Genomic DNA, 72,089 nt, shown 5'->3' on the forward strand with positions numbered 1-72,089 from the left:
CTTTATTACACAAAGAAATTCAGCTCTTTTGGACAAATGTCTGCACTCTGGGCTGTTCTCAATCTGGAGTCAGAGAAGGAGCTAAGGAAGTGGATGACTGCGAGGGTGCTCAGCTGCTTTTCTTAGCCACAAAAGTTTACCAAAGTGTTTTCCTCAACAAACGAGCCAAGTACCTCTGAGATGAATCCTGCCCTACCCTCAAATGAGGAAAAATGGCAGTTGTATTTTTACATAAATTTTTTCTTCCTGTTACACTTGTGCTGATGCTATGAGGCAGATATTACTATGCCCATTTTTTCCAGATGAGGAGCCTGAGTATTGAAAAAGGTTAAAAGAAATAGCCTGCTCAAAGTCACACAGCTCATGTCAGAGCTGGACTCCAAATGCAAGCCTGTCTGATTCCAAACCCACGGAGATTGACCATGACACCATGTGGTCACTTAATGCAGCTCAAGCAGGTCTGAGGTAGCTTCCACTCATAGGGCAAACCTTGATCACGAAATCTTCCTGTGGGGGAGGCGGTGTGGGTCATAGGAAGGTGAATTGATTGACTGAAGACCAAAGACATTAAAACAGAGATAGAGCTAGAAATAGCTACATATCTATAGCTTCATGTATGAGACCCAAAGGAGTTGTTGCTATTAATCACCGCTGAGTGATTGCTCTGATTGCTTCATCTGTTGATGCTGCAGTTGCTGAATTTTGCTGTGCTTTATTCAACCTTGGGTAGGAGCCCCTTCTCTAGAAAGGTAAGGCCGATTTTCTTTTGCTTGTAGAGTGTAAAACATCACGTTGGTAGCCCATCCATGTCTAAGAAGGCTGGCCAGGTAGCTGGGGCTCTTACAAAGAGCTCAGTAAATAGCTATGGAAGGAATGAAAGGGTGGCTCTTCACTCCCTTTAATTTTTTATTTCTCTCCCCAAAGACTCACCTAAAGCACGGGGGGGTGACTTAGGCAGAACCAGACAAAGGAGCTGCCCATCCCAGCTGGGCAGCTGCCTAGGGCACCAAAATTATAAGGGATGCAGGAACGTCTAGAAATGGAATGAAATTACCAAAAGGGAACTTATCAGGACTCTTCTCAGAATTTTTCAATAGACCGTTGGTGATGGGAGGGGGCCGATTTTACCACATAGTAGCAGTGTGACCTTGGCTTTCTCATCTCTAAAATGGGGGTTATGATACTTATCGCAAGGTATTCCCCCCACAATTAAGTGTGATAATGTAAAAATTATAGCTTTTATTATTACTAACTCTTCAGTCTACTATAATCTGGTTTCTGCCCTCCCATACTCTACTGATTGCTTTCACCAAGGTCAGCAACCACCCCTTTGTTGAAAATTTCATTCCTCTACCACTTGATAGCACTTGATACTGTATACCATATCTTCCTCCATGAAATATTCTCTTCCTGGTTTTCTCAAGACGCCAGTCTCAAAGATTTCATAGCTCCTTGACTACCCTTCTAAGTCTACTTTGCAGCATCTGTATTAGTTATCTGTTGCTGCATGACAGTTACCCCAAAACTTAGCAGCTTAAAACAGCGTTGATTATCACACATATCTCATCAGGTCAGGAATTTGGGCTCAGTTTAGCTGGGTGGAATAGTTTAGCTGGGCTGTTCTGGCTCAGGATCTCTTGTGAGATTGCAGTCTTATTTATTTCTTTACTTATTTAGTCTTTCATCCATCCATTCATTCATTCATTCATTCATGAAGATCTTCTTTCAAGCTCCCTCACATGGCTGTTGACAGAGGTTTCATTTCTTTAGCACATGGACTTTCCATAGGGCTGCTCACGACATGACAAATGGCTTCCCCCTGAGCGAGTGATACAAGAAGAATGAGCATGTGTAGTCAAGATGAAAGCAACAGTGTCTTTTATAATTTAATCTCAGGAGTGACATACCATCACTTCTGCCCTCGTCACTCAGACCCATGCTGGTACAGTGTTGGGGAGAATTACGTAAGGGTACAAATACAAGGAGGCAGTACTGCGGGCCATCTTGGAGACCGTCTACCATAGCATCCTTCTTTGCTGATCCTTAAAAGTCAGCATTTCCCAGGGTTCCCTCTTCATACCTCATTTCTTCTCATTCTCTACACATACCTTTGATATAATAGGGATCTCCAGAACCTTCAGTTACTATCTAGATTCTAAAGACACCCAAGTCTGCATCCCTAGCAGGCTTCCCTCTCGGAAACTTCAGTTTGTACACTGCCTGCTGTATCCCAAAGGCATCTCAAAGTCCACATATTTCCCACTGAACTCATCATCGTACCCACAATCTGGTTTCCATCTCAAGAATAACAGCACTGTCTACTCTGTTGTCAAGCAAGAAACCAGGAAATCATTCTTGGCTGCCCTTTCCCCTTTCTCTCATATCCAATCAGTGTGTTGAGGTTCTTTGTTTTTTCATTATTTTCCCCATCTTTTTATTTTGAACATTTTCAAACCTATGGAAAGGTTGAAAGAAGAGTAAAATGATCCCCGATTTACTACATTGCTTCATCTAGATTCACCACTGCTAATATTTTGTGTCATGTCCACTTTCTCTCCCCTCCTCTGCTCTCCGTATACATATATTTTTTTCATAATAATATTATGATGCTTTTTGCTTTTTTATTATCTTTCTCTCACAGAAGTACAGCGGATGTATGTGTGCAAAGTTTCTATGTGAATCTGCTGGATTTCAAAGTAAGTTGTGGATATTATGACACTTCAACCCTAAAGATTTCTGCATGCATCTCCTACAAATATGGACATTCTCCTGTATGACCACAATGCCGTTATTATGCCTAAGAACCAAAGCCTGTTGATTACATCTCCCCAATATGTCTCCAATTTAGCCGCTTTTCTTCAGGCCACAAGTTTCCTGTATCTTCAAGAGTGCAATCATCTCCTAACGGTTCCTCCTTCAATCCATGCTCCACGCTGCTGCAAAGTGAACTTTCTACAGTGGAGATCTGATTATGTCACTTCCCTACTTCAGACTTTCCAATGGTTTTGCATTACCTTCAAAATAAAGAATAAACTTCACACGGCAGACAGAGCCTTCATCGTCCAGATTCATCTAGAGCAGCATTGCCCAGTAGAAATACATGAGCTATATACGTAGCTCTAAATTTATAATAGCCACATTTAAAAAAATTTTTTTAAATTACAGGTGAAGTTAGTTTAAAAAATACATTTTATTTAACCCAATATATTAAAAATATCATAGCAACACAAACCCAGTATAAAAATTATTAATGAGGTGTCTTATATTCCTTTTTTCTAAGTTCTCAAAATCTGGTGTGTATTTAACACATACAGCACATCTTAATTCAGATGCTAAATTTTCAAGGGTTAAAGTGAAATGTGTTCCCACCAAAGCAATAATGTTATATCTCCCCCCCAAAAAATAAGAAGTTTATACTGCTCCAGTTTTAAAATTTGAATTAATTAAAATTAATTAAAATTAAGAGTTCTGTTCCTCATTCACATTAACCACATCTTAAGTGCTCAGTAGCCGCATGTGGCAAGTGCAATTCTAGCACAGCAGTTCTCAAAGTGTGACCCGGGGTATCCCCAAAACATTTCCAGGGGTCTCTAAGGTCAAAACTATCTTCAAAATAATCTTAAAATGTTATTTACCTTTTTCATTTTCATTCTCTCATAAGTCAGTGGAGTGTTCTAGAGCCTACATGGCATGCACTATGACAACAGATGGAACACAGAAACATGTAAGAGAATCAGCAGTCTCCCATTAAGCCAGATATTGAACAGATTTGCCAAAACGTAAAACAAAGCCACTCTTCTCCCTAATTGCTTCCGTTTTGGAAAATATCATTATTTTTCATTAAACTATGTGCTACGTATGTTCTCACATAATGAGATCATTATTGTTTCAAAATGAATTAATAGATAATTTAAAATGTTCTCAGTCGATTTCTGATACAGTAGTGATGGATAGATATAACTCTCAAAATCAAAAGCTCTTTGAAGTTCTCAATAGCTTTTAATGGTGTAAGAGGGCTTCAAAAACAATTGGTCTCAGACCTGCAAAACTTTCCACACTCATGGCCGGTGATTCCTTTCCTCTCTCATATTTTTTGCATGAACTTCCAGTTCCAGACAAGATGAAGCAGATGCACTTCTCCCTATTCTGGCCAAGTACTTCTAAAAGCCCTGGACATTACATAAAAAACAAACATAAAAAGACTCTGAAAGGTAAAGAGAAGAAGGCTAGGGACCCGAAGACTCAAGGAATGACATGTCATAGGGTGGTATCAGCAGATACTTAGTGCGGAGCCCGCATTTTCACTCCTGCCCCCCTCCCAAGATGTCAACAGCCAAAAGGGGAGCCTGGAATTCTACCCCCACCTGGTGGTAATGAGAAGACATCCCATCAGGGCAGTATCAAAGGGAGACTGCTAAAGCAGAAGATTTAAATAAGATCCAGAGTCTCATAACATAAAACCCAAAATGTCCAGGATACAATTTAAAATCACTTGTAATACCAAGAACCAGGAAAATCTCAACTTGAATGAGAAAAGATAATCAACAGATGCCAACAGTGAGATGACAGAGATTTTGGAATTATCTGACAAGGATTTTAAAACAACTGTCATAAAAATGCTTCAATGAGCAATTATAACATGCTTGAAATAAAAGAACAAATAGAAAGCCTCGGCACAGAAATAGAAGATATAAAGAAGAATTGTATCCTTTGCTTGGGCCTTAAAAGAACCACTCACATTTTTGGAACAACCACACTCACTTTGCTCCTAGGCCAAGGCTCCTTTCTTTCCCTGGAACACCAGTCTCTATCCTCTTCTTTTTAAATCCTGCTTGTTCCTCAGGGTCAACCCACATCACCTCTTCTGGGAAGCCTTCCATGGCTTCCATGCCCCTCCTACTCAAAGCTTCCTACACCATAACACTCATACTCAGTGCTAATTGTTCTGTCATCCATTCCTCCCACGTCCACCAGTGTAAAGACTTGACATAAGGGACTGCATCTTATCCCAGGTGCCTGGCATAGTACCTGGCTTATAATAAGCACTCAAAAAATATTTGCTGAATAAATGAATAAATCAATGAATAAATGGAAACTTCAGAGGCTCTCTCTTTTCTATTAAATAAAATTAAACTCTGTGGTCTGGCACTAAATGCCCTGCACAAACTGTGACATACATCTTTTTGGTGCTTGGCCTCCCTTCATATATCCTACCCTGCCATATCAGAAAACACATTGTTTTTTGCAAGTACCGCTTTCCAGAAAGGTACTTTCCCATCTTTACATAGCATATATGCTCTTCTAGCAGCCTCAAGTGTCCTCACCCATTTTTGCCATTAAAATCTTATCCATTCTTGCAGCCCCACTCAGATGCCAGCCCTCCATGACCCAGCCCCTAATCCCCCAAGCTGGAAGGAGTCTTGCCTTCCTGGACACACGGCACTTCAGTTAGTCTTTTCTTGTGTTTTTTCTCACTTTCTGCCTTGCATTTGTTTTTGTTTGTTTTAAGGCACTTGTAGTATTCTCTCCAAGATTTAAAAATCTGGAGCTTCACATAAACCCATATCTTACGCATCTTTGCCTCTGCCACTGAGCCTCTGGCATGGACTCTTATTAATCTCTGAGTTCCAGTTTCTCTTTCTGAGACAATAGTACCTACTTTATAGGGTTTCCGTAAATATTAAATAAAATATGCTATTTAAATTTTGGTATAACGTCTCAACTTTGATACAGTAAGTACTCATATAAATGTTAGCTACTATTACTGTTATTATGATCATTATTTGAAGGAATAAACAGATAGAGCAAGGCCTGTGAGGTCTACCTTCGTAACATCCTTTGAATTCTGTTTCATCTCATCACTTCCACCATCATCACCCTGCTCCCAGCCAGGACCATTCCTCTTGCCACTATCACCATAACCTACCTGGTCTCCTTCCTTCTACTCTCTCACCTCTTCACCTCTATTCTCTACTCAGCAGCCAGCACGATCCTTTTAAAACATAAATCAGATCATATTACTTCCCTGCTCAAAACCCTCCAATGTTTCCTGATCTGCTCATAAAACCCAAACTCCCTACTGAGGCCTAAAGGACCTGATGGGATCTGGTCTGCCGTCCCTCTCCCCTCACTCACTCTGATGTGGCTTCACGGCCTTCTTGCCCTCCTTCACCTATAGCCTTGTGTACTTGCCAAGGTCTGCATCACAGAACTCTGCATTTGCTGTTTCCCCTGCATGGCATGATCTCTCCCTCCCTTCCTTCAAGTCAACCTATGCTCTCAACTCTTACCTCCTCGAGAGTATCCTCGAGAGATAAGGTATGCAAAATACCAACCATTCCTCTCAATCTATTTTATATTTTTCATAGCTCTGAATATGACCCGAAAATATATGCATATATTTACTTCAGTAAGTGTATTTGTTTATTGTCTTTCTCTTCCACTAGTATTGTAAGCTCCATGAGGATTCATTCTCTGCTCCACCCTCAGCCTCTAGAACAGTGTCTGCTACATAGTAGGTTTTCCGTAAGACTTGTCAAATGACTGAATGGTGGCTGTGAACTCCTTGGATTTTGTTGCACAAAATTGCTTACCTGCTACTGGGTTTGTGTGAAGAGGAAGTGTGGGATTGAGCTAGCTGGAGGGGGTGGAAGAAGGATGACCTATTCATCCAGACTTAGTGGACACTCCTATTAATCCTTTCAGATGAAAATCTGGCAGAAGACACTTCCAGGTATGTTTTCCACAATGAACCATGTAATACCCCAGAGTTAATTCTCTGGTGCTGACTGCAGGCCCAGCAGAGGGAGCAGAGCCTCACCGAATCTTCAGCCTCTCCTTTGTCCCAAGGTCCTGGGATCTGCTCCTCTGGCCAGGCCTGGAATAGTACATGTTAATGAAATGCTCCAGAGGTGAAGCTCCAGACCTATCCTGACACTGCTCTCACCAGCTTCAGGACATCCAACTGGAGGAACCCCGAGGCCCCAGCAGAAGAGTGGGTGATCCAATGAAGGGGAGAGCTTTAGATTCAGGACACCTGAATTCCAGGTGATTTGGGCAAGCCACATCCCCTCTCTGGGCCCTAGTTTGTCTTTTTTCTTTAACTATGCCATAAAGGAATTGAGTTGGATGTATCTTTCAAGTCCTCTCCAGCAGTGACTTTCCACAGTTATACAAGTTTCCTGTATGAGATCATTTGGAGTAGGTGGTTTAAGCGTGGGGCAGCAACGGAGAGAAACCCAACATGGAGGCAACCGACTGAAGCTGAGTGGTAGGGACCCAGCATGGCCAGCAGGTGGAGCCATTGCTGCACTAGGATGCTCCAGCCAAATGTGGGAAAGTGATTTTCTAGAAAGCAATCAGTCCTCAGGGCAAGCTGTCCAGCCATCAGAGAACTAGATGCCACCCATCCCACTCCCCAAAACACACACACACACACACACACACACACACACACACACACACACACTCCTTCCTCCCAAAGCCTACACACTTCAACAACTTAGGGTAAATTCTATTATACATTGCTGGTCCTGAGGCTGGAAACGTTTCAAAGACCCAATTGCTTTTTCTCCTCCTCCCATGTTTCTCAGAGTTTGTACCCTGCATCTACCCCTTCTCCCTGCCACTCCTAACAGGCCAGATCCTCATCTGGTCACTCTCATGGCTGTGTGAAGATGGAGGCCAACCTGACTTCTCTTTCTGGATTACCATTTTTTTCCCCTTTCTCCAACCCCCAAAATCAGTCATGGCCTTCTAGGGGAAGCTTTAGCTCTCGTTCCTTCACCTCCCCTGAGTCCTGGGGGCAAGCCCTGGTTAGAGCAGTTGGGGAGAAGCCGGGGGAGAGGGTGGGAGTGCTAAAGGGAAGGTCTGGCTTTGGCCAGATAAGCATGGAAGGAGCCTGTGTTTGACCCCAGCTGCCTCTGCCCCTGTTGACACACTTGGGAGTTTCCTGAAGCTACTCAGTAATGTCGGTGACACTCCCTCCCCCACTTCCTATGGCCTGTTTGGGGGGTGGGGTGTCTGGGAGCTGCAGGGGGGTGTGAACTTAGAGCCGTTTTTGCAGTTAGGCTGTTGTCTTAATGCTGAGGGTGGAAACCAGCCCCTCCTGCAGTTGGCAGCCAGATCTCCAGAGCAGAAGTTCCCCATGTTGTCCTTCACTCTTCTGCTCCCAGCTAGGGGTGGGGGTGGTGAGGGGTGTGATAACAGAGGGTGCAGAGGACATGGCCCCTTCCTTTGGTTTTGCATATTTTGCATACAGTGACCAAATGTGCCACTTCTCAGAAAGGCATTCACGAAGGGCACAGCTCCTAAGACCTCAGCACATTACCCTCCATCCTGAAGGCCCCTGCTGCATTCTGGTCTGCCTTTCTCCCTATACCTAGGAACATCCAGCTTCCCGTGAGTCTCCCCGTCCCCCCAAGAAGGGGAGTAGTTGGCAGATTTAGCCAAAGGGCAGCATCCTGTTTGGTAGCTGTGTCCCTGAGATGGTCCCACCTCTCCCTGGCTAGCCCCTCCCCACCACATCACTACACAGTCCAGCCACATCTGATGTGGAGACCCCTCTGGCATTCAGACACACCCAGCTGGGACAGAGCCACAGAACAGATGTGTTTTGGTATCACTTTAATTACAGTATTTACACACACCATTTTTTATTAAGAAAAAAATCCACCCAATCTTCCTATCTCTGGAAAGCTCTCTTTCCAACCGTCATTGAAATCAGGATCCTTGCTCACCCCTCTGGAAAAAAAAACAAAAATAAAAACAAGGACCTAGGTCACTCACAGAGGAGGTGGCTTGTGGTGAGGGTCCTCTGGAGAGTCCTGACCAGATGGGGGTACAGAGCAGTGAAGGGGGGCAGGGTGGGGGAGGATGAGACAGAAAGCAGTCTGCTGGGGGACTGAGGCCACAGCTCAACCCAGGAGTCAGGGGAGGGAGGTGGAAGCCATTGAGATCTGAGGATAAGGCCCAGTCTGGCCAGGTCTTAACGTCAGAGCAAGGGGATTCCTCAGAAGCACACAGGTCAAGAGGCTTAGCTCAAAGATCTGGTCCCACAGTCCTGTCCACTCTGACCCACATGGAGAAACAAGAGCCCAAGCAGAGGACTTATGCAGCCCCAGAGAGACCAGGACTGACTGAGCTGTTTGCTCTCACCCGTCGGCCCCCACATGTGGGGACAGGTGTGTCCACGCATCCCCACCCTGTCTCCCGCACACACAGACACAGGACATTGTTCTGAAACTTGGAGCCCAGTTCCAGAAACAGCCAGAAAACTGTGCAGGCCTCTGTACACAGATGGGGGAGTGGGGGTGGGGACTGGAGACGATGATATGAGGCGTTCCAGGAACTCAGAGGGCAGGAGGGAAGCTGGTAACGGAATCCACAGTGACTTGGAGGAGAGGTAAGGGAGGACGTTTAAGACAACAAGTTCTTCTGGCTATATCATTACAAGGGAGCATGTATAAAAGGTTGCTTTGGCTTCCCTTGAGTAGAAAAAGAAAATACAAGGAAGAGGCAGTAAAAAGGCAAAGCCTCCTGGGAGGAAATTGTAGCCCAGAAAAGCCCATGCTTTCCCCTGGGAGTTCCTGCAGAGAGGCAGAGGAGGAGGGAGAGGAAGGGGCCCATGCGCGAATGCTGCAAGATCATCAACCCCCCCCCCCCCCCCACCGGGAGCTTCTCTGCATCTTGCCTTTTCCCTATCACTCCTCTACTCAAAGAAGACCCGGAGTCTGGGTTCAGGAAGCTGAGTGTGTAAAGGGCAGGGGTGATCTGCCTCTTCCCAAGGTGAAGAGAACCCCTCAGCCTGGTGCAGTGCAGGGCCCCAGGAATGGCCTCGGAGGGTGTGTGCAGTGGGAAAGGGTAGAAGGTAAGAGATGGCACCTCCGGGATGGAGGCAGCACGTGGTCAGATGCAAGGAGGGGCTGCTTCCCTGGACATTGCCCAGCCTTGCCCCACCCAGCCGGGTCACAATTCTGTATCAGCCACCACAGGTTGTCTCGCTGAATGGCCGTTTCTGGATGTGGCCTGGCCGGTCCCGTTCTCCTGAGCCCCTCGGTTCACATTGGCCTTTCCCTGAGCCTCAGAGGAGGCCCCAGGGCCTGAGCTATAGCCCTGGCCTCCACCGTTCTCCGTGTAACAAGGCTCTTCCCCCTAGACAGTGCATAAATAAAGGAGCATTATCTGGTAAGCAGGGGAGTGAGACACTAGTGGGGGAAGGAAAGGAGGAGGGAGATAGGGCGTTGCAGCTGCATGTGCAGACTCCTTTCTTCCTGAAGAGTGGTCAGGGCTCCAGCTCCTAGAGGAGAAAGGACAGAGGAGAGGAACCACACCATGCCATTGCAGCTCCATAGCCAGCTCCCACAAGAAACCAGGCAGACCCCAGGGTGAAACTAGTCCCTAGAGGGGGTAATACGCCAGAGGCCAAGAGTTAAACCCCAGCCTTGTCCTTTCTTATCAAGATCACTTCAAGACCAGATTTTCCTTCCACATGTCCTCTTCTTGTGAGGAAGTTGGCACTGTGAGTGTTTAATATGCTTGCAAATAAGTGGCTGATTTAGCAGCCTGTTCTGGTTGTACCCAGCTGAACTATCCCAGGGAAAATAATAAATAGATGACATGAACCATCTGCTACCACAGTGAGCAGGTGGTCTGGGCCTAGTTAGTGCCCTTTCCCCAACCTGCTATATATTGTTTTGACTCTTGCATGGGTACAATATGTGCATGCACACATATCACTGTGTAAGAGCACAGAAGTGCCTTTTCTGGTATTTTTCCTCCCCCTCCATAACATTCATGGACCTCCCAGAGGACCACTGTCTTCCTCATTTCCTTTGCCCTGGACCCCAGAACTGACCAGCCTTTCTCCTGTGGGGCTCCAACTACGGCGATTCATCAGGAAATAGCAAATGAGGCCCAAGACAGCCAGCAGGATCCCCGAGGTGACCAGTGCAATCAGGGTCTTGCGGGAATAGTGCTGGTGGCTCCCAATATGTTGTTCAGTGAAGTTCTGGATCCCCATCTTGAAGAGAAGATGCAGAAAAGACAGCCTGCTACTTGTGGAACGTGGGTTCTAAAAGAGAAGCCCAGCCCACACTAGACCCCTATGTGGGACCCAATAGTGAATAAACACAAGAAGACATTCACCTCAGGGATTTTCTAAACAGGATTGAAAACTGATATCTCTCAATTAAGCCATACCGTAAAATTTTGGTTCAAGCATAGAAAGGTGAAGACTGTCAAAGGATGGATAGGTAGGAAGTGCAGGTCTGGAGAATATAATTACTTTCTCCCCTACTCTAATTATAATACTCCCTTGACCCAGTATTCCCTCTGAGACTCACCATCTCAGACAACTTACCCTGCTCAGGTCAGACTTGTGCTTTTCCAAAAGCTGGAGCTTGCTGGGAATTTCTAGAATTAGAAACAGGGGTTGCTGAATCTAGAAGCTGGACCAACTCATCCTGCTCTACCCTCCTACACTATTCCAGAAGATGCTCTGATGACCAGGGTGGTCCATCTCGGGAGAGCCTCTCCCAAAGTCAGCCCTGCCCTTCTCTCCAGCATCTGCACTCTCTGAGCTGAGATGTCTGATTTCTACCCAGGCTCCTCTCACCTCGGCCCCACTCCCTCCCTAGCCTCCGAGACAGACGTGCCCCTCACCTGTTTTGTTGGCCAAGAACAGCAGCAGGCAGCGAGGCGTAACCTCAGACTGGGCAAGGAGCAAGGAGCACACCCTAGTCCCATTCTCAGCCTGTTCTTTCTCACAGAGGATTCGAATCAGTGCCTCTTCATGGTCCTTTTTAAAGTCCTCCTGGGAAGAGAGAGATGAAATTACTAGGATTTCCTGAACTGCATCTAGAGTCTCAGGCAATAATTCTGATTCAAGTCACACTATTACCCTCTAAACCAAAGAGATCCTCTTTTTCCCTAAAATTCCAACTGGAAAAAAAAATACTGAGAACTATATATGTGCAAAAACACAATAAGAAAAAACTCAAAAATTTCCCAGTACCCAAACATATATCTACCAGTGTCTTAGGTTGCACTGTAAGATGTCAGAGAACAAATTTAAGAAACATCATCTTATTTAAGGATTGTCTATGTACACACATACTATTCAAATTAAATTCAAAAGAAATTGCCACTAACAGAAAATAGTAATATTGCAATAATAAGGAAGAGGAAAATTCTTTGTTTCAAGGTTACAATGGCCCCTTGGAGGAAAAGCCCAGAGAAGCAAGGAGAGGAGACCAAATCTATGACTATACACACAACGGGATCCTCAGTCCCTTCCCTCTTACTTTCAAAGGGGTCCCACAGAGAGCATAGCTCAAACTGAAATGGTGTTTCTGTCTGGTTTTCCATACCCCTTTTCCATTAAAACCATGAAACTCAGTTTTACATGAGGCTCATAGATCTTTCCCCAGGATGGTGACTGGCCCATAGGAATCCGGAACTCAGACTCAGAAGATAAATTCTGCTAATTCTTCAACAAGATGAGTTCCACGAAAGGGATGAATTGGAAGCGCTGGCTGTGCCCTTCCAACATCCTGTTCTTGTACCCCCCAGAATTTGTTCCAGCAGCCTCCGATCAGAGAGGCCTCCCCTGCACAGGAAAGGAAGTGAAACCAAGACTCTCTCCTCTGTCCGGATGGCAGATGGTGGAGGAGGAAATGCCTGAACAGCTCTGACAACCTTCTTGTTAGGAGAAAACTGCTGGGGCGTGTGAGGGCCATCAGAACTGAGCCTCTGTGGAGGAGAAAGCTTCCTGTTTGTGGGGCAGGACTGCTCCTCATGGCAAGGCCAGAGGGCCCTCCCAGCTTGGAAAGCAGCCTGGGTATTTTCCTACTGCTTTAAGGCAGGAAAACCCAGGCTCCTTTGCTCCTGCACAAGGCAAGGTCAAGACTGGCCTCAGGCCCCAGCTTTCTTCTATCAGTTGGAATTTGAAGGAGCTCAGTGAAACTCACTGGGCTTGGGTGAGGCCGGGAGAGCAGGGATAGCTAACCTCCAGGTCACAGAGAGATGAGTCCAACAGCAGCCTCAGAAGGCCACCAAGAGTCAAGGTCACAGTGAAATGAATTCTCAGGCCACTGCTGTTTCACCTCTCAGGAAAAGGATCAATTTTGTAGGTCTCCCAGTAAGTCCTTGGATAGAGACTTTGCTTCTGGAAAAATCTGGCACTTTAAAACAGCATTTGCTGTAGGTAATCTGGGCACCACATTGGATCTGATCAGCAGTCTCCTTCCTCTCTTGGCCCACTCCTCTTCAGACAGCCTTACATGGCTTCCTCCTGGGCACCACACCCTCCCTAGCACCGTGCCTTCTGGATGAGGAGGAGGGCAGTCCCTGCCTGGATGGCTCCGGGCTTCCGAAGTATCTCTGGTTGAAATATATCTCCTTTCTGAGAGAGGCGGAGAGACAGGGCTCCTGCGTAACTGAACGAGCCAAACAAAACGGCACCCTCCTCAACCTGCTGATCCTAAGAAGCTGCACTTCAACCAGATTCAGCTGTTCTGACATTTATCAAGCCCTGACTATAAGACACTGCGTGAAAACCTCTCTGCATATGTCATGGGTGTGTGTGTGTGTGGTGGGGCGGGGGGATGTGAGGTAGCTATGAATTCTACATGGTCAAAGCTCTCAGTTTGCATGCATGACAATTAAAAGAAATGACACTTCCTATGTCTTAGGCACTGTTCTAACTGCTTTCCACCTATTGACTCACTTAGGCCTCACACAGCCCTATGAGCTAGGTATTATTATCCTTCCTATTTTATAGATGAAGAAACTGAGGCACAGAGACAAAGAGGTCACAGAGTTAGTTACATGGTAAGTATCAAAGAAAGGTACAATTAAAGTGCTTTAGACATTCAAAGGAGTGAGTGCACATCCGGTTTGGGGTTTTCAGAAACATCCCAAGATAGGCCTAGAAGAATGGGTACAATGTGTGCAGGAGAAGCTCGTGGAGAAAGGCCTTTGGACCGGAGGTGCCACCCTGAGGGAGCCCAGGCATGTGAGAGCACGTGACTTTCACAACCCTGGTTGCAAAGACAATGAAGAACACCACCTTCTCCTTTGGATTCCCTATCCTTCAACACTCAACTCAAATCTAACCTCCTCAATGAAGCCAGTCTTATCTGCCATCAGATTGGGCAGCGACCTTTGCTCTGCTATTTACTAGATTCTCTGCATGTTGTGCAACTAGTCTGAACGCCAGGTTCCTCAGCTGATGACTGAGTTACTGCGGTGATTAAAGAGGTGTTGTATGAGGAGTGCCCAGCAAGGTGTTTGGAACCTCATGGGCACTGGATAAATGGCAGCTATTACTATTACTGTTAATAATTGAAATGCCTTATAAACTATATCATCTAGAATCCACTTTTTGATGTTTCACCATATTCTGCCTTGCTGTTATTGTCATTTCTCTCTGACTAGACCGTAAGACTCCTTAGTGTGAGAAGCAGGTGTAATTTACATAATTTTAAACCCAGACTACGCTAAGCATAGTACCAAAGAAACAAAAGAACTCCTTGAACTGTTGTTCTACTTAACATCCCAACTGGTTTGTCCTCCACACAGGGTCCCTCCACCCCTTGGTTAGTTTCTTGGACTAAATTCAAGGGAATAACAGCAGCCAACCTCCCACTCTGGAATCTAACAGCATCGGTGAATTGTGTTTCGGCCTGGAGAGGAGCAGGTGGATCCTGAACAAAGCACAATGCTTCTCCGGATGCTTGAAATAAACATCCTCCCCCAAGAGAGGCTGTGGGCAGACATCATGGGAGAGTGGGCAGGAGGAAGCCACAGCCTGGCCATTTTGCTCATGAGAATCAGAATTGCGAGCCCCTAACTACGTGTGCTCACACATGTTACTTTACAAAAATAATAACCACAATAATAAAACCAACTAACCTTTCTAGAATAGCATCTTCAAACTTTGCAAAGACTCTTTGCACATTAAAGCAGCATGTAAGCATTGGAGCGTTGAGGGGAACAGGTATTTTTCTAAATGAACTTTAAGATATTTCCCATGCTGAGATTCTAGGACCAATCACCTCTCTCTCTCAATAATTTTATTTACTTTTTGGGTGTGAGTTTGACAGTGCAGGTAAAACCCCTAATTTCATAGAAAGACTAGAGTAGTTAAAGAACTTGCTACAAGTCACACAACAAGTGGGCAGCTGACCAAGGACAAGAAGTTAGGCTGACTCTAGATCTCAGGATCTTTCCAGGAGACATATTGTCCTCATCAGTCCTCCATCTGTAAGCTATTTTTTTCTGCATGGAAACTGACCTTTAGTGTTTGCGCAGAGGGCAAGGAAGCCGTGGGCTGGGGATATGATCAGGAGGCGGAAGGCAGTCTGTCTCAAACGATGTCAGTGTGACAGAATAACGGTGATGGGAGCTAGCTGAGTAAACACAACCTCTGCATATAAACACATGTGGCTCTAAAGAAAGGTAGTTCTAAAAGAAAAATTGGCGGGCAAAGGACTTGAACAGAAATTTCTCCAAAAAAGATACACAAATGGCCAATAAACACACGAAAAGATGTTCAACATCACTAATAATTAGTAAATACCAATCAAAACCATGAGAAACCACCTCATGCCCATTAGGATGGCTACTATCAAAAAACCCAGAAAATAACAAGTATTGGTAAGGACGTCGAGAAATTGGAGCCCTTGTGCAGTGTTGGTGGGAATACAAAATGGGGCAGCCACTATGGAAAACAGTATGGTGCTTCCTCAAAAATTTAAAAATAGAATTACCATATGATCCAGCAATTCCACTTGTGGGTACATACCGAAAAGAAATGAAATCAGAGTGTTGAAGAGAGACTTGTATACCCACATTCATAACAGCATTATTCACAACAACCAAGAGGTAGAAGCAACCCAAGTGACCATCCATGGAAGAATGGAAAAACAAAACGGGTTATATACATACAATGGAAGATTATTTGGCCTTGAAAAGGAAGGAAATTCTGACACACGCTACAACCTGGATGGACCTTGAATGCTTTATGCTAAGCGATATAAGCCGGACACAAAAAGATAAATACTGTATGATTCCACTTATATGATATACCTAGAGTAGTCAAATTCATAGAGACAGAAAGCAGAATTGTGGTTGCCAAGGGCTGGGAGGACGGAGGAATGGGCAATTGTTTAGTGGATGTAGAGTTTCAGTTTTAGAAGATGAAAAGTGTTCTGGAGATTTGTTGCCCAATAATATGAATGCACTTAATACTACCAAATTGTACACTTAAAAATGGTGAAGGTGATAAATTTTCTGTTGCATGTATTTTACTGCCATTTAAAAAATTTTTATTTTTGGTGGATTCCCCTGGACAGATGGGTATAGCATAAGAGAGTAAAGTGATCTCACATTTTGGAAATTATTTGGGAAACCATAATCAAAAAAAGTAAATTAACCTGACACTGCAGCAGAGAGAAGAAAAGTCAAACTTGGAGTGATTGGTTCTGCTAATGAGGGTTCAGAGATGTCGTAACAGGTGCTTGAGAAGAGTGTGGGATCACCTTCCCTCCTCCTTGCTGATACAGGGAATTTCTGCCTAGAGGTCAAGGATGGAAAGCAAAAGGAGAGGGGTTGGGATATAAATGTCTACAGAATGCACGTACAGAAGGGAGGCCAAAATAATCCACATAGCGAGAGCTAACATGTTGGATGCTCAGTAGGTAGCAGCGCAGAACAAGTGTCTGGAGAGCTAACAGTGCATGCGAATATCTGTTATGGGAATATACTAGATGCAGGAGTATGCTAAGTAACATAAGTACTCAAGGATGTGATGTTAGGGGAATCTAAATCCTTCATGCTTCTCATTAGGCTGTGAGTAGGGCCTGAGTTTCCCACGGTTAGAACCAGTACCTTAAGGCCCTCTGATACCAAAAGTACAAATGCAATTTAAGGAAAATTAGCAGGCTCTACACTCCTCCCAGCCTTTGGAACAGCTTGATTATCAGACAAGCATGCAATAAGACTCAAGGAAAAGGAATCTGGGACACATTCAGAAGCTGTGGCTAAAAATTCTGGAATGAGGATTGCTGACTGAGGAAAAATTACCTTGGGGAGGCACTGCTGCTTGGGGGCTGGGGAAGAGAAGCCCTCAGGAAGAAAAGGGGATCAACAGGGGTAGAAAGACTAGGGAAACAAGAGCACTACCTAGGTGTTACCATAGAGTGGATTCATGGCGGGCAGTACAGAGCCTTCTTAGGATATTGGAGGGGCTGCTCTCTTTCCACATTGCTACTCACAGATACTCCCCAAATCTCGGGGGGGGGGGGCAGGCCTTCTCAGCTGGGGCACAAAACAGATAAGAGAGAGAAAGTGACCACAGCACAGTAAGAGGAGTTATTTCTGGAGTAGCAGCAAGTTTCTGGCACTTGTCTTGTATGATGACCCTAGTTAGATGTGAACTTTGAAGAGCAACGGGCAGACAGAACGCTCTCCAGTTATTTCTAAATTGTTGGTACAAAGAATTAGCATTCTGGCACAGACCTGTGTGATGATAGGAAAATGAGTGCTCAATCAAGACGATAGGAAAAAAAAAAAGGAGATGGTCCTTTTCCCTAGCTATAATCAGCAAAGGGCTTGGTAATTTTTTTTTTTAATGAATAGAATTGGAAATCTAGAAAATCCAGCACTAGAAACACACAGAGTGTTACTAGTATACTGTATATTCATGTTTAAGTTAACTGTTTTGCAAATTGCATCTAGTTATTCCATTGTGTAAACTTATGTGTTCACAATTCCTGTTGTTTTTACAAATGCTGAGTTAAATAATTCTCTTAGGTATAATTTTAAAAGATCTGTAAGTCAGAGCGACCCAACTATAATCACAGGTAAGATATCGGTAGTCAGAATGGACAAAATAAGTACCTTAATCCCCTCTACAGACCACAGTCTTTACCCAGGCCCTTCCCAATCTACATATGTCACACATCACATTTATAGTTCCCTTAAATAGATTCACAACTTGTAGGAAAATGTTTTTTTCTATAAGTAAATATCGCTCTTCCTGTCATCCCATCCTTCATCCGGAGCCTTGTTGCTGTGAGGAAATTGGATTTACTGAAACAAAGCAAGGAGGTCTGCTATCATCATTAAAAATTAACACTCTGCTGTACAGTCTTACCAATGCAATAAGACATGACACTGAAACAAGAGGCATAACTACTAAAAAGGAGAAAAACAATACATGGTAGTAGATAACACGCTAGCTTACCTTAAAAACAAAAAAAAGAATCAACTAAAAAACTCCTGGAATTAATAAGCAAGTTAAAGAAAATGGCTAAACCCAAGATAAACATTCAAAACTCAATTAACTTTCTAATAGACCAGAAATAATCAGTTGGAATATATAATGGAAAATCTGTACTATAAATAATCTTAGGAAATCCAAAAAACCTACAGGAAAAAAATTTTTAAACTAAAAAACAAGATGCTGAAGAAAAGACCAGAAAAATTAGAGGGATTTCAGAGCAGTTTTAATAAAAATTTTAATGGCTTTTTTTTTTTTTGATCTTGACAAGATGTTTCTAAAGTTTTTCTAAAAGAATAGATGAAAATGCTTTCCATTTTTACATTGCAATGAGCAAAGACCTGTCTGGTTGGACACTAAAAGTACTGTAACGTAGAAGTATAATAATTTTTAAAAATTTAAAACAGGCAAAAAAAGACAAACTGAACGAGTACAATATCTCTGAAGAATATGACTTGGGATATATAAAAACTTAATATAAGCTAAAGGAAGCATTCCAGTCAACAAAGGAGGGGGTCATTCAATGAATAATGTTAGGAAAAAAGGTTATATTGAATATACAGAATTACAGCAATAGAAATTCTATATAGATTAAAGAGTTACATGTAAATAACAATAATAAATGAATTGGTATTTTAGGTGGCTAGTTTATATTTCTCAAAGAACTTTCTTAACATAGCAGCAAACTGAAATCTGACCATATGTATTAAATGTACTGTAGAGAAGGGAAAAAGTAAAAACTAAATTTAAATAAAATTGTCTTTGCCTTGTGTGTCCACCAGATGGGGCCTCTTACTCCATAAACCGAAAGCTCAGTATTGGAAGTAGCCAGACTATGCCAAGCTCCCCTCACCGCCACCAAAGTCCGGTCCAGTCCAAGACGGCTTAAGGATGTTCAGAAGGGATTGTGGGAGGAGAGGGAGGGGAAGGAATTGGGGGGCGGGGTAGGCGTTTCACTTACACAGCTGGAGGTCTCATTCCGCAGCAGGCAGATACCTTGAGTCAATTTCACGTCTTTGACGGTTAAACATTTGATTTCTCCCTGTATTAAAACAAAAACAAAGTAAATAAGCCAGTGTCTTTGCTCCTCATTTCTCCTCCGCCTCTTTTTCAGTTTGATTTCTGTAAGCTACTCTTTTAAGAGGTTTTAGAGAAAAGAAAATTTAAAATTTGTTAGGGGACTAGAAGTTTATAATAATCACGCTCTGTTCCTCCATCTCATCCTCTATCCCTCTCAGATACTTGAAACTTTTGTTACTAGCCTGGACCTATAGGCAAGTAGCTATTTGCAATCTTGGTAAACGTTGGCTTGGATGATGCAGAAGTGGAAAAGAGGAGGATCTTTACCCATTTGGGCTGTTTTCCCTCCAGTGAATTATAAACTTGCAGTAAGGCTATACAGGCAAATAGATAATGAGATGGCCAGGCAGATGCCGGTGACATTCATTTTCCTCCTGGCCCCTAGGATATTCCAGATCCTATTCTGGCTCTTATAAAAACAGAAACCAGGCAGCTCCCCCCGCCCCCACCATGCCTGCCCCCAGCTTCCATGCCTTCTTCGTGTTTGTTGAAAGCTCTTGACAGCCACAGGCCCCAAGGCTGAGAAGTGCAGGTTGACCTCACCTCCCTGGTCTACTCAGTTCCTCACTGCCTCTCTATGCCTGGCACAACTGCCAAACCCTCTCACATAGAGGAAATGGTATTTATCTTAAACATTTTGGGAAAAGTAGCCCCATTAAGTGGAGGATGGTTTCCAAATATGCCCAAAGAAGAATGACTCTAATCAAAGCCCAGACCAAGAGGTGCTAGAAAGAACCACAGAGGATTGGATGGATCTCCAAGGATCCCTTTTACTATCCACTCCCTAGAAATGCAATACCCATGGCACAGATCAGCCTTGCCACCTGACTCCTCCTCCCCTTTCTATCCCTTCCAGCAATATTAAACTACATATTTTTCCATGCTAATTCCTCCATGATCCAAATCTCATTGGTTGGGATGAAGAGAGGTTGAGGGGAAGACAGAGCTTGAATACATATGAAATGAGGGGGCAATCTGCCATTTTTGGCCCAATTCACCCACCTTGATTTTAGTTTGGGTAGGAGAAAATGATGTAGAGGGTTTAGTGGAGTATGACACGGGGCTGGTGCTATTGTCTAGGGGATCTGAAACATTTCCAGGTGACATGCTGGTCTTCGATGTCATCACTGAAGTTGAAAAGGTGAATGGAGTGGAAGACACTGTGATGGTTAAAGAGCTCTGTGACTGGATCGAAGAGGTCATGGTTTCAGGGACTGAAGTGATCGCAGAGGTAGATGTGAAGTTGACTGTTGACTCTGGAATAGACCAAAACACAAGTGTGCATGTGTGCACGTTTGCATAAACACACATACACACACACATCTCAGTTCACTGTCTTGAATGAAGACCTTATAAATAATGACATAGGCATGGACTTCAAGCCAGAAAAGGGAATTTGGGGTAGTAAGAGTTACTTCATGTCCTAACCCTTATCAAACTCACTTCAAGCCAGCTGTTGGAACCATTGCTATAATCTAGAATGTATTAGAGGTGCCCTCAAGATTTCAAGACTGAGCTGGATGCTGGTCTGCACTAGAGAAGTCGAAGAACCTCAATTAGAACCCATGCACAACCTCCTTCACTTAGAATAGATCAGAGATCTCTAGAGAGTCCTCATATGATCCTTATTTTATTACTAAGCTGAACTCAGCATGAGAGCAGAGGACAAGGAGTATTACTGATCAGGATCAGCTGCCATGGCGTTTGGCCTGAGGAAGCTGTCACTATAGGGAGAATTATCTAGAACTTACTTCAGTGTACCCTAAGCATGATGCCATTAATACAAGGGGCTCGTATGTTTCCATCTTTGGGGGAAGTGAGGGGTAGTAGTCTGCAAACATTCTAATGCTCTCCCCAAGCACCAGCAACATCCTTCTGGGGCCTGAGACAAACACTCTACCTGAGATGGCTGCTGTGGTCCCACTGCTGTCCTGAGAGGAAGGGTGGACACTTGTACTTCCAAGAGTACTTGTTGTTATGGTTTCCTGGGTGGATGCATTCGTATGAACAACTGAAATAGCAGGTGACCTTGTGGCAACAGCAGTCGAGTTTTCCTCTGTGAATCCAGAGGCTATAGGGAAACAAGGAGGGAAAGTCAGAGCCTAAATTGTCCTGGAGTCTCATGACATCACCTGATTCAATTTCTTGACTTCAGGCAGAATCCATCTGGAACAATCCCTTGCTGCCCCTGGCAATGTAGCAGCAAAAAGAACATCCTTGTGTGCAGACGACTAATTTCCCACTACTAGATTTTTCCTAGGGAAATAGAGAAGGAAAAGCTTGTATGCACCAAGTATCTGGTATAGTATTATTTATAGGAGGGATAACTTGGAGCAACTAAATGAACTACAGTAGGATAAATGTCATATGCACTTAATGCACCATAATCATTACAAATAAAAAAACTATGAAAACTATAGCAACATGAGAATATGAGACAATGTTCATAATATGTTAAGTAAAACATTAAAATATAAAATTACACCTGAATAAATATTGCAAAGATCTAAAATGTGAGGGAGGATCAGCCTCTATTTCCTTTTTAATGTACCCTTTCTCTCTTTTTGTCACTCTCCATCCAATATATGCACTCTTGGAATCATTGCTAGATTCACGCCATCTCTATGTGGTCTCCTTAAAAATCTTCTATCCTTCCCAGAGTTCCCCATTCTCAAACTCCCCTCATTCTTTCCCTCATGGCCTTCAAATCAATTCTCCCTTCCTCTGGCTGAGGAACTGCAGCAAACAACCCCAAGATTTCTTTTAGGGAGCTCTGACCTAGGAATCCAACTGGTGGACTAAAGAACATGAGGCCTGGTTTCTCGCCAAATGTAGCAGGAAGATAGAGAGCTTAGTTCTGGCTCTGCCACAACTCTGTAATTTAATGTGTGTGTGTGTGTGTGTCAGTTTACTAATCTCTAAAGTGAAGGTCTTTCCTATTTACCTTACATGGATTGTTGGGAGAATCAAGGAGATGAGAAATGCTAAATTGCTATAGTATAATGTTACTGGATCTAGTTATTCTCTGAAGATCTTCCTGAGGGTCCTCGCCCTTCCATGTTTCCTGGGATTCCCAGCAGTGCCATCCTTAGACCCAGGGAGGAGAAGCTTCCTGTCTGGACCCTGCGCTTCAGAGCCCACACTGTGTTCCTTCTCCTGCCCTGCCCTTCCCCAAACCATGAGGAGTCCATGGGGCCAACAGGGATATACCTTCTCTTCTAGATCATACTTTGGAGACCAGAAGTCCTAGAACTTGCACAAATGGCTCTTTCCTCACTTGAGGACCCGCATGGGCCTTTTCTCCCAGTCCATCCTTATGAGGGTGAATGGCAACACCAGGGTGTGCACCTCTAAGCCCTAACAGTGGTCAAAGGGTGGCTGTTTGTAGGGAGAAGCGTTAGAACTTAAGCATGGCGGGGGCGGGGGGCTGTCCCTTACATGCATGCAAGATTCCCTACAGTGTGGGCCAGTTCATGGGTAAGACAGGACGGGTGGGCTGGGACCAAGGGCTGTCTCTTCCCGCTTAGCCACATCGTGGCACTGAATTCCAAGACTATCAGAATCTCAAATTCACACCTGGCTTTCCAGGTGGCCATGAAGGTATGATCTTCAAGGTAAGAGGATAGAAGATATTTTATTTATCAGTTAGTTGGCTTCATTTATAACTCTGAAGTATTTAGACATATAGTATGTGGGTGTCTATCATGCTCCTGGCTTGGGTCCTATAAATGTTAGACCCAGGCCACCCTAAAGCTTATCTATAAATTGTCCTGATTGAAATATAGCTCTGTATTTTTCAAAGATTTCCAGGTAAACAGCAATGTAGAATGACACCTCTTCTTTCATTCAGCATCAAGAGGGAAGTTAGGCTTTAGTTTCAAGGCAATTAACCTGGGCCAGGAATGTCTCCCTTGAAGGTAGTGACAAGTCTCACTCTCCCACGTCTGTCTCCCTCCCTAACCTTCTGCAAGTAGACTGATGTTAATGGTGAGCACAACAATCATATCTTAATATTATGTGGCAAATGAGCAGGAGGAAAAAGTGATATTACTATCTCCCTTTGAGAGATGAGAACTTGAATTACCAAGGTTTTGGCCAAGAGGGAAGGCCATAGTTCATGTGGGGGCAAGAAGCAATGAGGTCACTGAGGTTGAGCAGACTCTTGTGTAAAAGTAGCAAAAGTGGGGCTGGCCCGGTGGCGTAGTGGTTAAGTTCGCACGTTCCGCTTCAGCAGCACGGGGTTCACTGGTCCCGATCCTGGGGGCGGACATGGCATCACTTGGCAAGCCATGCTGTGACAGGCGTCCCACGTATAAAGCAGAGGAAGAAGGGCATGGATGTTAGCTCAGGGCCAGTCTTCCTCAGCAAAGGAGAGGAGGATTGGCGGCAGATGTTAGCTCAGGGCTAATCATTCTCAAAAAAAAAAAGAGTAGCAAAAGGGTTAGGGGGTCTAAACTGCTAAGGATCAGGATGCAATCTCCGCACCTCTGCAGACAAAAGGATGCACCCCTGTCTGGCTTAGGTGGGGGGTGCATTTATCAAAATAAAATAGATGGGGAAGCATATCTAATCTTTTTGTGTGCTTAAATAGACCCCTCTGAGCAATCTGGCCCTAAGGTATGAGTTCATTGTAGGGGGCAGGTGGCAGGAACATTTCGACACTGACATGAAGGATCAATCCTCTCAAGGTATCGTTCCAAAGTGCCACTGGAACTCCCCCTTGGCATCGCTCTTCCTGCCCATCCTTTCCTGTTCTTCCCCCAATAAACCAACTTCTGGGAATCCCATCTGGCTTAACCTAGCCTAGCCCTTTTCTCTCCGCAAAGGAAACTGGGCCTGGCTGAGGTGATGTCATGCTTTTGAACCCCCTCCCCAAGAGCCTCCTTCACCCAGACAAACAGTTTTGAACTTTTCCAGATGTGAAGAGAGACCTGCTGCTAGTTCTGAGAAAAGAGGTGCCTGTGCCAGATGAATGAAGCAACCCTGGACCCAGGCCAGCTACCGACCCACTGAGACTGGGCTCCTGGCTGCAGCAGCCTCCTCCCACCCACCACTGGGCCAAGCACTGAGGAACAGGTAGCAGGGTCCATCTGCAAATGAGGATGGGACCCCCACCTCATTCACGTCCCTGAACCTAGGGTGGGCAGGGAAGCCTCTGAGACCCTGGAGAAACAGGACAAAGAGGGAGGGCAGAAAGGCAAGGCTGAGCAATGGGGTATGATGAGCCACCGTAGAGCAAGGGACACCTCGGGAGGACCCTGGGTGCCAATCCTAACTTAGGTGCTGCAGTGCAGGGACCATCAGTGAGGGAGTCTCAGTGTCACAGGCTCTAGGGCTCCCTTTATGGAGCTCCCATGAAGAGACTGGGTCTTGGAGGAAGGACATTTGTAAGAATCAAGGCTGACCACATGTCTCTTTTTATCCTGTCTTCCCACACACATAGCCATGGCATTAAACCATCAAATGCTGACCTTTCTTTATCGGAGCTTCTGATCCCCAACTCTGTATGGGAGTAATAGCAGCTTACCAGTCAGATTCTGAGACAATTAATGAAGCCTCCACTGCATTCCACTCTAGACTGAAGGAATAGTCCTTACACCCAACCCAGCAGAGGATTATAGTGCAATTTAAAACAGACTGAAAGGCTGTCTTCTGTTGTTTACTTCTCATTCCATCTTTATTAACTGTCTCCCTAAGTACCCTATTTGACCCTAGGTCTCTATTTAATCTCAACTCAAGAACTGGGAACAAGAGGAGGAGACAAGGTGTTAGGAAATTAGCTAAATGAAGATTCTGAGAAGCCAAATAGATGTCACAGAATTCACGTAGTAAAAGGCATGCATTTAACTTACAGGAACTTATTCAGAGGCAATTATTCTTGTTTTATACACAATTCTAACAAGCTTGGTTATCTGATATCCTAGCTAAAGCTAAAAATTAGAAAGAGACTATTAGAAGCAAAAAATAAGGAGAAACAACAGCTAAAAATGAAGAAACAAATAAATGAGAAACAGACATAAGTATCAAAACCCACACTAGTCTGGAATCATTTATGGTAGGAGTAAATAAATATATACATCTTAATAAGCGTTAACAATGTCACTTAGTTGCACCATAACCAAATTATTTTCATGATACAGCTGAATCCATGAAGGTTAAGTCCTCTTTTTTGGTACACTAAGGAAGCAGAGGTCAATATAACACATTCAAAAAAGATTTCTACCTACAATTAGTAAGTTGAAGATTCTGTTAGTCTTTAAAGGGAGGTTACAAATTCTCAGAGATCCAGAAAGCTCTGCTACCTAAATAACTAAATTCTCGTACTTTAGGAGACTGTGTTTTCCTGTACTTGGTATTGTTTTTCACAGACCCTCTTAGTTTCAGGTTTTTGCTGGTGCTCTTTCCTGATCTCCTAGCCGGCCAGCCCCATTCTGCCCAACCTTTCAAATTCTAGCACCTGGCCCAAGAGGAGTTTCTTGGAGGAGTTCCTGCATGTTTCAGCCCATCGAGATACAGTACTAGGAGGAAGGGACACGCTGGCCTCTGCTGGAGCTCACAGCCTGCATTGATGAGAAGACAGCAGAGCCTCAAAACCAAGAGCTTGGGCTCTGCCATCAGACCATGCTCGAAGGCTTCTCTACCATGTTCTAGCTGTGTGGCCTGGGGACACTTTGTCAACTCTCTAAACCTCATCTGTAAAATGGGGATAAAAATGGCTCCTAGTTGTTTGGAGGAAGAAAGGACATAAGAAATTTAAAGCAGTTAGCGTGTCTGGTAAACGCTCAAGAAACAGTGGTTATCTTTAGTATAGGCCCCCTTCCTTCTGCTTCTCGGAGACCTTAAGATACGTATTTCCATCACTTATCTGGCACAAAATCACACACACTGTTTCCTGAGTACAGCTCTTGTCACCTCAGTTACATTATAAATGCCTTGAATGCCAGAGCCATCTCTCATACTCATTTGTTTTACTCAGAATGCTTAGCATAATTGCCTGAGGTCAGAGTAAGCACTTGGAGAAAATGACCACCGTGTCAGGTGGGTTCACACCAACCACCTCCAGGTGGATGGTCTCATTCAATGCTATATTTTAAAAGGGAATTTATTACATTAGGAGTGTCTATGGGAGGAAAATCAGAATTAGGAGAGTTCTAGAAACCAAGTCGTATGGTTGAGGGCCTAGTATTATTTCATCTAGATTAAGGGTTGTCAACTACAGCTGGTGAACCAAATCCCACCCATGGGCTGTTTGTTGTATGGCCAGTGAGCTAAGAATGGCTTTTACATGTTTAAACTGTTGTAAAATAAAACCCAGTAGAATATGTATCAGAGACCACATATGGCCTCCAGAGCCTAAAATATTTACTATCTGGCCCTTTACAGTAAAAGCTTGCTGACCTCTGACGCAGAAAAGAAGAACTTGGGGGAGGGAAAATAAATGACTTTCTTCAAGATTCATTTCACTTATTTATGCATTCTTATTTTTCACAAGCACCAGTGATGTGCAAAGGATGGTGCTCAGTGCTGTGCGGACTACAAGAGAAGAGAAGATTCCTTAGGTGTTAGTGTCATCTGAATTTCAATAAATCCCTGTCCTCCAGGAGTTTATAATCTAGCGGGGCTGACTAGAAAGGTCATTAAGAATTGTTCAGGAAGAATGATCAGATTAACTCTGTGACAGCTCAAAGAATAGAATTAGAATTAATGATGAGAAGTTACAGGAAGGCTAATTTCACAGCATTACAAACAAAGTTTAGAATAATGGAGTTTTTTTTTTTAATGGAATGAACTATTCTGCGAGATAGTGAACCACCCAACTTTCCTGGGAGCATTCAGGAAGCATCCTTGTTATGCGTCGCCGTGAGTGTGGGCCCTGCTGGACTAGAACAAAGAACTCGGCTGATGCTTTCCCACGCTTCAGAGGCTCAGCTGAGGTGTGAGCACAAACCAGGTGTCTGTGGCCTGAGAGTTCCCCGCGTACTGACACTTCCCTTTCATACTCAAACAGCACCACTTATGGCGAACCCCAGTATCCTGAGCTTTCTCTGGGGGCCTGCGTTTCTCCCAGTCACCTCTTCCTCCCATTTTCCTAATTGCCACTGACTCCTGTTTTGCAGCTCTGTGCCTCCCTGTCCTCAGGCTGCAGCACTTCTCATTCTGCACTACTTCACCCTGGGCTAGCCAGGCCCCCGTTCCTTTATCCCCACCAGAGCACCACTAACATAAGGCTAGCCTGTGTGTACTGCAGGTTTGAGAACATGGAATGAGATTACAGCACGTCCCAGAAAAGACAACAGCATAACCTTGAATTCTAGACATTACTGTGCTAAACATCATGCCGTACCACAAGGAATGTCTCCTAGCCACGTCTTGTCCACCCTCCACTCACCACTGTTCCTCTATTGCTCCAGATACCTTCCCTCCTCTCTCCAGACTCTTTCTAGGCTCTGGAGTCCTTTAGCCTTTTGTTTCTTGGGCCCATCAAATATAAAGTTTCACTTTGTTTTATCATGCTCAGCAATTCACCCTCCTCTCTGCCTCTGCACAGCTGAGGCTTGTCCAGGGGTCTAGGCTTTCTCACCCAAAGACTCATCAAGGCCTTTTTGTAAACAATGGAACAAGCTACCTAAAGATGCCCCTCCCCTAGAAGGTACCAGTTGTGGGTTCCCGGTTGGTTTTTTCCCCCCTTGAATCAGGAAGGAACAGACTTCCCAATCAAGCTAAAAGGCCTTTTCCTTTAGTCCAAAGGGAAGTGATTCATTCCCTGGTGGGCTCCGGAGTGTAGGTCCTGGCAAGTACACCTGATAGACATCCCCATCCGTTTGTATCTCCTTCTCCCAAGAAGCAAGCATCCTCCTCCTGAGCAAAGTCAGCAGCCCTTGGGACTAAAAATCACAGATAATATGTTTTTACTTCTTAGCTGAGAAGGGAAGAGATTGTTCTCAATAGAGAAGTCAAAGCCCAGAAAAATAGGGAAATTCTGCTCTGGCAACTCTGAACACTTTCTTTTGGAGGGCGGTGTTTTAGTTTGTTTTCCATACCTTCACATTTTCTCCACACTCGGGGCTATTTAATTAGATCAAGCAAATGCAAGGAGAAGGGGAGGCCGGGCACCCTGAGGGTGGAGCTGGGTAACCAATGCAGCCCTGAAACTAAGCCCAGGCGCTCCAGCCCAGGGTCTAAAGGAAATCGGGCAGTGAGACCTTAAGAAGTGGAATCGGTTCCTCCTTTTTGTTTTTGTAAGTCTCTGCGCCTGGGTTTATCTGCTGCAGTTTGGCACTTCTTGCCCTCAGCTTTTGGAGACAAAGACTCAGAAGGAAGGAGGACAAGTGAATGAGGAGGCCCAGGAGGTGGAGCCAAAGGGATAAGAGAAAGACGCCCAGGCGTGTTTGTGTTTTATCAGTCAAACAGGAATGCTGCTGAAGGCTTGCATTTGCAAAGGTTGTGCCAGCTGGGTAGGCCTTACAAGGGGGAGCACTGGGGACCACTGAATTAGTCAGAGGTCCCCAAGGCTGCTCCTCCTCGGTCGCCATGTGGCAGAGATTCAAAGGGTGGAGTCCTCTCTCCTCTGGAAAATATCTGATAAAATTCTTTTCCCTTTTCTATTTTATTTTCCCCTCTTATATGGAGCCCCAGACAGGATATGGGTGTGGGGTCAGCAGGCACGAAGGACCCAAAGGAAGAAGAGGAATGTGAAGAGGCGGGACTAGGGGTGTTGCCATGGAGAGCGCAAGGACAGGCAAGGGAGAGCTTGGAAGAAACAGATACCCTGGGCCTGACAAATGGGGTTCCCTAATGACCTCGAAGGCTTCTCTTCCCAGCTGGTGGTGTGGCAGTGCTCCCTGATGACCTCTTAGCCCCCACCCTGACTCTGGTCACCACCCAAAGGCACTCCATCTCCAACAAAGAGAGTCAACTTTTGGTTGGCTGCTGTGCCCATCCCCGTGACAACTTCTCACAGGGACAGAAAAAGGACCTTCCCAGAACAAAGCTCTTTGTCGGGGTAAGTGATGAGAGAACCATGGAATCCCCCTCTGCCCTAAATTTTCACAGTAACAATAGCACAGAATTTCTGCAAAGTCCCTTTGTTAGCATTTCAAGATACGGTCACTCATTTCATTTATCCCACAGTGTATTGCAGGACAGAAAATGACTCCTAATATTAAAAACCAAAACAAAAAACAAAAACCCTAGAAAGCTCTCAGGGAAGGCATAAAGCTACAAATTGGCCCAAGTAGTCTGGCAAGATTGAGAATAGGGACCCATGCTCCACCCCTCACCCCCAAAGCTGAGACACTGACATTCTCAGCCTATCAGCCCAAGGTTTTGCAGAGGTTAAGTTGCTTCCCTCACCCCCAGTACTGCAGCCAAGGCGAGACTGAGACTGGCCAGCTAAGGAAATAAGAAAAGGGTGGGCCTCACTGGGCCCAGGACCAGGTCATCACCAAGTTGTGTAGCCAAAGGAGAGTGGAGCATCTGATGGAAATCTGAGCCGCTGGGCAACTCACCCCTGTTATGAGGGTGCAATCTAGCACCCAGGGGAGTTTTCTAGACTAGGGCTTCAACACCTCAGCAACAGCTTTTTCCCTGCCTCCAAGGGCATGTCTGGGGTCGCCAAACAGGTCCATCCAGAGCCTAACTTAGAGCTTCCTCCAGCTGGGGGTCCCTCTCCAACTGGGTGGACCCAAAGTGGGATAGCAGAGGAGACTGAGAGCAAAGAGGCCAAGCTGGCTGGCTCAGGTCACTTTGTGGGGCCATGGTGGGTGGCCTTTAGGATGTAGTAAGAGCAAGGATTTGGGAGCCCTAGAGCTGGAAGCAGAATTTTGAGCAAAAGGGAGAACAACTTACAATGTTTGAAACCTTCTAACTGCAATGAAATGAGATGGAGAAGGTTATACCCAAATGAAAGCAATTAAGAATAAATATTTATTGAATGCCTTTTTTTTTTTTTTTTTTTTTACCAAAGTGAGAGCAAGAGCTTAAGAAGGGCATGTGCAGATGAGTGGAGGAGAGTCCACTAGTCTGCTGACCTGTCTACTAGTTTTAGAACTTGGACAGGGGTAGGGGAAGAAAACTCCCAAATGTAACAAGTTTGAGTTTGTGCCAGGGTGAGGGGTTGTGGTGGGGAATGGGAGGCAGGGCGCAGAGCGAACTGCATCTACCACCACTTTCTCTCCAGTGGAATGAGTGTGGATGTCGGAAGAGGGAGATGTAACTTAGCTTTCCCATCTTAAATGAAATAACTTTCTCACGGACTGTTCTTCAGTCTAAACTCCCCTGGTCACCTGACTCAGCCGGCCTCCTGGGCATTGGACCTGGGGCCCTGTCCCAGGTTGGCTTCACTCTCATTTCTTAAATGTCCAGTTCTGGCTCCCCCTGTCTTGGTGGTCGGTGGGCGCCTGTGCTCTTTTCCCAGCAACCCTTCAGGCCACAGCTTTCTGAATCAACCATCAGCCGCAAAACTTTCCTGCTTCTCTCCTCTCCTCTCTCCTGGTTCAAACTCCAACTTTGCGCTCCGCACCTTTGGCAACGCGAAGAGACACTGGCATCTTCAAAGCACTTTATTTTAGAAACAACTCGAGCGAGTCGCCCTGTCCGACTCTGGGAAGCCGAAGTCGCGCTGCCTGGCTGACACCACGGCTGGCTCCCTCTCACAGCGTGGTCGCCTTCCCTTTCCGTCCCACCCCCACCGATTCCCAGGTGAGGCGCTGGTCCCAGTTGGGCTCGGTTCAAACGGCCCTCGTCCCACCAAAGCCAGGAGCAGTCGTGGGCGTGGGGGCGTGGGTTGGGGCAGGGGTCCCTTCCCTCCGCGTAATTCTGCTCTGCGCGCTACGTCTCGGGGAGAGCGTCGACCCTCCCCGCTGCCGGTGGGGCGGGCCGCGACGCGCGGCCGATACTCACGCAGCAAACTCAGCAAGCAGAGCGCGGTCCAGCCCCGCGGCATCCCGCGCCCCACGCGCGCGCCCCTGCGGACCAGCATCCTTCTCGAGCTGCTCCCGAAGAGATGCACAAGCCCAAGACTCTGCTCCGCCCGAGCGGGACGCGCTGCTCCCGCCCCTCCGCCCGGGAGCAGGGTGGGCGATTCTTGCTTTTTCCCCACCCCTCCCTCTCTAGTCCTGGCAAGGCCGGCCCCTCTTCTTGGCTGCGACTAACGTGAGCTTCCCCGTTTAGTCCCAAAGGCGGAGGACGTTCGGAGGGAGGCTGGGGTTGCCGCCGTCGAGGCCAAAAAAGGTGGAGGTTTGTGCGGTCCCAGACATCTTGTTCAACTTTATAATTGAGGCCCCATCTTACTTCTTCGAGTTCAACTTCCACTTAACTTTTAACCTCTTTGTGTCAGCCTTGCTGGTCGCCAAGGCAGGGGCAAGATTCCTCTGATTTTTTTTTCCCTGTCCTTTCCTTTTTGTTTTTCTTGATTTTTAAGTTTGAAACAGAAATCTACCGTGAGGACCTGTTTACAAGTGTGAGCATTTTGCTACTCAGGTGAAACTTACCACGTGTCCAATCGGATGCATTTAATTCGAGTCATACAGAGATTGTGCTGCATGTTAATGAAGCATAAAGAGTGAGCAGGACACATAAATGGCTGTAATTATTCATTTCACCCGTCCTAAGCATCCTTGTCGATTTTTCTTTTCACTTTTTTTCTGGCAAGATCTGTCAATTTGTGTTAATTTGGAGGGGTTTTTCCTGTGACCATCCCCATTTTCCCACATAGTTTGATCCTAGTTGTCACCATCATCATAAGACAAAGGACTCCCCCAGCTCCTGGGATGCCTTCTCTCCGGCCATGCTCTCTCCAGCCCTGAATCTGAGATTCTCAGGGCTTCATCTTGCCCCTCCCCCCCCCCCGCCCCCACCGCCATCAGAAAAAGGGCTTCTCCTGACTCCACCCTGAACTACCTGATGGATCCTGGAACTCCTAGTCCTCACCGGTTGTTCTGGATGTTGGTAAACTGACTGCAGAGATTCTGAGCTGGGCAGTCAGCCTGCTCACAGACTGAATTGGGGAGGTAGAGACTGGAGGAGAGAGGAGCCAGGAGGAGACGATGACGGCACCAGGGAGGCGATAAGATAAGGTGCAATCTGGGAGAAGATGCACTGAGATCTTCGGTGGAATCACAGGATGGCGAATACCCAGGCCCAGCTCTTCCATGACGTCTGTGCCACGTAGCTCAGAGAGGGAGAGGAAGGTCAGACCAGCACCCTCTGATCCTTTCTGATTTACTTCTCTGCAGACCCTCTAGCATTATGAATATAGGTTTATCTTTATGGCCCTTCTCTGACCTACTATAAGTTTGGTTTGCACAAGAGAAGGGTGTCCAGGTCTAAAAACAAACCCCCAAACTCCCTCTTCTGATCTTGTTGTCTAACTTTCCTTTAAATAGGAAACAAAGCCTTTCATCACATAATAAAACCAAAGGCTTAAGATGCAAATTTGATAAAACACACTGTATGGTATGAATCTGTTCCAAAGTGCAAATAGTGATTGATCTGACCACAATGTGATCTCAAGGGCCTGCAGCTGAGGACAGAAAGGGCTACAAAATACATATTTAAATCAGGCTTTTGTCTTTGGGACTCCCAATTAACAAAGGAGATAGCTCCTCCCACCTCCACCCCAACTCTCTCAGCTCCAGGAGCTGGGTCTGCTTCACACCCAGTGAGAGGCTGTGAACAAAATGTGGGGTTGCAATCCTTGCTAGATACGAGAACCAATTTGACCCACTTGGCTCTTCCTGCCCAATAATTTCTTCCGGTTACTTCAAATGCCATTTGTCTCCCTTAGCTGGACCATGGGAAACAAGAAAGAATTTGTCTCTAGCACCTGAACTTCTTAACTAGCTTTGGGGCCGGAGGGGAGAGGGAATAATTCTATGGAGCAGAGCTTCTCAAAGCATGGTCTACACGGAATCATGGGTGCTTTCTACTTTTCATAGGCATTCTGTGTGACTCTTATACACACTAAAGTTTAAGAAACCCCAGTTTGGAGAGAAGACATGCTAGGTACAAAGTGGATGTCAGACTGCAGGGAGGGAAGATAGGACTAGGGGGCGTGGGAGGCTGACAAATTCCTTCCTCTGAGAAACCAGAGCTGTTTCTTCTCTGGCCTGCAAGGCTGTAGATGGTACCAGAACTATGATACTAGATGATAACCAGCTGCTCTCCCTATGTTCCAGGGTCACTGAGACTCACTCCAAGCGCACACAAGCTTGCCCCCTCCACCCACAAACTCAGGTTCTGGCCACTGAACACACGTTCACCCTGGGACCTCAGCTCTGTGTTTCTTCACAGCCTGTATAGAGTTGAGTTATCAAGTCTCTTCAAAGCTCTAGCTTTCCTTCACTGCTCTTCAGCATCCCTGCTCCCCTACTGCATCACATAAGCTGTTACTAGAAGAGGATGTTCACTATACTGTACATAGTGGAGCGTGCAACAGAAATAGAGGGAGAGGCTCTGTCAGGTCCTTTTTAGACTTCTAGGTCATGACCACCCTTACCATTGAACATCCCCCTACTGGAGCCCCAAAACACACACATGTCATACCACTCAATTTAAAACAGTCCCTCATGCCACGTTAAATATAACTTCTTTGACGTAAAAAAAAAAAAAGGAAATGGTTTTAAAATTTTTTGCTTTAAAACATATTCTTCATTTTGTTCTTATAATTCAAACCTTATTACATTTCTATAAAACTGTTGAATTGCAGTTTACATGACTGTTTACCTTTTATAAGTATTTAATAATAAATAATAAAACTTTTGTCCATTTTGATTTTCCAATTTCATATTTTGGAACTGAGGCTTTTTCTCCCATGGTGCACACTTGTTTTGGGTCTTTGAAGACTCTCAAGGTTTGGGTCCCAGTTTGGAAGGAAGGGATCCTTGGTGGTGGAGGTGTTCAGATGCTAGAGAGAGACGACGAGAACCTAAAGTTAGAAGTGAGTCTCTTTCCTCTTCCTGCCTTCCAATCTTGGCAGAATCTAAGCAGAAATCAGCCGACAAGGGAGCCTGGGAAATGTGGCCTGTAGATTCCCAGCCCCAGTGTCCCACAGTGTCCTGTGGGAAATTAGCTCCATGCAGTGGTAGCCTTCAAGTACACTATAGGCAGGCTACAGGGGCCACAGATGAAGAAGGCTCAGACCAAATTCTGATGAACAAATCTCAGAGGTTATTGAATCTATTTCAAACATTCAGCCAGAACCAAGAGGAAAGAGCTGGGGTAGGTTAACCCACTTGGGACAGGGTGCAAGCCGGGTGAAAGGACCACACTCTCTGAATATTGTGTTATACTCTGATAGTGTAGTTATGAGGACCAGAACTGAGGTTAAGTAAAGGATCAGTAGATGGAAGATGCTTGGAATCAATGTATACTGGCTCTGTGCAGAGATGCAAGGGCAAGCAGGCCTGGCCACAGGTTTACTCACACTACTCGTTAATGTTCTGGGCAGCCATCCCTTTTGTCAGCATTTCTGGGGAAGAGTCAACAGAGGCCAGGATGGGGTCGCTAATAGGTAGACAACTCAGGGATGACCTGGCTGTCAGCCCCAAGGTGGCATCCTCTATACCTAGTGACTGATGACTTTACCTTTTTGTCTGTAAGCAACACTCTTGTTTGTTCCATTCTTTTTATAATATATTCCATTCATTCTATTTTTACATGTCTTACAGATTACAAACTTGCTACCTATTTTTAGCACATCTGAGTTCTGCCTATGTCTCCCAAGCTACTTGCTTACTTACTTAATGCATCTGATGAGTATCACCCATCCTGTTTTCTTTTCTTGTCCTCTGTAGCTGAACTGAATATTCTCACATAATAGAGCAAAAGACGCATTATACCTAGCATTACAGAGAAGGGTACAGAAGCATGGGGTCGGGACTGAGAGAGGCAGGGTAAATCACTGGTATTAATCTGGTTTCACATATTTTTCACACAGATGACCACTTTCCTAGCTCTGTTTGCTGAGTAGTCTCTCCTTTCCCTACTGATATGAAATACCGTTTCTGTCATAGGCCAATATTTCGTGTATGTTGGGCCTGTTTCAGAGCTCTCTGTCCGTTGGTCACCATGTGTATCCCAGGGCCTTATTTACTTCAGCTTCAAATAAGTCCTGATATGGGCGGGCCAAGTAAAGACTCTAACTTTCTTCAGAAAAGTGGCCTGACTATTCTTAGCTCTGTTGTCTTCAGTATATACTAGAATCTTCTTATCAGCTTCCTCCCCAAAATAGCCTTTTGGATTTTGATCAAAATTTCTCTGTAGATTAATTTGGAGAGAATTAAATCTTTCATTCAGTGAACTTGGCATAGCTCTCCATTATTTGGGTCTTCTTGAAAGTTTATGTTTTTCCCTGTAGTGGTTTTAATTCACCTTGTATTAGATTTATTCCTAGGTAATTGATGTCCTCTAATACTATGGTAAACGGTATCTTCTTTTCAATTATTTTTGTTGCTGGCGTATGATAATACAGGTCATTGTTTTATATTAATTTTCTATGAGCTACTTTGTTAAATTGTCTTATTATTTCTAAGTGTTTGTAGATTCTTTTGGATTTTCTATGTAAATGATCATGTCAACTACACAATAGTGATAATTTTGTTTTTTCTTTCCAATCCTTCTCCCTCTGAATTGTTTTTTTTAAGTTAATGTACTGGCAAGAACATCCACTACAAGGATGAAAGATGTGGAGAGCGTTGCCTCATTCTGGATTTTAAAGGGTAATGTTATAATATTTCCCCATTTAGGACCACATTTGCTTAATTTTTTTATATGTGCTTTTTATCATGCTAAAGAAATTCTGTTTTATTCCTAATTTACTAAAAGATTTCTTTCTTTAATAATGAACTTATAATGAGTTTTAAAATGTCATATCTATACCTATTGAAATGATATATGGTTTTTGTCTTTTAATATGGCAGTGTAGTGAATTACATTTATGATTTTTCTAACATTAAACCAACTTTGCATTAAACTCGACTTTGTCATTTTTTTATCATTTTTATACATTGTAGAATTTAATTTGCTAATACAATCTTCTATTTGTCATTTTTGCTTCTATATTCATAGATGAAATGAGCCTGTATTTTTTCCTTCATCATTATGTCATTGTCTGATTTTAGTATTGGGGTTATGAAGTCCTTATAAAATGAGTTGGAGAGTGTTTCCTTTTTTTCTGTTCTCAGCAAGAGTTTTTATAAGATTGGGATGATCACTTCCTTAAAGATTTGTTAGGACTTGCCTGTGAATCATTTGGGTTTAGTATTTAGTGTGGGACTATTTTAAAATACTGTTTTCCACTTCTGTAATTGTTAAGAGTTCACAGTTTAAAAAAAATTTCCTCTTGTGTATTTTGTTATTTTCCTAGGAAATTATGTACTTATCAAAGTTTTCAAATTGTTGTTAACATTCCTTTAATCTCATTAATCTGTGTTTTATCTGGAGTATGTCCCTTTTTTCGTCCATATCATTACTTGTTTGTGAATAATTTGTCTTAATTTGTTACAAATATTTGTTACAAAAGTTTTCAAATTTCTTATAGATATATATGTATATATACATATATTAAAATAGACATGTATAGACATCAAGTGGGTTGGAGATTATTCATGTGTTGGGATGACATCCCTCTCTTGCGCTTGAGTGGGTGGGGCTGTTCCTTAGAAAGGAGTGAACTTGGGCTGATAACCAGAGCAGACGCCAGAGATAATCTGTTGGCATCTTTCATAGGCCCCTGGAGATATCATTAAAAGAAAAATGTAACAATTTTCAGAAAACAGGCGTAAAATGCAATGCCTCATTTACCCCCTCCCTTGCAAGCATTGGCGTAGGGCTCCCATCCCAGTTTTGCCTCCGAAGGGACAAGCTTCTGAGTAAGAGAGAAGGATGTGGCGTTTCAGCTAGACGTACACATAATCCACAGCTTTTCTGTGCATTGCTACAGCTATTAAGAGCTAGTGCTATGACATGTAAGTGGGAAAAAAGCGTGTCACAGTTGATGCTATTTTGTTGTGGGAGGGGGAAAAGGTGGACGCATGAAGTGATAATATGCATCAGATACATACATGATTATTATCTCTGGGTGGTGGTGTTATGGGTAAATTTCATTTTCTTCACTTTTTTTAATAAACATCTTTTTGTTTTCGGTGAGGGAGATTGCCCCTGAGCTAACATCTGTTGCCAATCTTCTTCTTTTTTTTTTTCTTCTCCCCAAAGCCCCAGTACCTAGTTGTATATTCTAGTTGTAGGTCATTCTGGTTCTTCCATGTGGGAATGCTGCCATAGCATGGCTTGATGAGGGGTGTGTAGATCTGTGCCTAGGATCCGAACTGGTGAACTCCAGACTGCCAAAGTGGAGCGGGCAAACATCACCACTCGGCCGCGGGGCCGGCTCCTCTTCTTTACTTCTATATGCAGCATCTACATTGTTCTTTATAATAACTGTGTGTCACTTTTACAAACAGAAATAATAAATAGAGCTATTTTCATTTTGAAAAGGAATAAGGTGCAGTGATTATTAATTATTATAGTTCTTTTCTTTGGATTTGTCAGGACTTGGGTTGTCTATAGGAGCAGCTATGTGATTGCTAAAAATAGCTTGGCTAAATATGTCAGTGATGAGGGCAACTTGGGTAAAGAACCTTTAAGCCCTGGGAAGTGGCTCTCTGAGAATAGGTCAGAAATTCATTGTTTGTGAACATGAGTGTGTCTGTACTTTGGACACTGTCTCTGCTCATTTCCCTTGTGTCTTTACTAGGCTTTCCATAAATCTTCCTGATGGCACAGGCGTATCTCAGCATTGCTTATGAGTGCTACCAGACAGCATATATATTTCCATTAAAGCCAGACTATCAAAGGGGGCCAGGTTACCCTGGGGGAGAGGGGTGTAACTGACTCAAGAAAATTCCAAGATGAAGGATTTATTCAGAGAAACAAAAGTGGAACTACTTGGCAAACTGTCCTTCCTCACTTGGAAATTCTTGGTCTGGTGCTGTCTAAAGGTAGGTGTTAGGGAAGTGATTTCCCTCACTAGAGGGTCCAGGAATCCACCTTACGGAGCTAGATCATCTTGCACCCAATCCGACATCTAGTTCATGGGCCAACAGGCTGTAAAATCCAGGGGCCTATCAGTCTTTGTCTCTGGAAACCCAAAGGGAGAGCTTTAATGACATACATTTTATGGAAGCCAAAGCAAAGAGAGTAGCTATTTTTAACTTGGGGTAGGAAAACGTGGCTGGAAAGGAAACATCTGTCCCAAGCTATTGAGTCTTGCACTTTATATATACAGAGGTATTTTCTGTCATGAAACCATCAAAAATAAAGGAAGGTGGTTGATCCAGGCCTGGTTCTGGAAGGAAAAGGAAAAGCATTCCTCACTTCTCACTTCTACTTCTCATCTTCTGAGTTAGGCCTACAGCCTGGAAGAGACCACCTCGGAGGCAGAGGGTGGGAGAATGGCTCAAGGACAGCCCAAGACGTATGAAGTTTTTGGACCCCTCCTAGTTTAGCATCTTCATCCAAGATGGCCCCGCCCTTTGTGGTTCTAATTTTGCAGACTCTCCACTTGGGGGTCGCCAGAGATCTCATGCTGGAAGAATAAGACCCTTGAGTGCTAGAACGCTTTCCTTGGCCGTTTTGGCTGCTGGTCTCTGAGCAGAGAAGTCCTTCTTTCTTTTAGGGACAGCAAGAAATTCCCTTTCCTACAAGACATGCTGGTCTCCTACGTGTCTGGCTGGAAAAAAAAGGGGGCAAGTGTGAGCCTGCAAAGTTTCAGAGACATCTTTTTGCCTTAGAAGAAGCGTTCTCCATACTCTCCAACCATACAGAGTGAGACTGAATTTCCCCATCAGTGGCTCAAGATGGATTAACTGATGGAGGAGGCAGGGTTGCAGCAGATTGTGCTCAGGCTGTGCACTGCACAGATCCAGGAGCACCATTCACACAGCCTTTGGGGATGTAAATAGATCTCTCTGGAGTGGCTACAGGTGGAGAAGAGGAGGAGGAGCAAGACAGAATGTGTAGTTGGTTGAGGGGCTCCCAGTCTTTGTCTTGGAAAACTCACTGGAATAGTTCTGTGTTCTTTTTTCCTCTTATTTCTCTCCCTCCCTTTCTCTCTCTGCATATTTCTTAACTCCTTCCTGCTTTCAGCCAAAGATTGGGCCAGAAGAGAAACAATTTTTGTTTTCCAGATTGAGTAGAGAGTTGCCAGGAGAAATGACACGGAAAGAAGAATAAAAGAGCCTGCATGCATCCACTCATTCCTTCTCCTGGTGCAGTTCCGGCAGAGCAGTGTCAGAGCTGCAGGGTTTGGAGGGTGTGAAACAAAGTTGCCAAATTGCATGAGTCTCTAAAAAGATCCATATGTCTGGGCTGCACCAAACTTCTGAGCTCAGGGAGGGGGCCGATAACATCATCTGTTGGATGGGAGTACAGTTCTCTTTCTTTGGGGAGGAGTAGATGTCAGCTGGAGTAGATGCTATTAGATTCATGATGATTCAGGATGGGAACTCGGGGTGCAAGTGTTTGGGGTGTAGAGGAAGAGAGAGGGGCAGGGAGTAGAGTAACTGGGAAAGATGAGGCTGCTAAGCTAGAGTCTGTGAAACATTTAGTAGGGGAGGAGTTTGGAAATCCCAGAACACTGAATTCTTTTGAAAATTTTCCCCATGCCAGGAGAGTTTTGGGGGAGCCACCGTGCAGATGGATGCCACGCCATTTGCCTACTTAGTGGGAAGTCTAGACTCCTTATTCCCATAACTCACCCTCCGGAGCCAAGGAAGAGTTGCTCTCTTCCCCCTCACTTCTTTAACCTTCAGACTACAGCTTCTTTTGGGGTAGAGGGTAGCAGATGGTACACAGCTGTGGGACACATCTGCTCTTGCAAGGATCAGAGGAAGGCACAAAGGCCAGTTGAAATCCCAGTGGGTACCCTGGAGGCATGTCTCCAAAGATTTGGGGTGGTGCCCCTAACATTCTACCCAGATCCCATCTTGGACAGACTTCACATTTTTCCTTAGTCCTCCACGCCTCCTCTCCACTCCAGCTTCAATTGGATTAGTTGGAGATGATTTTGTGAGAGTGGCCAGGCAGCTGCTTCCCAGATGTGTCTTTTCTCCAGAGATGGCCACATCCAAACCAGGGAGCTTTAGAAGGATTGACTGGGGACAGTAGGGACAGGGCCTGGGAGATTCCTCTGATGATGTATTGACCTAGGGAAGCAGAGCAAGCACGGTGATCATCTGAAGACCCCAGAGTAAAGCCAGAGGGGTAGAACTGGAGAGGGAGTAGGAAGCTCCTGGAATGTTCTCAGCTCTTCTCTCCAAAAACCAGTGTCCAAACAAATGACTTTACTACATTTGCCAGAGAACCTGACTCATTTCGTGTGTGTGTGTGTTTGCTTGACAAGTAGAACATAGCTTTCTCCAGGGAGGTTGACTCCACCCCTCCCCTGCATCTCCACTGCTCTGTGCCTGCATTTTTCACCTGGCATCAGTGGCCTCTAATCTGGTCTCCCTATGACCATTCTTGAGGTTCTCCTTTTCATTCTTCTCACAGCAGGCAGAGATAATGTATTTCAAGTTACAACTGGGCCACTCCATTCCCCTGCTGAAAACCCTTCGATGACTTCCCTTTCTATCACAATAAAATCCAAACTCCTCGCCATGGCCCACACGACCTGAAGGGGCTGGACTCCAGCTGGCCTCTCGACCTTCTCTCTTAGACTCGCCTCCCTGCCCAGTCTCTCCACCATGCTGGCTGTTTGAGGTTCCCAAGACTTGCCCAGGTCTTTTACAACCTCAGGTCTTTCCTCAAGCTGGCCCTTTGCCTGACTCCTCTTCTCCCCTGCTCACTTTCTGTAAACTGGCTCCTCCTGGTCTGGTCTTCCCCCAGTCCCTTCTGTTCTGTCTCACAGCACCCGCCTTGGAAAAACTCATTCATGGCGCAGATCACACTTTACAGCCATACATTCATTTGTTTGTTACCTTGTCGTTTTCCTTTGGCTGTAAATAACTTGAGGACAGAAGCTGTGTCTTTTGTGCCCGGGCACAGTGCAGGCCAATAATAGACACTCTGAATATTTACTGAATGAAGCCATGAACTGTGTCTTTATTTTCTTTTGAGGATTCACCATTCTGTTGGTTCCTTTTATTTTTTTATTTTTCACTCATCAGTAAAAGAAAATGTTTTAATGTTAGGGATTGACATAGGATTATCATATACTATTGTAGCAATTTCACAGAAACAAGGAGATTTTTACAACCTTAGGGTAAGAAGAGCATAAACTCAGAAGAAAGCAATTTCCACAAAAGCACAATTGGAGAGCTCCTAATTCTCTTCATTTTACTGAGGACTTGTGAAAAGGTGGCCAGAGGTAGCCCGTGTCCTCTCACTGGCTCTTGGAAACCTTAGCCCCGTCTTACAGCTCCTGTAATCTATGAGCCCACCCTGCACTGGTTAGAGTTCTGAGTCAGACCCTAACCATCCTGGTGGACCTAGACAGATCCCCTGCCCTCCCTGGGGTTCCGTCCTTGTGTCTATAGAATGATAGGCTTCTAGGAAGAAGCTGAGACGGTTGCTAAGGTGACTCCCAGCTCTAACTGCACCTACAAACTGATATGTAAGAGGGAGGCAGAGCCCTGCTTACTGCCGAGGGGACCGAGGGGGGTAGCCCATGGTCTGAGCCATAAGCTGCTGCTGGGTCAGGGGAGTGTGGTGGTCATTTCCTCGTGTGAGGAGCAGCCAAGGGAGAGAGGGGAAGCAGCCAGAGTGGGTGGCCAATTCCCGTCTCTGACCCTTGGGGCAGTGCCTGCAGCTTCTGCCAGGCTCCCACATCTTGGCTAAGAATAACTCAGCTCCTTCCTGCTGGCCTGCAGTCCTCCAGAGCCCAGAGGAAAGAGAGCTGGACTGTCTAACCTCTGGCTGGGCTGGCCCTTCCGGCGATTCTCTCCTCCGCTCTGGGGATCAAAGGGCCACCAGGGATGGCAGTTCTGGTTTCTGGTGCTACCGCTAATAATAGCGCTACGGTGTGTGGGGAAGGGTGGCATTCAGTCCCCCGCTGAAAGGTAGTGGGAAGCTGGAGGCCTGGAAACTGAAAACTAACGATTCTGGGTGCCAAGGGTTGGGAGGATGTGTGCTTGGGGGAAGAGAAGGTTACCAGGGCTCTTCAAAGTAAGCTAAGGTTACAGCTGAGAGTGTCAGAGTAAGGCCTTGAGGGAAAAGAAGCTCCTGGTTCTGATGGGGTAGGAGCAAGGTGGGGCGTGAGCACCCGCATGGTTACCTGCCCCGCACCACAGCTGCCTGAAGCAGTGGACCTTAAGAAACAAGAGATGATGGATGATTTAGCAGTGCAGAAGGTAGATCCTTGCAGGCGACTGGCCCCATTCTGGCTCCTGAGGTGGCTTTAGGACTATCACTAGGCCCCAGTGACTAGGGTGACCATATAATTATCGTCCAAATGGATGTTTTTGACAGTGAAAGAGGACATCGTTAATAACGATGCCAGGGCAGCAGGCGTAAACGGAGATTGTCTCGGGAAAATCAGGACGTCTGGTTGTTCTAAACATTTAGTATTGCTGGGTGTCCAGGTTTCTCTCTCCCTAGATTTCTCAAAAAGAAGAGATGAGGGGCTGGCCCCGTGGCTGAGTGGTTCAGTTCCTGCATTTGGCTTCGGTGGCCCAGGGATTCACTGGTTGGGATCCTGGGCACGCACCTAGCACCGCTCATCAGGCCATGCTGAGGCAGTGCCCCACGTAACACAACCAGAAGGACCTACAACTAGAATATACAACTGTGTACTGGGGGGCTCTGGGGAGAAGAAGAAGAAGAAAAAAGATTGGCAATGGATGCTAGCTCAGGGCCAATCTTCAAAAAAAGGAAAAACAAAGCACCTTGTTGCTTCTGTTTGAAAGAAAAAAAGAAGAGATAAGATGTGATAGATAAAAACGAGCTTTAGAAATTGAGGCACTACAGAAATCTGGGGATTATGATTAAGCTGCCCTGCGTTTCACAGGTCCTGTCCATAAATCGAGTGGAGGTTAATTATAGCCACAGAAGCGTTGTGCTCCAGGGCTGGGAAAGAAAGGAGAACTTTCTCAGGAAGTTCCTTTGCTTGTCTGGGGTGTGGGGGCTGCCTGGATGGAGAGATAAGCTGCGCTGACAAGCCAAGAGCAGCAGCTTCGTTTCATTGGTTTTCTGCAGCTGGAATCCTGGGCTTGTTGCAAACCCCAGCGAGAACCCCTGTACCTTCTTTTATTGCAAAATAACATCAGCTCCCAGTTAACTGTCCACAATCTATACAGCTTGCTTGAACAAAGAGGTCCATTGTTGATTCATGAATGAGCATGTAAGGAACAGATAGTATGTTACGGTGCCAGCTTCTGTGTTAATTTCTGGAGATGTGAAAACAAATGGGGCAACGGTCCCACCTCTTCAGCAACTCTCAGTCTAGCAGGGGAAACAGACTAAACAATTTGCGGAGTGATGGAGCAATGCTGCTTTGGCGGAGAAACCTGTTCCGGGGCCTCATTTTCCAGAATCATTGAAGGCTTTCACAACCTCCCTTTAAACAGAAGACAGTTGTCCATACAGCAAAACCCTTGCTAAAATGATGATGAAATTTACTGAGAGGCATTTTGGACTATTTGTTAGGAGTGTAGGTTTTGGAATCAGTCAGACCTGGATTTGGATCCTGGCTCTGTGAACTCACAAATTGTGCATTCTTCAGCAAATTTCTTAAGGCAGATAGTCATAGTGCCTACTTCGTAAAGCAGTATGTCTAAAATTTAATGTGCACACGAGTCACCTGGGCATCTTGTTAAAATGCAGATTCTGATTCAAGACGTCTGAGCTGGGGCCCAAAATTCTGCATTTTTAAAATCTCCCAGATGATGTTCATGCTGCTGGTCTGAGGACCACACTTTGAGTAACAAGGGGACAGCATGTTAAAAGATCCCAAATTAGTGCTGATCACCCTGCTGACACATGGTGAGTCAAGTGCTCAATAAATGTACCCTGTTGCTATTTAAACAAAATATTAAAACTTTCATTTAATTATCTCCCCATATATTACTATCATAATGTAGGAGAAAACTTTTAAGTCAGAGAAACACTCCTTGTTACATCTCTTGGGTACCACACGAGGCCATTCCTTTTCAAAGTCCATGACAATGGGAAAATTCCAGAACAGAGGAATGGAAAATTTAGAACATGTTTCTAATACCACCCAAAAATCCTCCTGATGTGATGTGTGATGGGACGTCTTGTTGAAATGTCACGTCTCTCCCGCAGAGTATGTCTAACTAAAGATCTCATGAAGGCATCGCTCTCAGACCCAATGCTAACAGTAAAGAGAGAAACAAGGGTGCAGCTATCAAAAACATGATGAAAGTCTAGATATTTTTATAAACTTTGGTGGTTTTAAGATATGGTCCCAAATTTGTCGATACCCCTACAATTGAGAAGCAGGCTCTATCTCCCTTCCCCTTAAATCTGAGCTAGGTTGTGACTGCCTTGACTAACAGAGTATGACAGAAGTGCTGCTGTGTGACTTCAGAGACTAGATCAGAAGAGGCCTTGCAGCTTCCTCCTGTTTTTCTTGGAATGCTTACTCTCCTGACGTGCCCCGTCTCTTGGAACCCAGCTGCCACATGGAGAGGCCCCACTAGGCACTTGGTTGACAGCCTCAGCTGAGCCCAGCCTTTTAGTCATCCCAGATCAGGCACCAGGCATCAAGTGAAGGGGCCTCCAGCCATTACAGTTTTCCAGCTGAGGTCCCAGACGTGGGGGAGCAGACAAGCCCTTCCTGCTGGGCCCTGACGCACAGAATTCATGAAATGCTTGTTGTTTTATGCCAATACGTTCCGGGCAATTTGTTACTCAGCAATAAATAATTCAAACATAAGCAACATTTTTAATTTAGAATAAGAAAATATGGATATGGTACCTCAAAAATTAAAATTTATCTTGAACCCTTATTTACAGATAGTCAATATCATTTGTTATAAAGTTAATAATCCATTAGGCTCTAAAAAGTAAACACCAAATCTCTAGCAAATTAAATTTAAATTAAATTTAAATTTAACAAACTAAAATTAAATTTAAATGATTAAATATTATATCTTTAGAAGAAGAAGAGTAAATGGTGAAAAAAAAAATCAGGCTTTGGAATCACAGACCCAGGTTTGAATTCCAACTTTAAAACTTACCGGTTGTGTGAAAGGCAAGTAGGTTTACTTTTCTATATCTCAGTTTTCTAATCTATTAAATGAGAGAATAATATCTACTGAATAGGGGCCATGGAGGCATTGAATAAAAATAATTATGCCACATAAATAATAGTTATTGTTATTATTTCTGAAAAGATCTCTGGAGAAAAATGTGCACCGAGAATTACAAGTGCATATAAAATGGCTGTGGTGGGGAAGATGGGAAAGCTTCTGAAGAAGGTCTCCACTAAGTTCATCTTCTAAATGAGTGAGAAGAGGGGCCAGGCGGGTGGCACAGTGGTTAAGTTCGCACGTTCCGTTTCTTGGAGGCCTGGGATTCCCCAGTTCGGATCCCGGGTGTGGACACGGTACCACTTGGCAAAAGCCATGCTGTGGCAGGCGTCCCGTGTATAAAGGTAGAGGGAGATGGGCATGGATGTTAGCTCAGGGCCAGTCTTCCTCAGCAAAAAAGGAAAGATTGGCAGTCGTTAGCTCAGGGCTAATCTTCCTCAAAAAAAAGAAAAAAAAGAGTGAGAATAACTAGGTTAGATATTCTCAGACTGTAGAATTTCAAAAATTTCCAAAAAATTTTGGGGACAGATCTAAGGGGGAAAAAAGACTTCAAAAAAGCAATTTTGTAAAATGTTTATGTAAATTCAAAGAGCCAATAATAGCCAAGACAATCTTGAAGAGAAACAAAGCTGGTGATCTTATCTTATTCTATATCAAGATCAATTATAAAAATATAGTAATTAAGATAGCATAGTTTTCGAACAAGGATAGACAAACTGATGACCAGGACAGAATAGAAAGTTCAGAAATACACCCACCTGCATTTGGTCACCTGATTTATGACAAAGGTGACAACTCAGAGATTGTGGAGACTACAGAAGACGAATAGTAGAGGGGTGTGAGGAGAACAAGGAAGGAAGAGTACCATAGAACCAAGGGACGGAAGAGCTTCAGGAAGGTGGGCAAGACCAACAGCATCAAATATAGCAGATGTCTATTAAACAGAAAAGTTACTTTGAATTTGACTTTCAAGTGGTCGTTGAGACCTAAGTGTGAGCTCTTCCGGCAGAGTAGACAGGAACCAGATTGTAGCGGTTTACAGAATGAGGGGAAGTGATGGGTTAGAGGTGGAAAGTAGGGGCTGCTCCCCCGAGAATTCTGGGCGAGGGGGGAGGCAAGGAATTCACAGCAGGTATAAGCAGCAGGAGTTCCTTACTTATTTATTAGACATAGTAGAGACTTGTGTGTGTTTATAAACTGGGGAGATGGTGAAAGTTGAGAGGAAACAGTAGAACATACATGCCGTTGAAGATATATTATATTGCTAGCCCAGAGGAAATTCAGTGTATTCCAGAGGAGAAAGGAAGATTAAGAGTCAAGAAAAACACGTGGATAAACTGTATTTTATGAGTCGTCAAATGTCTCCAGAAACTATTATATTAACATTTCAGTTTAAAATAGCTCAACTCTTGGACATCCTCAGTTCCATTGCAAGGGGCTTTCAGCTGCTTAAAAAATATATTTTGAAACATTTCAGGCATAAAAAAAGATTATAAAGTGTAATGTAAGAAACTTGTGAGCCTTCTACTCACCTTAGGAAACACAACACTATCGATACAGCTGAAGACCCCTTTGTACCCCCTTTCTGATCACAACTCCTCCCCTCCCTGCTCCCTCCCAAGGAAATCGTCATCCTGGGCTTGCTGTTTACTATTGTTGAGCATTTCTTCATACTTACAATGCACCTGTACTGAGTTCTATGTGATATATATTGTTTTACACATTTGTATGTTTTAAATAAATGGCATCACACCACATGTATTCTGTAACTTGATTTTATCCCTCAATATTTTTGTGAGATTTGTGTTGATACATGTGGCTCCAGGTTATTAACTTTTAGTGATGCAGGGCATTCCATTATATGGATGTATCATAATTTATTTCTCTTCTCTGCTATTGATGAATATTTTCGGTATTTTCCAAATACAAACACTGACATAATAAACATTCTTGTACATGTTAACTTGTACACATGTGCAAGAAATTATTTATGGTACGTACATACCTAGGGGTAAGATTACTGGATTATTGGGAAACGAATATGCTCAATTTTAGTAAATATTGACAAAATTTTTTCTACTGTGGTTGTTCTTATTAGTCAGTTCTGGGACGCTCTCAGCTATTATCTCTTCAAATGTGTCCTCTGCCTCAAATGGTCAGTTCTTTCTTTCTGGAGCTTTGATTAGATACTTATCAGAACTTCTCAATCTATCCTCTATATCTCTTAATTTCTCTTTCATATTTTCTACCTCTTTGAGCATCTGAGCTGCATTTTAGATAATTTCTTCATTTGTATTTTACCATTCAACTAATTTCGCTAATTCTCTCTTTAGTTGCATCTTATAAATATGGATTTATATATTAAAATTAAAATTATATATAATTAAAATTATATAGATTTGTACATTTGAAAATTTCAATCTTTTATTTTTATGTTGTAAAATATGGAACTATTGGATTGCTTCCAGAGATCTTTATTTTTCAGGATATTAAATATTTATTACTTATATGTTGTAGCATCTTCTCCCAGTCTGTGACTTGTCTTTTTTTTTTAATAGTTTCTTTTGTAGTATAGAAGTTTTAATTTTAATGTAGTTGAATATATCTATCTTTTCCTTTATGATTTGTGCCTTTTATACCTTATATAAGAAATTCTTCCTTCCATTATAGCCTTAAAGAAATCTTTCTATGACCTTGTCCAAAAGTCTTGTTTTACTTTTCAAATTGAGTCTTTAATCCAATTGGAATTGATATTGGCATTGGAGTGATATTGGGATCCAGTATTGTTATTTTGCATGAGGTTAACTGATCCAGAATTAATCAATTAATAGTCTTATCTTTTCCTCACCAATTTTGAATGCCATTTCAACCTCAGACATATTTTCCATGTATGTATAAGTGTATTTCTGTGCTCTCAATCAATCCCATTCGCTTATATTTCTATCCTTGTGCCACTACCTTAATTACCTAATTACTGCCTCAATTACTATAGCTTCAAAATAAATTTTGATATAGAGATGGTAGGGCTAATCCTCTTCAGCTCATTCTTTTTCTTAAAAAACATCTTGACTATTATTGAACTTTCATTCTTCCATATGAATTTTAGAATCAGCTTATCCAGAAAAACCCTTTGGGGTTTTTCATTATATATATTTTTTATATAAACAATCATATCAACTGTGAATATGACAGTTTTAGCTCTTTCTTTAAATTTCTTATAATATTTAATTCTTTTTCTTTCCTTGCTATGCAGGCCAGAACAGGAAGTACAATGTTCAACAGAAGCAGTGATACTGGACATCTTGGTTCTGTTTCTGATTTTAAAGGAAATACTTCTGACATTTCACGAGTAAGAATCATTTTCTTTACGTTTAGACCAATGGTTCTCAACCTTGAGTGTGTTTCAGAATTGCCTGGAGCAATTATAGTAATCACAGATTGCTGGGCCCCATCCCCAGCGTTTCTGATTCCGGCGGCCTGGGGTGGCATCTGAGCATCTGCATTTCTAACAAGTTCCCGGGTGATACTGATGCTGCTGTCCAGGGACGGCATTGAGAATCACTGGTTTAGACATAATTTTTTTCGGAGATTGCTATTTTCGATCCTGTCATTTTTTTCCCCTCTTTCTCCTTAGTAACAGAACTCTGATTTTTAGTTGTGAACATTGCAGCCCAGCCAAAAGACTACAATTCCCAGAGTTCCTTAAAGCTAGGCGTGGCCATGCGACTAAGTTTGGGCCAACGAGTGTAAAGCCAAGCGTTGTGTGAGATGTCTGGGAAGACTCTTTAAAAGAGAGGTGTTCAGGTTATATATTGCTGTGAAGCAACCCACACAAATGTAGTGGGATAATGCAAACATTTTATTTTGTTCACAATTTTGGGGTCAGGAATTCCGGAAGAGTGTGGCTGGGTGGTTTTCCTAGCTAGAGCTGGAGAGTCCACTTTCAAAATGGCGTCTTCACTCGTATGTCTGGTATCTCTGTGCTCCTTGGTCTCTTCACATGGCGTCTCTTCCTCCAGGGCGTTTCTACATGGCTTGGGACTATCATAGCATAGTGGTCTCAGAAAAGAGGCAGGAAGCAGCAGTCGCCAGTTCTGTTAATGGATATGCCTGGAACTGGCAGTGTTATTTCTGCCATATTCTCTTGGTCAAAGCAGTAATAGGACCCTTCCATGTTCAAGAGGGTGGAGAAATAACTCCACTCTTTGGTGTTGGAGGGATGGGTGGGGGGGTGGGTGGAAAGGTCATATTGCAAAAGAGCATCTGGGATTGCTGTGGCCATTTTAGGAATATACAAAATGCGACAGGAGGGATGCAAGGCAGATGTAATGGCAGAACCATGGTGGTCACATTGGACCATGAAGTTGAAGCCAAGCACTGTGATGGCAAAGCAGAAAGAAGCCTAGGTCCCTTGTGACCCCATAGAGCCGCCATACCGTCAGTAGTGTTTGTCTCTGAATGTCATCTACATAAGAGAGAAATTGTCTTCTCTCTTGATATTTTGGCAGGTTTGTGTTATGTGCAGATGATTCTAATCTTAATTAATACAATACTCTTTTTTAGATTGAGAACATTCACATGTTTTTTCATCATGCACCTGTATTGACTTTTATTAAATTATGTATGGCATCTATTGAGGTGATCATATTGTTTTTTTTCTTTAATTGTTTAATATAGAAAATGATGTTAATAGATTTTTTCTGTGTGTATGTGTGTGTGAGTGTGTTTTAATACATTGCTGGCTTTGGTTTGCTAGTATTTATTTGTCTTGAATTTTGTACTTCTATTTATTAATAGGTTGATATGTATTTTTATTTCTCTTGCTGTCTTAATGTACTCTTTTTTTTTTTTTTTTAAAGATTTTATTTTTTTCCTTTTTCTCCCCAAAGCCCCCCGGTACATAGTTGTGTATTCTTCGTTGTGGGTTCCTCTAGTTGTGGCATGTGGGACGCTGCTTCAGTGTGGTCTGACGAGCAGTGCCATGTCCGCGCCCAGGATTCGAACCGACGAAACACTGGGCCGCCTGCAGCGGAGCGCGCGAACTTAACCACTCGGCCACGGGGCCAGCCCCTGTCTTAATGTACTTTTGCTTTAAAGTTATATTAGCTTGGTAAAGTTGAGTTGGTTAGTATTTCCTCTTTGTCTGTTATCTGGAAGTGTTGGTATAAAATTGGAATTATTTGTTCCTTGACTGTTTTACAGAACTAACTGCTAGAAAGTCTGAGTCTTGGGTGAGAGTGAGTATGTGTGTGGGTCAATTTTTAACTACTCATTCAATTTTTTTCATAGTTATAGTAATATTCAGATTTTCTACTTCTTCTTGAGTCAGTTTTGGTGTGTAATATTTTCCCTTTCTTCTAAGTTTTTTAATTTAAATGTATACAATTGTTCATACTATTCTCTTAATATTTAAAAAGATCTCCTATATCTATAGTTATGAATGATTTTTAAATCCTAATATTATTTTCCTTCTTTTTTTTTTTTTTAAAGATTTTATTTATTTATTTATTTTTTCCTTTTTCTCCCCAAAGCCCCCCGGTACATAGTTGTATATTCTTTGTTGTGGGTCCTTCTAGCTGTGGCATGTGGGACGCTGCCTCAGCGTGGTCTGATGAGCAGTGCCATGTCCGCACCCAGGATTCGAACCAACGAAACACTGGGCCGCCTGCAGCGGAGCGCGCGAACTTAACCACTCGGCCACGGGGCCAGCCCCTTTCCTTCTTTCTTTTTAAAAACATCAATCTAGTCAAAGATATCAGTTTTAAGATTTTCAAAACATCAACTTTTGGCTGTGTTCTTTGTGTGCATTCTGTTGTTCTTTCTGTAATTTTTAAAAGACATTTACCTTATTAATTTCCATTCTTCTTATTTTCTGACATAAACACTTAAGTCTGTAAAATTCCCACTAATATCACCTTTGTTCTTCACACATATTTTGATAGTACTATTTTATTATCCTTCAGGTTTATGTATTTTCCAATTTCTACCTTGATTGATTAATTGATCAATTGATTGATTGATGTATTTTTTGTTTTTTGCTGAGGAAGATTCTCCCTGAGTTAACATCAGTGTCAATTTTCCTCTATTTGTATGTGGGTCATCACCACATCATGGCTGCCACCGAGTGGTGTAGGTATGCACCCAGGAACTGAACCCAGGCTACTGAAGTGGAGTGTGCCAAACTTAACCACTAAGCCATGGAGCTGGCCCGCTTGATTTATTTTTTGATCCACGGGTTTTCTAGAAGTATGTTTTAAAATTTTCAAACCTATTGGGTTTGTTATGTTATTTTAAAAAAACATAATTCCATTTTGGTCAGAAAAGACAGTTCTATGATGTGACAGCTTTCCCACTTACAGAGACTTGCTTAATGGCCTAATAACACACGTTTCATTTTCATAAGAGTTCCATGTGTGCTTGAGCACAATGTGTACTTGCCAATTGTTGGTTTCAGAGTTCCATATACAGCCAATGGAATAAGTATGTTAATTATGTCATTCAAATCTTCTATTTCTAGCTAATTTTTTGCCTGTTTGATCTATCATATTTGGAGGGAATTATATTAAAGTCTTCCACTGACTAGGTGGATTTTGCTATTTTCTTTTTGTAGTTCTATCAATTTTTGCTTTATATGTTTGAAACTGTATTGGTAGATATGGAAAAATAATTGTTATATTTTCACAGTGAATGAAAACTTATCAATATTTAATGATCTTTTCAATCTTTAGAAATGCCTTTGCGCTAAAGCGTATTTTGTTTCACATTAATATAGTTACATGAGCTTTCTTTCTATTAGTATTTGCCTGAAATATCATTTTTCATCCTCTTACTTTTGACAATTCTGTGTGCTTACATTTAAGATGGATCTTTTGTAAACAGTATAAAGCTGAATTTTCTAAAATCCATTTTAATAATCTCTGTCCTTTAATTAATAAGTTTTCAGTCCATTTGCATTTACTGTGATTACTTATCCATTTGGATTTGTTTCTACCATCTAATTTCACATTTTCTTTTGGTCCTACATTGTGTATTCTTTTTCCTTTTTTAAAAATTCTTTTAGATAGGTCATTTTTCATGACTCATAATTTTTTTCTTATACTAATTTGGAAGTTTTACATTCTATTTCAATTATTTTAGAGGTTAACCTTAAACTTTTAACAAGTATATTAATTTTGACAAAGTCTACATACAAGGATTTCCCCTTTTGTCTTACATGTTATTATAGTCCACTAATTTAATTCTATCTTCGTACATTTATCCATTCACTCAGCAAATTTTTATTGAGTGCTTAATATGTGACAACAGTGTGCTAGTAGTGTGGGATACATCAGTAAGCAAAATTTTCCAAAATAAGAATTCTTATCTCACACCTTTATGAAGACAGGCCTGTAGTTAAGAGTTCTAGGGGACCTTTATTTTGGTCCCTCCTACCTCCACCCCTACAAGACCCAAAGTCCAGGCAAAAATAATAAAATTCCACTTATGATTTACCTTTGTATATAAGCTGATAGAAATAGAAGTCAAAATAGATCAGTTATACTGCACACACATACACAAATTTATAAATATACGTATATAACATATGTATATACAAACACACACAGATATTATCAAAATACGTCTCAACATAGTTTAAAGATTCCTGTTATTTCCTAGGGCTTATTGACAGAAAAGAAAAAAGAACAAAAAGAAAAAAAAAGGCATACCTTTTCTCTTATTTCCCCTCTCCAGATCAGCCACTTTCCTCTCTTTTAGCTAATTCTTTTGGTATTTACCTCCATACTTCTAAGTGACATGTTTACATTACTACCTCCAGATTTTTCATTTAAGTCATCACACATAAATTCCCGAGGTTGGCAGGTGACGCGGTTGTCTTTCCCTTCACCTCCTCCATCATTCCATTCACTCTCAGTGTCCCCACAAGGTGAACTCCAGGAAAGACAGTAAGTGGCTCATTTTGCATAGTTATATCCTAGTGTTGGCCTATATGATCTATATTCTGCGCTAGCTATTTTGTAACTATACAAACTCTATTTATAGGTGAACCAAATAACTTTTAAATTTTTTTCCTTTCCTATCTTTTTATCTTCCCTGGAAATAACCATAGTCTTAAGTTTTATTTACTTAGGTTCCTGTGCATTCATCACGGATTCAGTCTTAAACTCTCCAAGACATTCGGATACACCAGTCATTCTATCAATTTCATCTTTTTAAAGAAATATCTTAGAGCCTTCGAACCTGCTCCAGTCTGGACAAGCTGCCCTCTATGCCTGAAGCACAGTTCTCACGCTGGGCTCCCCTTTTACCCTCATCCCAGAGATTCTCTTTGTTTCTCTCCTGTGTTGGATTCCCTGTTTCCTGTACTCAGTCTTCCTCTTTCTTAGCTTACTCCCTCACTTGCGACAAGCACATCCTTCACTGGCTTTCTGAGGATCAATGTTCGAGAGGCAAACTTTTTCGCACCTTATATGTTTGAAATTGTCTTTATTCCACTCTCACACTTAGTACAGCTAAGAATAGAATTCTTGATTATAAACTAATTGCTTTTATAATTTTGAAAGCATTGCTCCATTGCCTTTTACGGCCTACTGTTGCTCTTAGGAGGTCCAAAGCTATTCTAATTCCTGATCTTTGGATGTGATATGTTTGCCTCTCTCTGGAAACCTGTAGGATATTTCCTTTGTACCTCAGTATTCGGAGAAGCCGTTATGTGCCTTGGTGTGGGTTATGCTCATCTGTAACGCTGGGCACTCAATAAGTTCTTTCTCTCTGGAGACACGTATCTGCCCATTTAGGGAAAATATCTTGAGTTATTTTGTTGTTTGGATGTTGGACTTTCTGAACTCGTCCTCTGGCTTGATCTTTTCAATAATATTATCCATCTTGTGTTTCTATTCCATTCTGGGTGATTTTTGACTCTTTTATTGCATTTTTAATTTCTACTAGAATATTTTTTATTTCCAGAGTGCTTGTTAATTTGTTTTCTAAATGTTAAGTTGTTTCTTTTCTGTATTTTTTTGGCATTCTGTTTTTGTTTTATGGACATAATATCTTCCCTTATCTCTCTGAGGATATTGGTAATTATTCTTCCTTTTTTTTAAAAAATTTTCTTCTTCCTGTACAGTCTCCATTTCATCAATGTTGCTTTCTTTCTTTCTGTTTATTTGCTTTTTTGTTTGGGTCTATGTCTTTCCTGATAGAGGCTTTCTTTGACATCTGATGACTCTTGGTATATATGAGTCGGGCACTAGCAAGCTGAACGGAAGCTCCCAGAGAGAGGGTTTGGCTTGTCAACTGTGGTCTCCACTGTTGGGTGTTCTGGCTGGGATATATCTTTGGGGAGCCACTGGCATCAGTACATTTAGATCTTTCCTCTTGTGCTTTCCAGAGGCCCCAGAAGGTTTTCCACTCTCCAGCCTAGAGTGTTTAGTCCTGGTTGCCCGTAACCTGGGAGCTAGTGGGAGAAGTGGTCTGGGAATCCTGGCATTCAATTTGTGCCTCTGTTTTCAGAATGATGCACCTGTCCTAAGCAAGGGCTGTCTGACCGTCTAAAGACTCTTTGTTGTATATCCTTCAGACACGAAGTCTCCAGTCATCTCGCTGTGATTTAGAAGGGGCGGTCACCCATGGTATGGCAGGATGGGACAAGGGGAGGCAGGGTGAAAATTTGAGGATTAACTGCTTCCACCAAACTGACCTTCAAGCAATCATTTCATTTTTAACCTCAACTTTGCCCCTTGCATTCTCAGGCCAATTCTGAGCTTTTGGGGGGATTTTGCAGTAAAAATTCTGTTGTTTCTCCTCTTTTCCAACTGCACGTTTAGGATTCAGTCTTCTAAGGATCTTCTGAGTCAGTTATCAGTCTTCCGTATGTTTTCAAGCTTCCAATATTTTACCCTTACAAATTCTCTCCTTTACTCTTTGTTCTTGTGGTTTGTTCATTAAAAATTCTCTCTGCTCTGATTTTAGTGGGGCTTCAGAAAGGGCGGCAGTAAATGATGTGTTCATCCTCCACATATATCTGGGAGTACAGTACATTTTTTTCTGATCCTCGTTCACCAAGTGAATAGCCTTTATGGTTTCACCAATAGTATCTCCAGAGGTTTTGGTTCCAGGTCCCATGTGGAATGGGCCTTATTTCTTCTCTTCCATATGGTCCTTTAACCCAAACCTCTGCTTGACCAGAGGTTGGGATGCACACAGGTTTATGACTCTGTTTTCTTGTTCCTTTAGGGATTTCTCTTACTTTCTTGTGAGCTAAGCTTTGCATTTAAAGCAATGTCAATTATGTTTTAGTTTGTTTACAGCAGGACCCATTTCAGGATATCCAGTCCACCCTATGATTAAAGGTGGAATTCTCCTTTAGATTCTTAATCTCTCAAGACTGGCGATGGTTTCTCAAGCAGATAATGTCATATTCATTCTTTCCTTTAACAAACTTTAGCCTGTGCTTGAAGCTACGTGGGAATATGTCTCTGTTGTACTTGTGCCCAAGAGGAGTAGAGAACTGAACAGAACAAAGCGGTTCTGAGCTGTGTCCGTAACTGAGCACAAGAGGGTCTGCCAACCTGGGAGGTTTGGAAGAACCACAAAGGAACATACAAAAGAGGGCAAGCTGACAGAGCAATGCTGACTGTTGAAGGAGGCTGGGTAACGTGGGGAGAACTTGATCACGGGAGGGAGACATTTCCATCTGACACAAAAAGAAATGAGAACCAGAAGCTATTAAGATTCAATAGTGTGTTTCACCAGAGAGAGCTTAGTGCTGAGTCCTGGACAGGGAGGGTTAGGGATGACTAGAGAGAAAGAAAACAGCTAGGAACATGGAGTGACTATGGCTCCACCCTTAATTTTTTTTTCTTTTTTGGGGCAAGAAGAGTTTACAAGATCTCAAAAATTTCAGTTGTTTTTTGGTTTTAATTTTGATTTGGGATTCCAGCTTTATTTCAACATCACACGGCTGCTTTGAAGTTCTTGTTAGGAAACATTATCTAGAGTCATATGTTTACCAAATATCTGTAAGTAACATACAAATATGAAGTTCTTTGTAGTTTAAAGGCCTTTCTAGATATGGAAACTCTAAAACAGATTTGTTCATAACACCACCTAATTCTGCTTTCACTCTGTGACCTCAGGCATCCTGTGTTGTATAAGTCCAATTTATTCCTGAAAATATTTTGGATATTAAAATTTCAAACAGCTTGAGGCATACTTCATTATTTTAAGTGAGAAAAATGAAAAAAGCGTTTCTTAAAACCCCAACCAATCTCCCCATACATCACTAAAACCCTCTTAGAAATCCATACAATAATCCTCGGAGGGTTTCTGAGAAGTACAAAGGATTTAAAACACCAATTAATTGCATTGAATGAACTCATTAGTGAGCACAGACAAGAACTCTGTACAACCATGTTGTCCAGTATCCAACACAAATTATGTTGTCCTTTCTACCTGCTTGTATTTTTTATTCATTTTCCTCTCTCAAAGTGCTTTGTCACTCTCAACTCTCTTTTGAGTGATTGAGTTTTTCTAGGCCTCTTTGGTAGTTTTCCACAGGCTTCTACACTTTCTTAGAAGGTATTTTCACTTAACAATGTGAGGAAGATAACGGCAATAACACACATGTTTAAACAATGCAATCAACAGTGCAAGCAAGAGAGAAGCCATCTCGCAGAGGAAATAGCTAAGACAGACAGCAGGGTGCCCTCCATCCTCTTGCCCAGACTTGCGTTCAAATGAAGAATCTTCGCTGGCCCCGGCATGCAGATACTTTATAGCAGGATTTCAATTAGTGTAATGCATGTGGGGTAAAAATGGTTCCAAGTCATTACAGGGAATATTTGGAGAGAGAGAATTCAGGAAGTAAATTCAGTATCTATATTGTGGTGTCCTGTGTATCCCTGTCTTCTCTCTAAAAAAAAAAAAAAAAAAAAAAAACTGGAAAAACATTTGTATCATTAGCAAAAATAAATACAAAAACACACAAAATAAAACCAACTATATTTAATTTCTTGTGGTTTGCATTCCATCTTCTGATTAGACAACAAATCTCTGTGTGGAAATGACCTCATTTTACAATTCAATCCAATAAATGATGCTGGCCGCCTACGTGGTGGCAGGCACTGCGCCAGGCAGAGAGCTGCTTATGACACAGACCGAGCACCTCAGCTGGGTTTGTAAGCTTGCTCCAGAAAGTGTTTGTTTCTTCCCAGTTTCCATGTCTGGATTCCATGTATCTGCCACCAGGTAAATGGGTTATATCTCCATAGCACCCCACCTCCTCAAACAAACAAAACCTTTCCATAACCAACACCAGCAAGCCAAGGTACCAAACGATCCAATTGTTGATACTGATATTCCTTCAAAATGTGATTATTAAAGTAAGAGCATGAATTATTAGATCATGATTAGTTCCTAACCATTGTGTGTGATTCTTGTATGTTTTAGAGAAAAAAATAGAAAGAAATGAAAATACATGAGGGCAAATTAAATCTTTCTCCTGTTAGACTTCTACTTTTAGCCCCAATCACTTCTTCCTTAACTCTGCTTTTCTTATTTTGTAAAAACAACCTTTTACTTTCTTAGATGAAGTTTCCCGTGTCAAAATATCCTAGCCCTTCCAAAGGTTCCAGTAGCTCAGAGTTTCTCCATTTCTCTGCCTGAGGGCTTCTGATGGTTCTGGGGTCAAAAGCCTGTAGTTATTTACTTAGACTTACTAGAGAAAGGGCATTCTATTTCACTCTTTGGTTCTCTGAGTAGACTCTGATGTATTTTAACCAGCCAGCTAGATGTCCAGAGGAAATCTGGCTTTAAGCTTCCAGAAGTGACTTTCCTCTTTCTTTTCTTTCTGTGGTTAGAAGAGGAAAGAGCAGGAAGACAATGGCAAGCACTGACAAACACTTACATACCCAACAGGGCAAAAAGTTCTCTGTCACTCACCCAGGCTGACTTCCTCCCCTCCTTGCTCTTCAAAGCACCTAAGTGCAGAATTTATTGAGGAGGCAGTTTGCACAGACTACCTCCCCCTGCATCCCCACCCTGGGCCAGCATTGTCTGATAGAAATATATTGTACGTCACTTAAGTCATTTAAAACTCTGTTGCAGCCACATTAAGAAAATAAATAGGTATATTAATTTTAATAATACACTTTATATAATATAATGCACTCAAAATATTATCTTTCAACATAAACCAATACAAAAAATATTAATGAGATATTTTAGGTTCTTTTCTTCTTACTATTACACTTAACAGCACACCAAATTCGGATGCTCAGTTTTTATGGGGGAATAGTTGAAGTGTATGATTTTCTATAAATTACAGTTGCAAAAGTGTATTTACATACCTAAGGTGCTCCCAACATACCTAAAAGGTTTCACATAACTAAAAAATCATTGTCCTTTAATCTCTGCTTCCTCTTTGACAAAACTGACTCATCTTTTTAAAAATAATTGCTTAAACTTTAAAGCAAAAGATGTTAGTTTCCAATCTACATCTGTCTAAGTAAATTTATTAACTCTTGTGTGAACTCAGTATTATTTACATTTAACTTAATGTGGTATTGGCAGATTGAAAAGCTTTATCAGTATCGAGTTCTTCACATTAGCATTTTCTTGTAGTTTTTGCAGCCACTTTACATAATGCTATCAATTACAATTAAAATCTTCCGCATATTGACTCATGTAAGAATACTGTAAAAATCATTATTGCTGAATATATTATGAAAAGGTTCAGTTTCAACTTAAAATCTTGTATCTGTCTAACTAGGTCCCTGATAAGCTTTTCCTTTCCTTGGAGCTTCAAATTTAGCTCATTCATATGAAGTGTGATATTGTTGTGAAAATGTAAACCACACTGCCATTTTTTGGTCTTTGACTATTGGATATTTGGCAAATATTCTTTTATTTTCAAGAAAATCTTGGATTGGAGTTAACAGTACAGTAAATCTTTGTAAAACCCTTCCATAATTCAACCAAAGAGCATTGGCAAAGTAGTCATGAGGCCATTAAATTCACTGTCTTCTATTGCTTTCAACAGTTTTATTCATTTGTGATGATTCACTGCATTTGCGTGTGTACTCTGAAAGATTTTAACAACTGCATCCAGGACAAATTTCATGGAGTCTGCCTCAGAAAACTGAGTATAAATATTTGTAAGATGTATCATACAGTGAAACAAAAATATAAAGGAAACATAGCTTCCTTTTAAAAACTTCCAGTTTTTAATCTGGGTTTTCAACCTAACATAGCTGGAAAACTGTTTGTTGTGTTAGAAACTAATTTTTTAAATATCTAGCCAAAATTCTTTTCTGACAGATATAAAATATTGAAAAATACCTCTGCCACAATTTTGATATTTTAAGCCATGAATGGGCAATATTTCTCCGTAAATTAAGAAGTCTTTGGAGTCAAAACATAAAGCACTAATTGGGCAGCATCTTTTATATCTTGTGACTCATTTAAAGCCGAAAAGCCCCCAGAAAACAAAAAAAAAGAGCCTTGCCATTTTTCAGATTTTGAATCAATTGATCTTTGACATTGTGAAAAAAATATCTTGTATTTTATAAGTGATTGTTTGGTCACTTAATTGAAGTTCTTATTTTTTGTGAAATATCTTTCTTTTAGTATTTTCCTCATAATTTTCTAACAAAATTTCTATAGCTGAGATAATAGTTTCTTTTACCATCTCTCCATTTATAAACGCATGTGTCTGTGTTTGTATGTGAGAATCAAAGCAATTTTATATCTGGCCAAAGTGACAAACTCAGATCCTATTAAAAGTCTTGACATTTTTTGACAACATGGGTGGACCTAGAGGACGTTATGTTGAGTGAAATAAGTCAGTCATATAAGGGCAACTGCTGCATGACTCCACTTATATGATGTATCTAAACTAGTCAAACTTACAGAAGCAGAAAGTAGAATGTCTGTTGCTGGGGCGGGGGGGAATGGGGAGTTGTTCAATGGGTATAAAGTTACAGTTATACCAGATGAATAAGTTCTAAAGATCCGCTGCACCATATAGTGCTTATAGTTAACCATATTGTATGGTGCACTTAGAAAATTGTTAAGGGAGCTGGCCCGGTGGTAGAGTGGTTAAGTTGGTGCGCTCAGCTTCAGAAGCTCAGGGTTTGCAGGTTCGGATCCTGGGTGCAGACCTGGCACTTCTCGTCAAGCCATGCTGAGGCGGCACCCTGCATAAAATAGAGGAAGATTGGCACAGACGTTAGCTCAGGGCCAATCTTCCTCACAAACACACACAAAATTGTTAAGAGGGTAGGTCTCATGTTAAGTGTTTTTAACACACACACGCCCACACACACACATAGAGCAAAGGGATACAAGGCAACTTTTGGAGGTGATATATATGTTTACTACCTTGACTGTAGTGTTAGTATCACAGGTGTATGCATATGTCTAAAGTCATCAAAGTGTACACATTATGTGCGGCTTCTAAAGTTTCAATTGTACTTCAATAAAGCTTTGAAAAAGAAAATAGATTGTCTGCAAAGGGGAAAAAGCCTTTTTTTTTAGATATTTAATTCTGATTTGGGGTAACTAATTTCATCAATTCTTCTTTGAGCATTGAGAGGAAATTTATCAAATTCACAATGCATTTGCTGAAAATGTCTCTTAATATTGTACACTTTATCTTTAAAAACTTTTTATACAACAAGCAGCTTCCTGATTTTGCTCCACTTCAGCAAATTGCAATTGCCATTCATGTGAAATTTACAACGTCTTTTCCAATCTCCGTCTTTTAGTGTTCCCATCACTGTACTAGCTTTTGCGCCTGTACACAATTCTGCATCAATAGTATGCCTTCATTTTCAATTTAAAAATTTGTCCAGCGGCCAGCGCTGGGGCGCAGTGGTTAAGTTCCCACGTTCCGCTTCTCGGCGGCCCAGGGTTCGCCGGTTCGGATCCCGGGTGCAGACAGGGCACTGCTTGGCAAAAGCCATGCTGTGGCAGGCGTCCCACGTATAAAGTAGAGGATGGGCATGGATGTTAGCTCAGGGCCAGGCTTCCTCAGCAAAAAGAGGAGGATTGGCAGTAGTTAGCTCAGGGCTAATCTTCCTCAATAAGAAAAAATAAAAATTTGTCCATACTCATTTTTTTAAACTAGAAAAATAATTTAATTGTTGTAATTAAAACAATAATTTTAATTACCAATTATGATTTATATAGCTATCATTGTAACTCTATAAAATATTCAAATAAACACATTATAATGTTATATTGGTGTATAGAAAAAAAATCATTTGAACTGAATCAATATTTGGCCATCAACTAGATCAGTTTACACGTAATACTAGAAATAGTGTACATGCTTGACAAGTATACCATAATACAATACAGTGAGAAACGGCTAAGGTGAAGTGTAGTCCTAACTGAATGATCAAGTTGTGTTATTGGAAAAATATTTTACATTACTTTGGTTTTTAAATGTAAATTATTACAATTCAGTAAAATAAAAAATGCAGTGCAACAGTAGCACTAGCCACATTTCAAGCGCTCAGTGGCCATATGTGGCTCCTGGTTACTGTTTTGAATAGTGCAGCCTCAGATTAGGTAGTAAGTAGACCCGGTAGACACCTAGCTGAATCTAAAAACCTCCATAAAGGGATTTTTGATTCCATCTCCTTAAGTGAATATTTAAAAACACATTCACAGATATTTTAAAAATATGATTATGCTACAATTCATTGTGACTCTTCTAAATAAGGACATAATGAAATAAAAATATAAATTAAGAATAAAAAAATCTCAACTTTCAGAAATCTAGCTTTCACATGTTCCACATTTTTCTTAATTACATATTATATTAAATAGGATATTCCATGTAAACTATTTAACACAATTTCTGGAGCATAATAAGTGATACCCTTGGTTTTTTTTTCCCTGAGTCATCTGATTGCTGATGATTTTGAGCCCAAGGAGTTTGGTGCTGTTGTCCATTTGCTGCTGCTGCTGGGGGTGGGGGCAGGGCCAAGGGTGATGGTTGGATGCTGTGGCTGGGCTTCTAAGGGAGCAGCTGTCCTCACACCATCCCCTTCCCCAACTGGTGACTCCATCCCTGACACCCAGGATGTGGACCTTGCTCACCGCATGAACTCGTCATCTCAAGCTAGTATCTTGCTAGGCTCCCTCCTCTCTGACCACCTGTACAGGGATGGCTGGCCGCGAGTGGAGGACCTGATTCAAAGAAGGGCTTGTGGGACACAGCAGACCAAGCTTTCATTCAGCTATTGTTTTGGAAGCAAGGAAAGACATCTCCCTTCCCCCACCCTGGTCCTTGTGTATCCCGAATGTCCTGCAGAGGGGTCAAGGATGGGGCTGCCTGGCTTTACTGTGCTGGTCCTATGGGTTACCAAGCCTTGAGCCCCCCTCCCACAGTCACAGCTGCTTCTGCCCTGGCCAGTTGTGCCTGTTAAAGGTTTTCATAAGTCCTAGATTACTGGAGTCTGAGTGAGGCAATGTCTCCGGGAAGCAAAATTAAGAACTTTCCAATCTTTAGCATTTTAGGGACATATCCCATCTGGCCTTAAAACATGTAAGCTTCTGAATATTGGACTTTCAAACATTGTCAGGAATGTTGTTATCATAAATTAGAAAAGAGGAGTTGTAAGAGTAAAAGCTAGTATTTATCGAGAGCTTGCCATATCCTAAGTATTTCATTAATCTTCCAAGCAACATTAGTTGGAACTGTTTTTACCTGCAAATTTGAGATGACGAACCTGAGGCAATGAGATGATAAATAACTGGCTCAAGAACACAAAGCTGGTAACAGGTGAAGCTAGGATTCAAACCTAGAGAGTCTGACTCCAGAATTTGACATCTTTTCACACACACACATATATATATATATAATATGTTTCTATATAAAAATATATATGATACATATGACATATATATGATGTGTCTATATCTATAATATATAGCTATATATATGATATGTATCTATATAAAACATCCCTAATTTTTTTTTTTTTTTTTTTACTTATCACTTCTATTTAATCCTTTTGGAACAGAATCTTAAATATCTATATGTGATTTACTCACATTTCCTTATAATACCTACCCAGTATTTTTGCTGATATTGCTATTGTTGAATTGGATGAACTATTTAATTTTTTTCATTTAAGGTTGAATATTGTACTGCCTTTTATTTCAGAAAGGACTCAAGATTAAAAAATAGTGCAAAACAAGATAACTAACAGTAAAGTCCTGCAGAGTACACTTGAGGGAGGCAGAGAAAGCAGACAATTAGGCTTTTACATTGATCTGATTGGCACACACAGGCAATAAGCTGGCTATAAGCTTTCTGGCAGCAAAAGCAAAAGCTAAAGACATTAGATGGCATAGTTTTCGTTTCCTTACAGTAAGAAGAATAAAATTCAGCTGCAGACAACTCAAGTAGGAATGAACGTATGAGCCTTGAAATGAAGGGAATTAGGCAGCAACGTGGAAGATATCTAACCTTGGTTTTATGAGACACAGAAGAGTCATTCAGGTAGCTGGTTGTCATATTGTTTTTAAATAAGAGCAGATGCCCTTACCTATTAACCTTTACTTGTTAAAGCATCTCCATAGGCTGAAAAAATGTGATGCTGTGCTTCCTGCAGGGCTAACATAACATGATTAGAACTCAGAGAATCCCTGATGGGGGATTTATATGCTCTGACTCTCCTCAATACCAGATGCCTAAACAATATCTGGGCACATGCCAAGTACCTATAAATAAGGACCACATCCTCTAAACAACATAGATTTTTCTTAACTGTTTATTAAAATGAGAGCTGTAACTTTAGACATAAGATGGGAAAGAAAGAAATGTGTCATCCTATGTTGCAATATTCAGAGCTGGACAGGCTCTCAGACAGGCTGCCTAATACTATTATTTACATTCTTCAGATGAGGAAACTGAGGCTCAGAGAAATCAAAGATCAGATATAAGCATCTTTGACTGTGGAAACTCTGCTCTCAGAGTGCAATTCTGATCCAAGAGACTTAAGAACCCTCGTCCATACTACTTGGGAAAACAAGACTTTAGCTTGACAAGTGATTAGGCTGGACGTTATCATCTGTCTACGCCTTCTCAAAACAAACTTCTCTATTATTCTGTACTTTTTTCTGAAGAAGACGTCTATTGGGTGCGACAAATACATAAGAGTGTGAAAAAGCAACGTAAATAGCAAGATGATTCAATTTAACCAGTTGGAGAAGATTGTATAAAATTGCTCTTTTAAATTCTGATGCATGCTTACTTGTTTCTGTGATTTCAATGTGGTGTAATTAATATTGATTAATGTTCCTTCTGGCTGAAGCTAAACTGCGAATTCAATTGCCGCTCAAGACCTTTCCCAGTCAAAGACAATAAGACAATGCCATTGGTTCGAAGGAGAAAGGCTAGACTTCCTGTTTCCTATGGCAGAGAGATATGCACCTAATTTTCCTAGTATTATAAAGAGTGAAAAAGGAGCAGTGCTAGGTCATTGCCCCATTTGACGCCATTTAAAACTGGTACTGTATCTGCCATGAGAATCTAACTATTTTAATAGTGCTGTTTTTTTAGAGGTGCTAGAGAAGCAGAGGTTAGCCTGAAGTTTGTGGTATGTACTAAAGGATGTTGAGTTGCCCAGGTGTCCTTGATGATTTCACCGTGTGGAGGAAAACTTATTCTTTAATAGAGCTTTGTTCTTCTATAAAGCATTTTTTATAGTCATAATAGGACTGGGAAAGTGGGAGTAGAAGGAAGGTCGAATTGGTAGACTGAGGGACTGTAGAGATTTAAGAGGCTATGAGTCAAAGATAACAAGGATTTTAAGTTTTAGTAGCTCAGAAGATGGTGCCACCATCAGCAGAAGTAGGAAAGTTAAGAACCAGGTAGCTTTGGATGGTAAAGGGACAGGGATCACACATAGAAATCTATTGGAAGTTGGATGGTCAGGGCCAGTGAAGGTTCTAAAAAACTAATAGTCAATCCACCTCCCTTGTTTGGGACCTGCGCTGTCACTTACTCTTTCCCATTAATAGTGATACAATGTCAAGGGTCCATAACAGTCTGATAAAGGTCTGAAAGAGGCAAAAGACATATAGGACCTGACGTTGCCGTCTTACAACCCGATGCATTTTATAGAACCAATGTCAGGTCATCCATCTATTCTTCCATTCACTCAAGTTCATTCATGTATTCAACTAGCAAGTGTTTCTAAGAGCCCAGCACTGTATGCACTGTGTTTGGTACTAGGGATGAAAAGGTTAATAGCACGGGAAGCTTATAGTCTTACTGGAGAGGCAATAAGAAAAAAGGCAATAACATCAGAATGAGTATGCAATGGCAGGAGTAGAGGAAAGAGCATTATGTGAGCTCACAGGAGAAGCATCTAATTCAACCTTGGTGAGTCAGAGAAACTCGCCTGGAAGAGATGATGTCCAAGTGTAGACCAGAAGGATGGGGAGGAGAGTCAGGTGAGGTGGTGAGGTGGGGAGCAATTGGGCAGAGCTGTAAGCAGATCAACATGGTTGGAACATAAGGGTGAGGTGAGGTATGGTGAGAGTTGAGAAAGAGGAATTAAACGGGCTAGACTGTGAGGCACCTTGTAAGCCTTATTCAAGAGTTTCCACTGGATTCTAAGAGTAGTGAGGTGCTATTATCAAAGGGTTAGAACAAGCTCTCTGCCTAAAGTGGGAAGGAAAGAGCAGGCTTGAAGCAGAGCTTCAAGGAGGAGTTTGTTGTCTTCCGATCGTTGTGGGGATGAGAGCCAAGGGCAGCGAGCCCTTCAGTTCCCACCTCAATGGGGAGCATCTTGGGAAATCAGAATCGAGGGCGTCAAGAGCTTCTGCCCCAGCACCACTGGGCACTCCCCTCTCTGACTCTCTCTACCTTCCGCCACCACTTTAGTGGTGCTTCTCAAGGAATAATAAGAACTTCTATTTCTTAAACACCTTCTTCAGACAAGGCACTATGTAAGCACGTCACAGTTTCCTCATTAACAACCCTATGAGGTAAGGATTATTTTTATCTCCATTATACAGATGAGGAAACTGAAGTTCAAAAAATTTGAGTACTTTGCCCCAGATGGCACAGGTGGTAAGTGACAGAAGGAGGATTCGAACCCAGGCAAAGTGACTCTAAAGCCCACGTTCATGACTATAAGGAATATGAAAATGCAGGTAGCATTCATTTCTCTCATTTGGATGTTACTATATCACAGGAGAAGATTCTAAAAGATATAACCATACTGTTTTGTGGGAAAAATATTTATATAACATAAAATATGCCACTTTACCATTTTTTTAAAGATTTTATTTTATTTTTCCCTTTTTCTCCCCAAAGCCCCCTGGCATATAGTTGTATATTCTTCGCTGTGTGTCCTTCTAGTTGTAGCATGTGGGATGCTGCCTCAGCGTGGCTTGATGAGCAGTGCCATGTCCGTGCCCAGGATTCGAACCAACGAAACACTGGGCCGCCTGCAGCAGAGTGCGTGAACTTGACCACTCGGCCACAGGGCCAGCCCCGCCACTTTACCACTTTTAAGTGTACAATTCAGTGGCATCAATTACATTTCATACTGTTGTGCAACCATTACCACGATCTTTTTCCAAAACATTTCCATCATCCCAGTAGAAACTCAGTACTCTTTAAGCAATAACTTGTCCTTCTCCTTTCCCCCAGCCAAAGGTAATCTCTACTTTCTGTTGCCATGAAATTTTCTGTTCTATGTATTTTAAATAAATGGAATCATAGAATATTTGTGCTTTTTGTGCCTGGCTTATTTCACCTAACACAAGATCTTTGTTTCATCCATGTTGTAACATGTATCAGAACTTCATTCCTTTTTGTGGCTGAATAATATTCTATTGTATATACACAACACATTTTATCCACTCATTTGCTGATGGACACTTGAGTTGTTTCCATCTTTTGGCTATTGTAAATAATGCTGTAATGAACGTTGGTGTACAAGTATCTGTTTTAAGTTCCCACTTCCAATTTCTTTTGAGTAAATACCTGGGAGTGGAACTGCTGGGTTGCATGATGATTCTGTATTTAGCTATCTGAACTCCCAAACTATTTTCCACAGTGACTGCACTATTTTATATTCCCACCAACAGTGTACAATGGTAGTATCCTTAAGACTTTTAAGGTGGACAGCATCCCCAAGTGTATTTAGTTAGCTCCCTTCCTTTACAGCTGGGGAGACATTAGTAGTTTAAAAATTAGTTACCATTTTTGAGCACTGACTAGGTGCCAGCCAGTTTATATATATCATTCCATCTAGCCCTCTCCAAACCCCTATAAACTGTTTATTATCTTAGTTTTACAGATAAGAAACGAATGCTCAGATAGGCTAAATAATATGCTCAGCATCTCACAAATGATACATGGTAGAGCTGAGCTTTGAACTCAAGATCCTAAACATGGATCTTCTCTGTGGCGTGGGGTTACCTGGATTTACTTCCTGGAAATGGTTCTCAGCTTTGTCCATCTGTCAACTGAGTATAAAATTTTGTGTGCCTGTGAAAGCTTTTAATTACTTCTTTAAATTTATCAGGCATTTACGGTTTTTGTGTATTTTTTTCATAGGCGGCTTCATTGTCAATGAACAATGGAATAGGCAGGAAACAAAACATTCTGTTGTTATTGTTGGGTAAATATAGCTTTTCCTTTTCCGAATCTTCTCCAAAGTGTTTCTCTGGAAGACTACTGTAATCTGACCCTCAGTAAACATTCTGCTGCTCGGATGCTGTGAGTCCCTGGGAGAACTCATCTGATTCCACATCTGTCTTTTTGTCCTTCTTGGGCGTGCTTATCACCCATCTCTTGTCTGATTTTCCTTCTTACAGATTGAATTTCCACGTGCTGCTGCACAGTGCTGGTAGCCTTTCTTTCCAGCAATCTCTTTTCCTGTGTTAGATGTTTCGCACACCATTGTTAAGCACAGGCGTGTTCTGGCTTTAGCCAATGATAACATTTCCTCCAAGAAATTTCCTTCTGCTTCTCCTCTGCTTTACAGGTCTTTGATTTCATTCATTTGTTCTGTTTAATATCCTCATTACATAATGTATTGCAGCGTAGCTTCCTTTTTTCTTTAGCTCTCTAAGCAACTTGGTTGGCCATTTTTGGGGTCATATTCCTTTTTTTCTACCTAGGATTTAAAACCCTGTTCTTGGTGATACTGAGAATTAGGCTAGTGTGTTTCTCAGTCTGCTGTTTTTACTTGCATAATGAAAGCACGCTCAAGAGGAGAAATAGCCCTTGCAGCTATGCCCCAATGCCTTTTCCAAGGGGCTCTCCTTATTAATTTTCTCCTCTCTGTTAGGTTTCTAGATTTTCTAGCTGGGACTCTCTCTGTCGCTGGCAAATCTGGCTGCCCCAGGCAGGCTGCTGGTTGTTCTGGCTTCATAAAAATAGTAGCTCACATTTGTATACAGTTTTATGTTTCATAAAGCACATTGGAATACATTATGTGACTTAACGGCAAGTAAGCACTATAACCCCTATTTTATAGATGAGAAACTAAGATGTAAGAAGGTTAAGAAACTTTCCCCAAGCCTCACAAACTAAGGGGCAGAAGCAGGATGCAGACTTTACATTTTTCTCATATTTTTAAAATATTTTATCAGTCCTTAGGTATAGTCAAATTCTTTGTGGTTCCTAGTAATCGGATTGTGAATTTTCAAAAAAAAAAAAATCATAAAGAAGCTAATGGAAAACAAAAAAGAAAGATGGGAAGAACCAAAGTATAAATCAGATGAAGATGGACACAGTTCTAAGTCCTAAGTCTGAAGCACACATCTCTTCACTGGTCTGTATTAGTTTTCTATCGCTTCATAAGAAATCATCACACATTTAGCGGCTTACAGCATCCACTTACTATCTCACAATTCAGGTCGTGAATCTGGTGAGTGGCTAGGTTTGCGTTCAGGGTATTACAAGGCCAAAATCAAGGTGGTGACCAGGCTGGGCTTTTATCTGGAGGTTCTTGTGAAGAATCTAGAGGCCACCCAAATTTTATAACAAGTGGCCCCCTCCATCGTCTAGCCCGCAATGTTGCCTCGAATCCTTTTCCTGCTTCATATCCCCATCTTCCTCTCTGGCACCAGCTGGAGGAAGCTCTTTGCTTTGAAAAGCCTCATCTGATTAGGTTGGGCCCATCTGGATAATCTTCCTATCTTAAGGCCAACTGTGCCGTTTAACACAACCTAATGACAGCAGTAAAATCCATCCTCTTCACAGTTCTGAGGATGATGCAGGATGTGTACACCAAGGGGATAAAAAATCTTAGAATCCTGCTTTCTGGAAAAAATATTGTTTTCCAAGCACACAGGCCCTTTTCCTCCCCACCATCTTAAATAACACCACAGTCTGGGTGGTACTCCTGTTGTGAGGCCTTTGGGGATCCCTAAAACGTCTCCAACACTAATTGTTGATTTCTTTTCCTAGTGTGGCCTCAGGCAGCTATACCTGACTTCTGAGTGCCCTCAGATGTTTAATAGCACTTCCCAGACTCTAGTCCCAAGAATTCCTAAATACCTTTTACCACCTCCCTTTGGCTCCCAAATCCTGAAAATCCCATTTTCATTCCTGACCCATCTCTTAGTGCCCTGGGTGACTTGCGTCAGCATCATTCACCGACTGATAACAGTGCCTCCAAGCTTCTTCCCCCAGGGTCACAGCCAGTATCAGGTCTGAGTCCTATTCCACTCCTCATGTAGCATAAAATGATGAGTTACACCTGGGCTCAGCTCTGGAAGCTACTCTGGCTTCCTCTCCATTTCCTAGTGAGATTAACATTCATGAAAGTGTCTTCTTGCCAATATCCTACCACCCACTTGGCACCTTTCAGCCATTTCTCATTTCTGATCTGATGACCAGATTGAATTTCAAGCTCATTTGTTGAGCTGGGTGACAACACCACAGGACCCAGTCAATACCACGGTCTGGAGCTTCAGACTACCATTCTTCCAGAATAATCCAATAGCCCACTTGCCCCAGGGAAGGGGTCTTTTAGAATGACAGCTCTTAAATGTTATAATATTATGTGCTCAGCATTTTCTCAGGCGCCTTACTGTATATAAGGATTACAGCAATCCTACAAGGCAAGTACTATTAGACACATTTTACCAGTGAAGACAGTGAGGCTCGGGAAGTTCAAACAATTTGCCTAAGGGAACAGAACGAATAAGTGACAGAAACACCTCAGGTTGCACCTCCTCCACCGCTGTGATTCCTTGTTCTTAAGGAAAGAATAACACACGTACGATCAGAATGCCACGACACAGTGAAAGCCGTGGAAGCCGTGTCGCTTTCTCACACTTCGGCTCCTCTTGCTTGTATCACACTTGTTTTCTCCAGCTTTCATTTAGGAAACATTCTGCTGCGGTCGGTGCCGTCACGGCTGCTTCCAGTTCCGTCAGGGTGGCTGCTGCTCGCACACCCCAGCACAATGGTCTGCCGTGAGGGCTTCACAGTGACTGAAACAACAAAACAACTCTTTAAACAGCAGCCATTAAGGTGCCATATGGAAAAATCATGTGTGCTGTGAGCATTTTGGACAGCAGCCAGCCGTGTGTCTGCTTCCTGTGTGGACACATGGGTGGGTGCTCCTGGGTGGGGATATTTTCTGAGCAGTAAGACTGGGTGTTTGGGGCGGATCTAGGCACCCAGGCACACACGCTGGCCAAGTACCCCTTACTCTCGGGTGTGTGACAGATCTACAGCAGAGAGGGAGTGCGATGGGAGTGGGTTCCTTTGCTCTGATCCTGGGTGGCTCAGCACCCATGGGTGGCCATGAAGGCCGTGCTGGCAAGTCAGTCTCGGTACCTGGCAAGAGCATTGTTTCCTTCTAAGGGAGTGTGCCCAGCCCACGGCCTCTCCTCAGTCTGAGTGAGGCTGGCCATGTTCCGTATCCACCCTCCTTAGCATGGCTGATTAGACAAGGACAGCCAATCCATAGACTGACCAGTCACCCATGAGGTGGCCTGGCATGAGGAGCTCTTCCCTATCAGAAGCTGTGGGAGTTAACTAGGCCAATCAGGTTCTCATTCCTGAAAACTTGAACTGGAAGTTACAGAGAGTACCAGCTAGTTGGTAGAAAGAGAAAACAGCAGACACAGAAAAGGAGCAGACAGGAAGAGAGAAACAAAGCCACAGTAGTGGTGGAACTGGGAACTCCCGAGACAGATGTGGGAGACAAGACAATCCAACTCTTGGAATTGTTGGATTCCAAATGGCCTCCTTTTGACTCCTCCTGATGCCCAAGTGGACTTTTGTTTCTGCTTGTGTATTCCAGTGAGAGTCTAGTCTCATTACAGTCATGTGCTGCATAATGACGTTTGGGTCAACGATGGACTACACATGTGATGGTGGTCCCATAAAACTAGTGTCATAAAGCCTAGATGTGTAGGCTATACCATCTGGGTTGGTGTAAGTATACTCTATGATGTTC

At 42.6% G+C, this 72,089-nt stretch overlaps 1 protein-coding gene across 3 annotated transcripts; it reads right to left on the bottom strand.

Annotated features, from left to right (window-relative positions):
• Positions 1–8,608: 8,608 nt before the first annotated feature.
• Positions 8,609–31,657, bottom strand: CD34 (CD34 molecule). 3 transcript variants are annotated; one of them, XM_014859417.3, is made up of 8 exons: positions 31,265–31,657; positions 21,264–21,434; positions 20,366–20,619; positions 19,245–19,325; positions 11,662–11,812; positions 11,360–11,412; positions 10,856–11,020; positions 8,609–10,297 (listed from the first exon to the last, which is right to left on the bottom strand). In XM_014859417.3, the coding sequence occupies exons 1-8, from the start codon at positions 31,341–31,343 to the stop codon at positions 10,283–10,285; spliced, it is 969 nt and encodes a 322-aa protein (XP_014714903.1). In that variant the 5' UTR covers positions 31,344–31,657; the 3' UTR covers positions 8,609–10,282. The 3 variants fall into 3 exon arrangements, with proteins under 3 accessions (XP_014714903.1, XP_014714901.1, XP_044614186.1); XM_014859415.3 differs by having other exon boundaries at positions 8,609–10,152; positions 31,265–31,548; XM_044758251.2 differs by having other exon boundaries at positions 8,609–8,742; positions 31,265–31,546.
• Positions 31,658–72,089: the final 40,432 nt, after the last annotated feature.

Source organism: Equus asinus, chromosome 25 (assembly GCF_041296235.1).
Source record: "Equus asinus isolate D_3611 breed Donkey chromosome 25, EquAss-T2T_v2, whole genome shotgun sequence".
Classification (NCBI taxonomy): domain Eukaryota; kingdom Metazoa; phylum Chordata; class Mammalia; order Perissodactyla; family Equidae; genus Equus; species Equus asinus.

Coding starts and splice junctions, on each gene's coding strand:
- CD34 (XM_014859415.3), bottom strand. CDS start 31,343: ATGCTGGTCCGCAGGGGCGCGCGCGTGGGGCGCGGGATGCCGCGGGGC. Junction 20,620..21,263: donor GACCACAGCAGCCATCTCAG/GTAGAGTGTTTG, acceptor GGTCTATTCCAG/AGTCAACAGTCAACTTCACA. Junction 11,413..11,661: donor GTTCTTGGCCAACAAAACAG/GTGAGGGGCACG, acceptor TTCTAATTCTAG/AAATTCCCAGCAAGCTCCAG.